The sequence below is a fragment of the Camelina sativa genome, chromosome 15 (genome assembly GCF_030686135.1).
Source record: "Camelina sativa cultivar CO46 ecotype springtype chromosome 15, ASM3068613v1".
In the NCBI taxonomy this organism is placed as follows: Eukaryota; Viridiplantae; Streptophyta; class Magnoliopsida; order Brassicales; family Brassicaceae; genus Camelina; species Camelina sativa.
In genome coordinates this window covers 17,512,392-17,584,480 of record NC_141894.1, presented here as the reverse complement: position 1 = coordinate 17,584,480, position 72,089 = coordinate 17,512,392, and the positions used below count along the sequence as shown (strand labels likewise).

Genomic DNA, 72,089 nt, shown 5'->3' with positions numbered 1-72,089 from the left:
ACAATCGGTCGACACCACTAAATTGGTGGTTGTTTGGTTTGATTCAAAATCGATCGGTTTAGATTGGCTTAGTTTGGAAACCCTAAGTCTCGTTTTAAAAGGCACAAAGAGGGGGGGGGGTATTTGGACGCTTCTAAGAGAGAAGGAGAAAGACAAAGAGAGATTGTGAGTTTAATCCCGAGAGAAAAGGGAGCCTTGAGGAGTGTTAAGAGGAGCAGAGGGATCTGTTTTGGTGGTTGTAGGAGGAGAGAAGCAGAGAGAGTTGTGGTGCTCTAACTTGGAAGGGAGGAGAAAGGAGATCCATCCTCTTCATGAGTAAGGATAAGGATGTGATTACTTGGTGGTGCATTAGGAGAGTCAAGGAGGCTTTCTCATGGTTGTTATCCAGGTAAGTCGTGTTGTTTGATGTTTAATCGATTAGGCAATAGATAGTTATGAAGGATTAGGGTTTTGCGGCGAGAAAAATCTTGAAGAAAGGACGGATCGTGATTTCTGGGTTGGTGTCGCTCGACATCATTGTGGTGTCGGTCGACACCAACACTTGCGGATGAACAGTGCAAACTGGTTCGAGAGGGCTACTTCGGGGCAATGTTTGGAGGTTGAAACGGAGTCCGATTTAGCTGAATTTTGCTTGGGAGCTTCGTGGTGCAATGATCTTCATATCCAACAGTGAGTTTGTGAAATGAACGGTTGGTTTGTTATTTAATCAAGTGTTTGTATCGTGGTCTGGTATAGATGGTTTTGTGGTAAAGTTGGAGTGTCGAGCGACACCATGGTGGTGTCGGTCAACACCAGCATGTTGTTGTTGTGTGTTTGGGTCCTAGGAGGACAGTTGGAGTTAGGTTTGTATGAGGAGATATTGATGGAAGTGATACCGTGAGCGTCAGTGTGTGTGTTGGTTCGCAAGTGGTGCGATGGGTGACGTTCGACACCAGGAGGAGGTGCCGTTCAACACCAGGGGGAGGTGCCGTTCGACACTATAGGAGTTGATAGTAAATTCGATTAATTATGGGGAAGTGTAGTCCGGGGATGGATGGAATCAAATATTCCAGCCCACCTCCCTTGTTACTTGGTCGCCAGGGGTGGTTGGTTGTGCGACTCAGTAACTAGATGAGGTGGTGTTTAGTGTATTTGTGGAAGTTTCTGTAAGAAGCGATTTCTATGCCAGTTGTCTCGTTGGAATTATGGAGTTCCGGTGAAATCGTTTCCCGTGGATCCTATGTGAGGATTGGGAATCCGGATGCGGTCGTTTCAAAAACTTACACAAATACATCTTAGATCCATCAAAGTCATACTTTGTAGGTACCAACCACAGCCATATGAATGTACTTAAGTTGACAAGTACCCCAACTATTTGCAAACTCTAAATCCTCCTTTAAAGGACCACTTTGTGTTCCACCAAGCAAGCCGCTTAATTCCACGACACAGAACAAACTTCACTTTAACATGTATCCCAAACACCACCTTATCTAGTTACTGAGTCGTACAACCAACTATCCTTAGTGACCGAGTAATAAGAGAGGTGGGCTGGAATACTTTATTACGTTCAGCCACAGAAACACTTCTCCGATGAACCCTTCGATTCATCCTCTTAGCAGTTCAATGCGCAGCTCCACTGTTGGATATGGAGCCAGTACTATCAAGAGCCTCTCCACCAAATTTCGTCCTGATCAGGCTAGTTTTGTACCTCCAAACATCGCCTAGAAAGAACCATTCTCGGAACAGTTTCTTGGGTTCATACTTAACTCAGATTTTACAGTTTCCAGCAATTACTTGGTCAGAAAGCTACATACATAACTCCTCGAGATTAACTTCAAATGAAGCTCCCTCAGTTTCTTCAAACTATTTGCTTGATGCAAATTACATCAATGTCACCCAGTTTATGGTATAATGTCAAATACAGCACCGACGAGCATCGAAAGTCGTCTCCTACACACTGCCTTTATCTCCAACATTCTTTCATTTTCTCTCTCCATTTCACCTCTGTACACTCCATCTTTGTTCTCCCACCAATAACAAAGCTTCCCAAGCCACGACATGACTAACCAGACACCAAAGAGGCATCCCCACCTCTGTCACATCTCGTTCTCTCTCTTCTCCCCACAATCTGTTTTCTCTCTCCTCACGGCTTTCTCTTTTCTCAAGCGTCTCTCTCTCTTTCCTGATAACAGCATAACAAATATGGCTCTACAACTCTGGTTGCTTCTCGTCCTCATGCGACGGAAAAAAACACGAACACATGTTAGCTCCCTCGCTGTCTCTCTCTTCCTGTCACACCATCACCAAAGATCCGCTTCTCTTTTCCTTCCATGCCACCACCGAGATTCAGCTCTGCGTCTTTCCCCATTAGTATGAGATGGCTATAACACAAGGGTTTCCCTGCTCCGGTCTGCTCTCTCTCCTTGTCCCATATCCAAAGTCGCACACACACTCACAACAACGACACCACAACTCTACATGGAACCACAATAACAGGTTTACCACATCTCTCTTTATGAACCTCAATCTCCTTTCTCTTTCCACATCCATTAGGATTTCCTCTCCGACCCTCCCCCAACGCCCCCCCCCCCCCCCGCCAAAACAAAACAAAACACGATGCTTTGTCGTTTAATCATTATTTGGCCTTTATGGGCTGTCAATCGTGATAGAAAAATGACCCAATAAACTATAATAGTAGTGGGGTGTTACAATTTTTATGATACCCTGGTTTCAAGGAAATGCGGTGTGGTTTTAAAGAATTTATTTGACCATCTATGTCAGGAGCACTTATCTTTTCGGCAAGGGTCCTAAGAGAACTCCATAGTTAAGATTGTTTATCTTTCCGGGAAGTGATTGTTGGAACTGTGCGAGTGGAGATAATACACAAGGAAACATCATATGATAATTTGTAAGGATGGTAAACAAGTCATTAAAAGCCTCTCGGATGTAGCATACTGGCCATCGGATTTGGGTGGATCCACGGACCAGGAATAGACATGGGGTCCACTAAGAGAGGTGGTTCCATGAACTAGGAGTGGACATGGTTTCCACTAAGAGGTGGCGGTTGGGGTGCTACAAGTGGTATCAGAGCCGAATCTAGACGAGTGTAGATTCATGTGGACTCACACCATTAGGGGGTTACTGTGAAGCCTCAAAACCACTCTACAGCCGGACAAGCCAAAAGTGGTCACAGATCGCCACTATGGGAAATTTCATCGAAGCAAACCGGTCGAGGTTTTGGAGGGTTTCTTCTTCCCAGCCAGCTTCCCTCAGCGAATCTCCCTGGTTCCGAGTTGACTACCTAGCTTTTCAACCGTTCGTCGGCTGGACCGTTTGTGTTGGTCCGGACAAGGTCAATATCAGTTCACTTGTCATGAATTATAACAAAAAACAATTTACTTTTATTAGCACAAAATAATCTTAAAGTTATTTATGATAACAAAACATAAATCCAAGACAATGGAATCATTCCAAAATATCGCATAGTAGGAGGATAAATAATATCCCATAATCTTACAAAAATAGACACAAATTTTCCTATGTTTGCCCCGGGTCTAGACTATACTCGGAAATTATCTTTCAAAACAAAAAATGAGTCATGAGTAATCTAGTATTACTTAGTGAGCTGGGTATCCTCCTACCATGCTTTCTACCTGTCCCATCTTCTACCCTTTCAACAAAGAGCATGGAGCAATCAACAAGAAATGTAGAAGCAAAATGGAAACAATAAACATCAAGCAATCAACAATTCATAAATAAATAAAGACTCGCTACTACTAGACGTTTCAACTCTCCTAGGGCCCGAGTCAGACTTCTGTTCCATTCCACACACCACAAGTGATGAAACCACAAAGGTTACCGACACAAACACTTGGGTACATTGTCATGCGGTCCTCAGGTTAGTCGCAAACTACACACCGAGCTTGTCCAGATTGTAAGTACCACTAGGGTAGTTCACGGGACACTCAACTCCAGTGGAACTGAATCGTCAAATTCTACTTATACTATGACTTTGGATTTAAACACAAAATCAACGAGTACAAGTAAAATCACACAAAATGAGAGAAACATCTCTCTTCAGCTACCACACGACAACACGCAACCAAAATGCTCACAACAAATATTTGCAACAAAATTAAGTTCTGAGAACCAAATCATCGAGATAGCCTAAAGAATGATTAAACCAAAAAGGCAAATAGATCTATGTGCGTGCATGCAAGCGTTCACCAAGAACATGAGATCAAGAATTACATGAGCAATATAAATCTAGGTGCTTGCTATACTCATTTTTAGGTCTGACTCTTTAAGAACAAGTCCGGATTCTCTTCATACAAACCAGTGTAGTTCTAAAGACCTAGCATGTAACTTCTATTCTAAGTCACACAATCACACAATAGATGTGTACATAAACTTGAGAGTTTATGCAAGATCTCACAGAACAAACAACCACAACTCACAGATTTTTGAGCTGAGAAGTCTGTTTGTTCTCCTTCTCGTGACTTCTGATGGTTCGCTTGTCTTTCTTGTTCTTTAGCAACTTTTCCAGTGCTCCGTCAGCTTCTCCAACAGCACATCCCTTGCATTGATCAACCAAAGCTTGGAGAGTGTTTTTCTTATTTTTCTTAAGTAAGATTTCGAATAAGGGAGCAAATGAATCGATTAGCTAACTTTTATAGCCAAAGAGCTCGATCGCTCATTGGTCACTTTAGCCCTTCGCATGCTTCACCATGTGGCGCAGGAGACTCATTCACAAGGTCTCCATAAGCACTTGGCCACACATCCGAAATTCCCCCAAGAAATCAGGAGCTTTGGTTGCTAAATCTCCCTTCTCTCTCTTTTGCCCGATCGTTGCTGCACACGCGGCAGTTGGTTAGGAAACTAAAGAATCTAGGTTCTGCCTACTCGAGCTCACGTCCCTACCATCACTTCTTTTTAACACCGTTTAACCTTGACGTTGTCGTCCGTTTAGCTGCCAATCTCTCCTCTTAACGGGCCTTAAATCTTCTTTGGCCTTGTTAATTTTCTTTGTGTCAAGGCCTAATTTTTTCTTAAGCCTTTTTAATCTCATTCAGTTTCTTCCTCTCTCTTGTTCTTGGGACAATGTTTTCTTTCTTCTTTTGAAAAGACCCGAACTATTTTTTTTTTGTTTGTAATATAATATTAAACTCGTGAATCCATACTTACTAACATCCTAACCCCAATCAACATACAACGGAAAATAATCAATAACATTAAACCAATGAATTCAATAACCAATAACCAGCAAAGGCATAAAACAATGAAACAACAACCTAGATAATTGTTCTAGACCCCTACAATCCATTAGAGCAACCTAACAGCAGCATAGAACAAAAACCTGAGCCTCCTCGTCATTGCCTTGATTCCACGATCACACTTTGCCTTTACCTGCACCATAAACACAAATTTATCATACTTTTTCTTTACCTACACCACAAACACAAATTGAGATGCATGAGTATTGTCATAAACACTCAGTGAGGCAATCCTCTCATCTACTGGGCTATACATACAAGCAACTGAGAATCCAATGTTCACAAACAACAAACAACACAAGCAAATAAGGAGAAACAAGTATTAGCCGCCTGCTGAAAGGGTTGGTGTCGACCGACACCCTCCTGGTGTCGACCGACATTGTCCACCTAGTGTCGACCGACACCACACATCAACCGAAAAACACCTAGCACTGTCTACTGACACCTCCACCTCCTCCAATGCGACCAAGGCTCTCCTAAAAGCCATATAAAGTTGTAGGAACCCTAAAACAACCACAACCATGCAAGAAACAACCAGAAACATACATAAAACAAGAAAACAAAGAAATTTCAGGCTTAGATCAGCCATGGTCATTTACTCACCTCTTTAGCAGAAAGTACTGACCAAAAACCGACAAATCCAACACCCAAGAAACCTTCTAACAAGCCTCTAGCCCCAGATCTTCACTCCCACGGAAGGGTCCCTCAAGGGGAGACACCAAAACTCTAAATATGACACGAACGTACTAGAACTTCTTCTTCTCTCTAATTCTCTCTAGAAACGGCAAACAAGACTAATCGCCACAACCTAAGTCAACTTTCCGCTTAAATAACCCGGTTTTAGAGTTCAACTTAAACCAAACCACTCCTAGTCGATGATTTAAAACCGGTCGGACCGACAATTAATGGTGTTGATAGACACTCACCTTGGTGTCGATCGACACTCCCACCCCCCCCCCCCTCTCAAATATTTGGTTTGCGGATGTTACACCTTTTCTTCTTTGGTTGGTACGACTCAACCTTCGCGTCCATTCTGCGTACCATTTGATTTTATCTCGTTGGTTCCTTGTTCCCTTCTCCTTCTAACTCGTTGGTTCCTCATTCTCTTTTCCTTCTAACTTGTTGGTTCTTCTTCCTTAGAGTTTCTAGCACTTTCGATCATGGAAATCTCACATCTAACGAACCATACCATCTTTGGTTCAGTGCACATGGTATTCAACCTTGGCTTCGTAACGTTTGTTGCTTGAGATTTCCTCGGCATCCTTGGTCGTTCCTCATATTTTATCTTTAATTGTCTTTCCAAGTCCCTTCTAAGCTTTTCCAACGATGAATTTTTCTTGGTTACTCACTCTTGGCTAAGGGTCACAATAGTGACGGTCTTGGTGCGCAACAAGGATGTTGCGATCAATTAGTGGGGGTGAATTGTGACACCTCGGTTTCAGGACATGCAGTGAAGTTTAAAAGAATTGATTTGGTCATCTATGTCACCAAAGTGCACTTATCTTTTTGGTTAAAGATCCTGAGAGAACTCTAAAATTAAGCGTGATTATGCCTGAGTAGTTTCAGGATGGGTGACCTTCCAAGAAGTGATTGTTAAAACTGTGCGAGTGAGGACAAAAAACAAGGAAATATCATGGTGTTGTAGGGATTGTAAACAAGTCTTTAAACCCTCTCGAACGTAGCATACCGACCGTCAGATATGGGTGGACCCACAAAAACTGAAAAACATTTGTAACTTAAATATCAATCCTATATATGTTTAATTATAATACTAGACATACATAATTGATAAGAATAAATAAAGATGTAGTTTATATGTTAAACATTAATCAATATATAATAAATCACCAAAAAAAACTATGCAACATCTTGATGTTCTTTCTAGAATTTAAGCTTGATTGTGATGTATGTTTTATTTTTGTCTACCTGTTTTGCACTCCTATTTGTGGATTTAGTGAATATAGCACGTATGATATTATGTAATATCACTTTAGCCTAATATCACAAGACCCTGTCATTGTACTCCTTAAAAATAAAAATAGATGCCTAAAACAAGCTTTACTATTTTGTGGCAATCGAGTCCTCTCGCTTTTGTGTATTTGTCACAATTTATTTTTCTTCCACTCATATAAAAAGGCGAAGAGACAACTGTAACGCCCCGTCCGCCACCTTTTAGTGGCTCCATGTCCAATCCCAGTTCACGGGCCCACTTTCCTTAATAGGCCTCACAACCTCTCACTAAGCCCGTGAGCCCATCAATATGCGACGGCCGCTTTTCTACGTCTGGGAGGTTTTAAAGACTTGTTACCCTCCCTACAAATCACCACATGATCTTTTCCTGTGTTTTGTCCTTACTCGCACGGTTCCGACAATCACTTCCCGGAAGGTCACCCATCCTGACACTACTCCAGCTCAAGCACGCTTAACTTTGGAGTTCTCTCAGACTCCTTATCCGAAAAGATAAGTGCACTTTTGTGACATAGGTGGCCAAATCAATTTTTTTAAACCTCTTCGGAAGTCTGTGAAACCAGGGTGTCACAACAACAAATTCTACTTCCAAACTTATACGAATGTTTCTTTAGAAGTATTAATTTTTTTAATAAAATCATGATTGGACTACAAATTTGCTGGTAGTAAGCATTCACGATTAAACTATATATTTATTATTTGCATCAAATAAAGTAAAATTATCCCATATATTATTATAATTGTTGTTATTTTAAAGATAACATCTTTAAAATAAATTATTTTATGCTTATGAGGACTTATGTCAAAACCAGTTGGCCTCGCTCTCTGTTCCGTCATCTGCGGCTACTGTGGCTGAGTCTCTTGCTTTTGATCGTTGGGAGAAAGTCACAGGAATAGAGGAACGGTTCCTTAAGCAGCGATCTAAGCTGCATTGGCTCCATGTTGGCGACAAGAATTCCAAAGCTTTCTATAATGCTCTTCGGGAAAGATTGGCTCAGAATACGATTCATGAGGTCCTAGACCCCCATGGTTGTACTCTCACAAGCCCAGCGGAAATAAAATCAGAGGGTGTACGGTTTTTTTCAGCTCTCCTGACTCATGTGCCGCCAAGCTTTACTGGTATGTCCGTAGATGCTCTCCGCGAACTCTTGCCATTTCGCTGTACTCAGGTTGATCAAGATATGTTTCTTACGGAGGTCTCTGCAGCAGAGGTGAAGCAAGTCCTCTTCTCCATGCCATTGAATAAATCTCCTGGACAGATGGTTTCACCGTGGAGTTTTTTAAGAGTGGCTGGGCTGTTGTTGGTGCTGATCTTACCAATGCGATTCAATCTTTTTTTAAGTTTGGGTTTCTACCAACCGGAGTTAATGCAACGATCCTTGCTCTTATACCAAAAAAAGAAGATGCACGTGAAATGAAGGACTACAGACCTATCTCTTGCTGTAATGTTATTTACAAACTCATCTCCAAAATCCTAGCTCGTCATCTCAAATCCATTCTCCCTGGTTTCATTGCTCCAAATCAGTCAGCTTTTATTAAGGATCGTTTGTTGATGGAGAACCTTTTGTTGGCCACAGAGTTGGTTAAGGATTACCATAAGGAGGATATTTCTTCACGTTGTGCCATGAAGATTGACATATCGAAAGCTTTTGACTCGGTCCAGTGGCCTTTTCTGTTTAATATTCTTACTGCCATGGATCTTCCTGAGCGGTTCATTCACTGGATTCGCTTGTGTGTCTCAACAGCTTCCTTTTCTGTCCAGATTAATGGTGAGCTAGCGGGTTATTTTCGGAGTGAGCGAGGTTTGAGGCAGGGGTGCTCTCTCTCTCCTTACCTGTTTGTGACTTGCATGAATGTTCTTTCAGCAATGCTTGACAAGGCTGCTCTTGACCGCAGGTTTGGTTACCACCCTCGTTGTAGGAGTCTGGGGTTAACTCATCTTTGTTTTGCTGATGACATAATGGTTTTTTCTGATGGAGAGGCATCTTCCCTTGAGGGGATCCTAGAGGTTTTTAAGGTCTTTGAAACTTACTCAGGTCTGAGTATCAGTTTGGAAAAATCAACTCTTTTTTGGCAGGAGTCTCTGCTCACTCTCGTCATGAGGTCCTCTCACGGTTCCCTTTCACGAGTGGCTCACTTCCAGTGCGCTACTTGCGATTGCCGCTACTAACAAAGCGCATGTCTCTTGATGATTGTCTCCCTCTGATTGAGAAGATACGATACAGAATCAGCTCTTGGCAAAGCCGGTTCCTCTCTTTTGCAGGACTGTTGCAATTGTTGAGCTCTGTCATTTCAAGCCTTACCAACTTTTGGATTTCGGCTTTCCGGTTGCCGTCGGCTTGTGTTAGGGAAATTGAGAGGATTTGCTTAGCTTTTCTATGGTCGGGGCCAGAGCTAAACGTTAGGAAAACAAAAGTAGTTTGGAAAGATGTATGTCTACCAAAATCTGAGGGAGGACTTGGATTGAGATCCCTTGTCAAAGCTAACAAGGTCAGCTGTTTTAAGCTCATCTGGCGGCTTGTCTCTGGGCATGGTTCCTTATGGGTTAACTGGATTCAACGGGAACTCCTCCGGTCTGCTTCTTTCTGGTCAGTCAGTGATACTATGACCCATGGTAGCTGGATGTGGCGGAAGTTGCTGAAATATAGAACTCAGGCCAAGGTTTACTCTTCAGTAGACATCAGAAATGGACTGCAAACTTCTTTTTGGTTTGATCACTGGTGTGAGTTAGGACGGCTACATGATGTTCTTGGTAACAGTGGTTTTATTGCTCTTGGTATCCCTTCGTCAGCTTCTGTCTCAGATGTCCTGTCTACTCATCGCAGACGTCGTCATCGAGTTGCTTTTTTAAATCAGGTTGAAGCTGAGTTAGACAAACTCCGTGGAAGGGAGCCCTCTGCAGATTTCGACATCGCTCTTTGGCGCCACTCAAATGGTGATTTCAGGCCAAATTTTTCCTCCTCGGATATCTGGTTGCAGATTCGCCAAACGCATCCACATGTTCAATGGTCGAAAGCTATTTGGTTCTCCGGCTCCATCCCAAAATTCTCCTTTCTGCTTTGGCTTGCTGTATGGAATCGTCTCACGACGGGAGCCCGTATGATGGCGTGGAACAGAGCTGTGGACCCATCTTGCGGGTTTTGTCAAGAACCAGTGGAGACACTGGAGCATCTTTTTTTTGGCTGTGTGTACACCTCTCGGATCTGGTCAGAGTTAACTCGTCCTCTCTTGAGTCAGCGCTATACGAACCGGTTCCAACAGATCCTCTCTCTGCTTTCTGGTTCCACTTTAGAACAGACTCCGCGGTTTCTTCTTCGGCTTGTTTTCCAGGCCACTGTACATACTGTTTGGTGTGAACGTAATAAACGTCGTCATGGTGAGCCACCGCGCCCTGAGGCTCAACTCATCCACCTTCTCGATCGTCTTGTCAGGAACAACGTCTCTTCTATCCAGCGGCACTGTCCGGGCAAGTTGCAGGATGGTTTGCTACTCTGGTTCCACTCGCGAACTTAGTTTGCCACTTTTTTAACACCTTTCAGAGCAATTTTATGTTTTAAGGACGCAACTTGTTTGTACAAAGATTTTTTTTTTTAATATAATTTCACATTCATTCAAAAAAAAAAAAATTATTTTAGTAGTGTTGTCATACTTAGCAACCGCATACTTTATTATTTTTATAAAATTACCATAAATAATATCATTATATTATTCTTATTATTTTGAGTTTAGAGCATTGACATACATTTATTTTTGTTGGAAAGTAAAGTTGCAAGAAAAATATTCGTTAGAGGGTTCTTTTGAACAAAACCTTTTTATTTTGATATTTAACTAGTCAAGTAATGTTTATCTTTTTTGTCTTCAAAATCGGCAAACGAATTCTTTTTTGTTAAATGAAATCTTTGTCTGCCCATACCATCAGCCCAAATCACATGCACCACCAATGAGGAAATATTGTTTCGCAGTGTTCGATTTGATCTTCGAAAAATCAGTCACCCAATCTCATCAAGGATCAGTTATAGCTTTAAACATCTTATCCCCGTTCATGGCAGCAGAGCCGTGCCTAGGTATTTAGTGGCCGGAGGCAGTATATGATTAGAAAATAACAAAATATATGTATATGTAAAGAAAAAAAATAATTTAGCCACTCATAGACGTTTTCAGTGGTAAGAAAATCCAAATTTCTATAAGTTATGGGGATAAATTTGATTTTCTGGCTAAATTCCTTCTATTTTAGAAGAAAGAAAAAATCACATCCACAAATATGAATGTTATGACATCAAGCACCCTGAAGCATCCTGATTTTTATTATAATACTTCTTTTATTTCAAACATAAGAAATGAAAATATAGAAACATTATGGGATTGAACCTTGAATGATTTAGTTTTTTTGAAACGGGCTGTAGGCGAAGGTTTCTATTTCTCTAACATAGGCACGGCTCTGCATGGCAGAATCATCGGCCTTGCTCCACGCCTTAGTTTTGATGTAATTGAATTTACTTACATCCCTAGAACTCTCTATCATGCAGAGGATACGCCGCAAAAGAGACTCTGTGTAACGTCTTGACCACTATCTCTCTCAGTGAGTCTACCCCACCCATTTCTGACGATCGGTTTAATCATCTGGGAGGTTTTAAAAATTTGTTTACCGTCTATACAAATCATCATATGATTTTTTCATTTGTTTGTCATCACTCGCATCGTTTCTACAATCACTTTCTAGAAGGTCTCTCATCTTGAAACTACTCCAGCATATACACGCTTAATTTTGTAGTTTTCTCAGAACCGTTGACCGAAAAAATAAACACACTTTGATGATATAAATGGTCAAATTTTTTACATTCTCCGCATATCCCTGAAACCGAGATGTGACAGTAACGCTTTGACCAAACTAAGATCACCTAGCTCAGTTCATCTCTATGGTCAGTTAAGTTTGATAATAATATTTTTTGGTTTGATGGAGCTAGGTGAATTTAAACACTTTGACATGCATATATAAAAAGTGTTTATATATCTAATTTGTCCAAAAAAAAAAAAAGTCATACCCGTGTAACGTGAACAACATTCCTTTCGAGACCATTTATTAAAGCTTTGGTTAATCAAAGAGATTAGTTGGATAAGTATAGTTAATCAAAATATTGATTCATGGTTTCAAGGTTTTTTGTAGCCTATATTGCAAACAATATGTAGCCTAGCTATATGTCTATATCTAGCCGACAAGTGGCACCTTTTTTGTAGGAATTTTTATTATATATACTATACTAGATTAGGACCCACCCGATGTGCGGGTTTATAATTTTTTAATAAAATTAAATTTATCAAAGAATATAAAATAAATATTTTTAATAAGTAAATAGATACACCGAGGTGTCCAATGTGATATTTGATGTAAAAGATGCGACTCTACGGTTGAAACTATTAATCACGTTTTTATTTTGAATGTACTCGTTCGTGTGAAGTTTGGGATTTATCTCTGATTCCGGTCTTATCAGGGGGTTTACCATATGAGTCGATGTACTCGAATTTGGATTTTATTTTCTGGAGGGATGCCTCTCAACAGGGTGATCCTGATCAACTTCTTCAATTACCATGGATTTTATGGGCAATCTGGAAGGCCATAAAAAAATATCAAGGTTAAAAAATAGAGGCGAATGATATAATTACTCAGACTTTAGGCGATAATTTAGCCTGGGAATAGGTGCTCTCTTTTATGGCAGTCATGTCAGCTCCATCTTCGTATTCAGATGTCCAGGTTTCTTCACCTCGTTGTCACATTGATGGTTCTTGGAAAGCAACAAATGTGCATTCATGATTGGGTTGGTGGTGTTGGGTTGGTGGTGTTGTGTTGGTGAGGAGTGAACCTTGTTGTTGGGGGCCAAGTGTCTAAAACAGAGCCCCTCCCCCTACATTCAGAGTTAAAAACGTTGTTGTGGGCCATTGAGCGGATACGTGTTGAAGGGATCGTTTGTCAACGTTTTGAGACTGATTGTGAGTTACTCACTATGGTGCAGTCTTCTGAATATTGGCCGTCCTTCTCCAACTTGCTCGATGAGTTTAACTCGCTGGAGGCTTTCCCACTATTCTCCATCTCTTGGATTCCGCGTGCGTCAAATACGAAGACAGATTGTCTTGTCCGTGCTTCGTGTTCTCTTATCTCTGATGTTTCTTTTGTAAATCCTTTCCCTCCGGTTTGGGTAGCTAACCGAGAAATTTCCTTTTAATTGTTTGATTGAAAAAAAAACCAGTAAATAGATACACTTTTAGTTAAAGAAAATAGATGTAGATGAGTTCAAAGTTATTAAAATAAAATTAAATTTAACAAAGAATATATATCTAGTTCTTTTCGTAAGTAAAAACAATATATAAAAGTAAAAAGATAAACTTTAATTAGAGAAAATAGTTGTTTTTTTTTGCTATAATATACTAATGTATATCCATTTACAAATCTACTTTCTACATCACCACTAAAAGTGTACTTGTACACACAAATATATTTTACTGTTAAAATATACTATTTAGTCTTTATGAACACATTAAAGAATATATTACATGTCTCTTTACTTTAACATTTGTGTAGTTACAAAAACGCATATGTTAATCTTATATACTCCTATCTTATATATTACAATAGCAGTCTTTTTGAATAAATTATTTGATTAGCGAAAGAAATATGAGACAATCTATTTTTTTTTATGTTTTTTTCCAACAATATTTTTCTTTGTGTAAAGGTGAGTATTTACATTTTCTTAGAAACATTAATTAATTGTATAATTTTCACAATCATTTTTATTCTTATATAAAAATTAATATTTTTTCTTATACAATTAGCAACTTAAAATTAAAATAAGTAAACAATATTATAATTTCGAATTCTATGATATATATACATATATTTTCCTTATAATAATTTTTTCTGAATTTTAAAACTGTTTAAATATTTTAAATAAAATTAGGTTTTATTTTCTCTATTTTATTTTTATGGTAGGTTTTGATTTTTACATTTTGATTTTTTTAATTTTAATAAATTTAAAATTGACATGTGTTAATATCTGAATGATACAATTGACACATGTCACGATCTTGTTAATGAGTAATTTTGACATCAAACTTTATATAATAAGATTTTTTTTTAGTTTTTTTTTCTCTCTTTTTTTTTGGTAAACATATTCTGTTTTTTTTTTCTTTAGTGAAACAAGATTATATCTTCTTTTTTATTTATGCGTTTATTACCACTTTTCTGTTTTAATTTTTTTTCTTACTTAATATATTTTATTTTGTGTCATATTTTCTTTAAATCTAGATGACTTGAGTAAGTTTATCGGAAGTTTTATTTTAATGTCAATGCATATTCAATACTATTATTATATTACTACTACAAAGAGATGATGTTTTTTACTAGCTATAGAAGAAGTTTACAAAAATTTAGTCAGTCTTACTATTCTATATCATATTTTTAGTTCTATGAACTTTATATACAAACTCTAAATACAAACTCCAACTAAAGCACGCTTAAATTTGGAGTTCTCTCAGGAGCATTGACTGAAAAAATAAGTGCACTTTGGTGATATAGGTGGCCAAATCAATTTTTTTAAACCTCTCCGCAAGTCTCTGAAATCGGAGTGTCACAATAAATTAAAAAATATCTATAAAAATGTGAATGATAACAAAAGTATCTTTTTTTTGAAATTTTTAAAACTACGAAAAATATAAAAAATCTATTTATTAAGGTAAATTAAAACCTCTATATATTAATAAAATATTATAGTCCTGATATTATTAATTTATAGAGGTTTTACTGTACATTCTAAATGTTTTTACAAGCCCATACTTCAGATGTTCATTAATTTAAATAGATTTGGATTCTTCCTTGTGAAGGCTTCGATTTGATATATACTACAGTTTACAAATTTACCGGATAATAATAACGGGTTATAACGTACTATTTCTGATTTTACAAAATTGACCTGTATATTTGAAGATAGAAGATAAATTACGAAAATAGCGACTTCGAGGTTTTTTTTCTGCAGAACAACGCTAGTTCCGACCATTGGGGCAAACTTAACTCTACATTGTACACGAGACTCGCTAGCTCCATTGGTTGACGACCATAACTAATCATCCGTTGTTATGAACAGTACATCCTAAAACATCAATGTGATAAATTATTTGTGATCTTGAGCCCAATTTGCTATTTTGTGAGTTTCAAAGTAATTCAAGAAAATTTACCAAAGTTAGATATCAACTCTTCAAGAATCGGCGACTGTTTAAGAGATTATTAATCCTCTATAAGAGATTACATTACATAATTCCAAAATTTTAACCAAATAAATTAACGAATGAAAACAAAGTAGCGAATAATTTCAACACACTTAAATGTTAAGAAGTAAACAAACAAATATTAATAAGGATTATATTGTGGACGCATTATCTTTGGTTTTACTATATCTCAAAGTTTATAGTTTAGAAGTAAGTGAGATGACGCCAGATGGTGGCACATGGCTTACCAACTCTCTATGCCTTGGACAATGTACACAAGTTCAAAGCTCAAGGCTTTTTGGCCTTTGAATTCTCCAAGAGAATCAATTTCAGATGCTCAAATTATTCTGGTTTTTTATTTGTTGGATATATTACACACATCTACTAAGTTTGATAAGTAAATTAATGGGCAATTTAAAGTCTATATACATTTAAGAGTACTACAATGAAAGATAAATTGTCAAAAAGTTATTTATGAGGAACAATTAGCACTCTAAGGTTTATATAACAAAAGTTTGAATGTGGATTGATCATTTGATTATCCTGATCATGACAAATTTTATTTTAAAAGTTCACAAGTTAGATGCATTTTATTTATTTAGTTAGAAACTATGCATAGTAGTACAACATGAGAGTAAAACTATTTGAAATTATATAATTAGTCGGTAACTCCGAAATACTGAAGAATCGGGAGTAGTGAGTGCAGGTTGGAGCTGTTGCTCCTCAAATCTCGAAGCAAAACAAACAATGGACTGGTTTCTGGTTTTGTGTTTGCATTAATATAATCAATCCTGCATTTACCTAGAGCGGTTTTACTACTAATAGCCGGGCGGTATTACTATTAATAGCCTTTCCATTTTGATGTTATTCCTAAATATAGATACAGAGCCTTTTCTGATTAAGAATCCAAAGCCTAGTACGTACTTAAGTTCTAACATCAACCCAATTATAGGGTTTTTTTTCTTTCTTTTTTAGGGTTTCGTCTATCTAATATTATTTGAGAGTACTTGGGAATGAATCTTGAGAAGAAAAGAGAAGAGTACTGCTTAATGAGTTTGGCTTCAATTTTGTTAAAGAGACCTTTTTCATGGCTCTCTCTCCTCGCCCCTCCGCTTCTTCACATCCTTGGACTTCGTTTCTTGCATCTCATCCTTACTTGTGCTGCTTTGTTCTTCTCCTCTTTCTTCTTCCCAGTCTCACTTCCTCCTCCCCCATTCCAATCATCAAAACATAGTCAAGAACAACATCAAGATCGAGACTATGTTGTCACTGAAGATATAACACCAAAATCGGAGGAAAATCTCGAAACCACCAATGGTGAGGATGAAGACAACGCAATCCCCGATGATGAGAGCCTCATAGAGCTGTCTTTACCGAGTGGTCATTACGTTGGTCACCACTACACCAGTAATAAGAATCATCTATATCTCCAAAACAACAAAGTCCAAGATTTCAGGCTTTTTGATCTATTCAACGATTTCATGGAAGAAGATAACCTCATTGAAATCGATATCTCCATTGGATCCATTAAGTATTCAAGGTTTGAGATCAAAGCTTGATCTATATACATTTAATGACTTCAATGCTTTCTATACCTCTTTTTTTCCCCATGCGGGATTTCGTTGTATCACATGAATAACTCGCGAGTGTAAATTAATATTTGATTTTTTTTTGCACTTCATTGTGCTCTCTGTTTTGTGTTATATATATGTTGGTAGTTTAATTTGGTTTATGATATATGCCTTTGTGATACATATCAAATCTACTATCTTTTGTTTTTTTTTTTGAAAACGGAGAAATTAAGTTTGATTTAATTTTTGTTAGTAGTTCAATAATTTACGTGATACATGGTGGACCTGGCTGCGATACTACATTTTAGATGGAAGTATCATCAAGTTTGTACGTAGTTAATGGTTGGGTTACATTATTTTTGTTTCTTTTGTATGGCTCTTGTGTTATGCTATATGAACACATCTCGTTTCTGGACTTGAGAATCTCTTTGAAACCCACTTAAGTCTCACCAAATCTTATCAAATCTCATCAAATCACAAACTATTTCTTCTTTTCAAAAATAGAAAATAATAATAAATCCACCAAATATCTTAAAAACTCACTATAAATCTTCTAAATATCCAAAATCCTCAAAAATTCTATTTTGAATACCCCACAAAGGTGCTTGATAAAACGTTTAAACTAATTTTAATTGAGCTTTTTTTTTTCCACCTCGCCTAGTGAATTGATATAGAGTGAATCACTCAACGTCAGCGATGTGACAAAAGTCACAGATAAATGAAGTTTGTATTGCAATGAGCGAATGGTGGATGGATTATATAAAGAAGTTTCCAGTCTTTGTACACACTAGACTGATGCTTTTATTGAACAATAGACATGAACACAAAGAAGCATAAACATGTTTCTGAAGAGGGTTTCAACGAGGGGTGGGAGTAGAGATGGAGGCTAGGCCACGCGTTGCGTTGAGGAGGTTGGCATGATCAGAGTTGCAGTAAAGATAGTTCTCCCTACCCATTGTGCGGACAGTGGAGAAACCCATGTATTCCATCTCCTGCGATCTCTTCAAGCAGATGTTAGCCATAAACCTAAACATCTCTTTCTTCTGGTTCCAGGGTTGGTTTACATATTCCTCAATCGGCATCCACTGCGAAAACCCCACAACAAGAGATCAAAAACATCTTCAATAACTAAAATCATCTTGGTTCAGCTTCATTATAATATATATATAAGATGTTTTACCTTAGCAGCCAAGATTTCAGAGTCTTGTATCTTAATTTCAAAAGTAATTGGTTCTAACTCACATAAGAAAAATAGATCCGTTTTTCTTTCCAAGAATGCTTGGTGGCTTTCCCTGCGAGAGGACAATAAAATGAAGTCAAGATTAATTAAACCGATCAGGGAAGATGGTTTGAAGATATTGTAACTTGTTACCTGAAAGCCAAGACTTCTACAAATTTTGTCTTAATCTGAAGTAAAAGACCAATAGAAAACACGAATTCAGATTCCAGTACATCGACATAAAACCAAAAAACAATAGATGTTATTAGGGATTTGAAGCTAGACACGTACACCAGTTTCTTCTTCGACTTCCCTAAGTGCTCCTTCCCAAATATTCTCACCCTGTGATATCATAGGGAAGTATAAAATCATAAGCAAAAAGAAAAAAAACCGAGATTGTTTAGGCTGTTTTTGTCAATTCTCTAAAGCTTTAAACTCTAGCTTCTTGTACTATATAGTACATATTCCTTTAGGTATAAGATCAGACTAAACTAAAAACAATGTGCGAGAATCCCATAAGCGCACCTCGTTAATAACACCGGTAGGTAGTTTCCACACGCCTGTACCTTTGAAATGACCATCAATCTCCTGGACCACGAGCACCTTCACATGGAAATATCTGGTTCAAGTTTGTTGTAATCGTGCCAGAGATCGAAATACTAGTCGGAAATAAATAAACATCATGGTACGGAAACGGAAGGAAAAAAAGAAGACCTATACATTATAGAAGAAATTAACGGCCTCTCTAGTCCAATCACTGGCTACATTAGAAAAGAAAATGCTTACATCTTTTTACTGATTTGAGTCTTTTATCGAGCCATTAGGATTCAAAGAAATGGACCAAGAAAAGTAGACGCTAATAAGTTGTTACCTCTCTCGTATTCTTGTTTAGGACAAAAGCACCGACTCCAATACGACGGGACGCATTGGCAGGAAGAGTGTTAGGTAGCTCAGAGATCCAAGATGTAAGCATTGTGTATTCTCTCTCGGCATGGTGGCATACAAACCCTTCCTGACACGAAAAAAAAAAAAAACAAACAACAAAAATGCAATCACCAAAATTGAACAAGAAGAATCAATTAATAAAAAACACATATAGTTTACAACATAACTACTTAATTACCGCTTTCGCTGGTGCAATCAGATTGTCAAGCCCATCAGCCAGTTTCATCCATATTCCCTTCTTCCCCTGAAAATATCCATATCTCAACTCATTGACAGTAGTAGACTATAATTTTTATCCTAAAGAGTCTCCTTATAGATAGAAAAAGAAACAATCTAAGGCGGCTCAAATCTGAAGTGGTCTCGTAATGAAATACCTGACTTCTCCATGCCACAAGTGAAGCGCTCAGTTTTGGGACAAAATCTTCAACAGTCATTGGCTCCGTCAAGTCCACCTTAACACCTCCATAATTGTCTGGAATCCCTTGAAGTAAATGGGTCTCTTGAGCTTCGCCGTCCATGCTGCATAAAAAAAAAAATATGTTACAATGACGAGAATCCAATCAATATACGTTCCACAAAAGCTTAAAAGTCCTTATAGTTAAATACGTGTAAGAAGAGACATACCTTGAAGTAAACTGAGTTATCTTTGGTAATGAAAGGATCGAACTCAACAAGGGTTTTATAATCAGAATCTGAACGTATCAGCCAAGAGGACGACTCAAAGAGTAGACTTTGGGATACGTATAGTTTAATCAAATTTTCCAATTATTAATTAATTCATAGTTGCAACTTGCAAGTAAACAAATAGGCAGCCTAGCTTTACGCATGTGGACGACAAGTGTGGCACTTTCTTTTAGTAGAATTTTTGTTTTACTTAATTTCTATGTTAGCGTGTATTACAACTTTTCTATTCTTAAATGATATTTTCTATATATTTCTTTTCACTCAGTATTTAATTATATATATCTTTTTCATTTTCTTTATATAAGATCTAGACAACTTAAGACCATCATTAGTGGAGTAACCCACCATGGTTACTCTTACATTAATTAATTATATAAATAATCATAAATTAAGTTAAGTAACTCTAAGAGAACCTAAGCAAAATTATCCTATTACTAGAGAACTCCAAAGAGGTTACTCAAACATTTAAATAATAAATTTTTAATTTTGATTTATTAATTATCAAACTTTAATTATCTAAAATGATAAAACAATTATTTAAATTTTTTATATTACATAAAATAGAAAACAATATTTTACAAACTTAAACATATTTTACAAAATACGGAATAGTAAACATATTTTACAAAATACGGAAGCAACACGATAAATCAATCACCGAAAGATCAAAGCCAAATCCTAGAAGAGGAACTCACCCAGAGGCCGTGTGAGCGACAATCAGATTAAACTTGCTTTAAAAAACCTGCAACAAGAGACGACGAAGAAACAAAACAAAAAAATCAGAGACGCGACGCGTTAAGAAAAAGAATAACAGAGCGATACAATTGGATTGAGAGAGAGAGAACAAACCCTAGAAGGATAGGAACGAAACCCTTAAGAATGAAGAAGATCACTTGGGCAGACTGCTTAATCCAATTGATAACTCGATTCTTCTCTCTTTCTTCTTTTCCCGATTACATATGAATCGCCATTTTTTTCGCCGGAGTTCTCGAGAGAGAAGAGAGAGAGATTTTGGGGAAGAAAAGAAAAGAAAATGAGTAAAAAATAAAAAAACGCTTTTATATTTAACAAACACCCATTCACAAGTCGCCACGTAGCGTTCTTCAAGTGTTGCTCAAACTCCTTCCCAGGATATCGATTCTTCGATATTGGACCCATTTTTGGGTTGTTTAATATTATTTTGGGGCCCAAATAGGGGAGTAACTTTGTGAGTACTCCCCACTAATCATGCTCTAAGTATGTTGATTGGAAGTTTCATTGTAATGTCCACGCACCATGCATATTCAATTTTATCAACTTTCGCTACTGGCTAAAAGACAGGATTTTTCAAAATCCCAATTCAATTCAGTGGGATCTTTTTTTTATTTTTTTTTTCTTTCGTCTGAATAGTATCTTCTTTTTTTTTTTTTTTTTTTTTTTTTTTTTTTGTCAACCAAACATTAAATTAAAAGATAACTCCAAGATTAGTCGCCCAAACTAGAGGAAAAGTGTTTACAAAAGAAGAAGCTGTAAGTAACAATCTCGAAGAGCGAGCAAGACAATCAGCCCGCACGTTAGAACTGCGCGATATCCTCGAAAGCATGAAGGATGGGAAGGAGGAACGAAGTAGACTAAACTCATCTAGCAGGGTGGAGAAAGCGGGCCAATCATCGGGAGACTGCACCATCGCCACTAGTTCAGCACAATCCGTCTCGAAATACTGACAGTTAACGCCTGAGGCTAAAATGGAAGCCATCGCCCAAATCAAAGCATGAAGCTCCGAATGAAGAGGTGAAGGGCCACGACGCTGACTCCGTGCTCCCAATAACTGCGTTACATCCTCACTATTGCAAAACCACCAGCCTAAGCCTTCCAAGGGATCTGATGCCTTCCAAGATCCATCAATCTGACACCGGGGAGCGGGGGTCTGATCCTCCAAGGTAAGAGGCTCAGTCGAGGTTGAAAGAGAGGATCTTACTTCCTCCCATAACAACTTATCAGAAGTCGCCTGGGTCAGAACATCACATGGTTCTGCCTCGAAACCCTGATAGACTTTTTTATTCCTATCTTTCCAAATAGACCAGAAAATCCATGGTAGGTGAAAACCAATATCCGGGACAGCCGACTGGGACGACGCCCTCCAAAAAAGAAAATCAAGATTTGAATAAATAGAAGCAAAGGGAAATCCATCAGTGCATAAATCTACCGGGGATAAATCCCAAATCCGCCGCAAACGGGAACATTCAAAAAGAGCATGATTGATAGTCTCCACTGCCAAGCCACAACGCGTACATAGAGGATCACACCGGACACCCCGATGAGCCAAACGCTCCAACACGGGAAGAGTGCCGGAAGCAATCTGCCAGAAAAAATGCTGAATCTTTGGGGGAACCTGAAGTTTCCAAACCTGAGCCCTAAGAGATGTGCACGTCGGCCCAATCTCTACCTCATTTATTAAATCACGGGCGAGACGGTAGCCAGATTTTACCGAATATTTCCCAGATTTAGTAAAATGCCAGATCAGTTTATCCGGTTTAAAAGATTTACTAACCTCCATAGATAAAATGATTTGAATATCTACCGGATCAAAAAACTCCTCTAGAATTGGCATATGCCATTCCTTCGTGTATGGATTAATCAAATGGTTGACCATTAGACTGGGAAGTAACTGCCGACCTCGACCATTTGCTGATCTTGGTTGAATATCTGGAATCCATGGATCCCGCCACACTGAGACATTACAACCCGAACCAATCGCCCATCGAGAACCATGTTCGACCAAACCCTTAGTTGAGAAGATGCTCCGCCAAGCAAACGAGGGGGAATAAGGTTTCTTAGCCTGTAAAGGATGTGAATTCCGAAAGTATCTACCTCGCAACACTCGAGCCATCAGAGACGATGGATATTGAATTAACCGCCAATATTGTTTGGCCAACATAGCATCATTGAATTGTTCCAGCGCGCAAAAGCCCAAGCCGCCTTCACTTTTGTCCTTACATAATCTATCCCACGCCACCCAGTGCAAACCTCGTTCCTTATCATTAGACTTCCACCAAAACTTTGAGATAGCACTTGTTAAGCGAGACATTCACTCTGTTGGTAACTTGTAGCAAGACATAACATGAGTTGGAAGAGCCAGAGCTACCGACTTAATCATTACCTCTTTTCCTCCCTTAGATAGAATTTTTGCGGACCAACCATTCACACGATCATCCAAACGGTCACTAACGTAACGGAAAGCCTTTGTTTTAGAACCCTGGAGGTCCTCTGGAATACCCAAATACGAACCCATACCACCCTCACTGGAAATACCCATTACACCTTTCAAATGAGTCCTTACTTCAGCGGGTACTTTTTTGCCAAACATAATGGATGATTTCTCCAAATTTACCTCCTGGCCCGAAGCTCGTCCATAATCACTTATAATATCCATAACCGTATTACATTCAGCAGGGTCAGCCTTACAGAAAAACAAGCTATCATCAGCAAACAAGAGATGTGAGATAGTAGGACAATCCCGAGATATCTTAATACCCGAAATCCTATGCTCCCGTTCGGCCTTTTTAATATTGGCAATTAAGACCTCAGTACACAGTATAAACAGATAAGGAGATAAAGGATCTCCCTGACGTAGACCCCTCTGAGGTTTGATATAACCTCTGGGTTGACCATTTAGGAGGACTTGATACGAGACTGAAGAAACACACCACATAATCCAAGAAATCCATTTCCTATCGAAACCTTGCTTAACCATTACCGTTTCCAAAAAATCCCACTCAACACGGTCGTATGCCTTACTCATGTCCGTCTTGAAAGCTAGAAACTCTGATTTACACCGTGGATTAGTATTTAAGCCATGAAACATTTCCTGAGCCACCAGGATTTTATCGGTAATTAAACGTCCAGAAACGAAAGCCGATTGGGTTTCAGAAACAAGGGATGGAAGAAACCGCTTAAGTCTGAAACAGAGAACCTTAGAAATAATCTTATAGCATACATTACAAAGACTAATTGGCCTAAACTCCGTCATCCGTTGAGCCATCTCCTTCTTAGGTATAAAGCATATATTCGTTTCGTTTAACCGAGGATCAAATCGGTCAGTGCGGAAAAAATCCTTAACCAAAGCTACCAAATCTCCTTTAATAATGGACCAGAATCTTTGGAAAAACAATGCCGTCATCCCATCAGGACCTGGTGTCTTCTCGGGATGCATAGCAAACAAAGCCTTGCGAACCTCCGATTCCGTAATTTCTCGGATTAAACTTCTATTCATAGAGTCTGTGATCATAGAAGGGACCTCCTGCAGCATCTGTGGAATACCCCGCACATCCGACCGTTTAAAGAGATCCACAAAATATTGCGATGCAATATCCTCCATACCCGAAACCGATTCAGTCCAGATATCATCAGGTCCATATAAACCAGAAATCCTATTCTTCACCCTCCGCTGCTTCGTGGAAGCATGAAAATATTTAGTATTTTTGTCACCAACCCGTAACCAAAACTTCCAACTTTTTTGCTGCCAATATAACTCCTCATCCCGATAAGCCTCCTTCAGCTTTCGCTCTATGCTATGAATTTCCTCCTACGAAATTAAGTCATCCATTTTCGCCTCCTGCAAAGTCGCCTTTAAGGAGGAAATAACCGTAGGCCCAGTACAGACATTATTTTTCCGCCACCATGATATTGAATTTCGACAATTCTTTAATTTATCCACAAAGACCGGAATCCGAAAATTTTTAGTACGATTCCATTCAACCTCCACTGCTCCAGACAGACCATCTCTCCCCAGCAACCTCTTATCAAAACGGAATTGACGTTGCCTCCGTAGGTTTGATTTTAAACAAGTTGCCAGAATAGGACAATGATCAGAGCCAATCATTTCTAAATAATCAACCTTTGAATGGGGAAAAAGACAATGCCAGTCCTCATTACCAATGGCTCGATCTAGACGACAACGAACCACTTGATTATTCCGTCTATTATCTCGCCACGAAAGTTGTTCACCGTAACAAGGGAACTCTAACATACCACAGTGTTGAATCATAGAAATAAAGGGCGCAAACGAAGAAGCTGACCGCAATGCCCCTCCTGTTTTCTCATGGTTCCCGACCATTTCGTTAAAATTGCTGATCATAAACCAAGGATCAATTCTGAATGAACCAATATCCACTAACTTATCCCAAACCTCCTGTCTATTTTGGGGAACAGGATCCCCATAAACAAAAGAAAAATAAACCAACTGTTGTCCAAAATAGGCTTGAGCATCAATTAAACGATTATTATCAAAGAGAATAGAAAGTTTTATTTCATTCATATAGAAAATAGCCAAACCACCACGGGTACCACATGGATCAATCATATACAAATTATCATAACCAAACTTAACTTGAAACTTTTGTAAATAAGAATAACATTTTTTTGTTTCGGATAAAAATAAAACATCAGGATGATGCGACTTCCACAAATCTCCCAAATACTCCTCTGTCAGGTCTGCCCCAATGCCCTGACAGTTCCAACTCATAATTTTCACGTTCGCGCCGGTGGTTTCGGGAGAGCCACCATCCCCTGCTTAACTGATCGACCGCCGCCCGCAGGTTGACCAGACAATGACTTGGACCCTTGTTTCCCCAACACCTTTTGTTTTTGACCATCACCTGCAGATTTAGATAGAGCTTTAGCAAGCAAACGTTTCCCGGGAGAAGCTAAAGACAGAACATGTTTTTTAACTAATTTCTTAGACCGAGAACTAGGAGGCCATAAAACATCATCCTTTTTATGACCTAGAGTAACCTTTCTCATAGCAGTACTAACACCACTCACATCCAAAACAATCGGGAGAGAAGGAGTGGGAATACCTTCCGAATTAGCCTCATTAGAAACAACCCCATCCGCCTCCATACCCTCCTCCAACACCGTATCCTGCTCTATCGCAACCTCTCCCTCCTCCGGAAGATTACCATCCGAAGCTTGACCCTCCTCTAGTAAATCATCTGTAGCCTCATCAAACTCCGACCCTACCAAAGACTTATCAGCCTTGTGTCGAGGAGAACTCTCCATTGTTGCATCTCGATGAGAGTCACCACCAGAAACCTCTTGCCTACCCTTATCCTTCTGACCAGATTTAGCCTTGTAAAAGGGCTTAGACCAACCGGAACCAGAACCCTTTCGATTAAGTGGGTAAGTAGGAGCCTGCCCCATCTGCTCCTCATGAACAAACTGAGACCCACGCTTCCCTCCCACCCCCATCGCCATCGCACCATACGTTCTTTTCTGCTCCCAGGCTGAACCATGAAATCTGTCCTGCTGAAAGGAACCGAAACCACCCTCTCCAGCAAAAGACCCGTGAGCTTGAAAATCCAAGGCTCTCTTGACATATTTCCGAGGCTTTTCCCAACCACCCTCGTTTTGAATCACACCCTGTTTCCCCATACCTTGGTGACGCTGAACCCCTCTTTTTATCTGCCTGAAACTCAACACCTTGGGAACCAATATCCTTATTGAGCTCGGGACAATCTCTCTCCGCATGAGTAAGCCTAGAACAATAATCACAATACCCATTTAGTTTCTCATACTCGAGGGAAACTATGACCTCATCACCTGATGCGAAGGGCACAACCAACTTGAAGAGAAGGGGGTTGAACCCGTTGACAGTAACACACACACTGCCGGTCTCCTCATCAATTTCTCTGATAATGCCAAGCTTCTTACCAATAGCCTCCAGAGTAGCCACCTCCCATAGATGCATTGGGATACCAGCAACTTTCACCCAGAAATTTATAGCAGAGGGATAGGTTGAGGAAATAATTGGTTCCCACTTAACCAGAGAGACCATCCAACCATCAAAGTGGTAAGGACCATTTTGTAAGACTCCTTGCAAGTCGAGCTCATCAGCGAAGTTAAACTGGAATGTATCTTGACCAAATCAGCACCCACCACCTTGTCTTCAAGCTTCCATATCTTAGGCAGAGTGGAAACCAAGGACTCCATCCGTTGAACCGAAGGATTCATCAATCTCCCGATAAGGGTGAGAGAGAACTGCTGAATTCTCTGAGCCAAGACTGAGTTGGAGATTTTCACAGTTTCCGTACGCACCTGAGGAGCCTTACCCTTGAGAAGAGCCGATTGAGCCATAGGAGGGATCACCAACAACAAACGCACCAAAAACCAGAATTGTTGCACAACAAAAAACCAGAAACCGCACCAAGCAGAACATATCAGAGAATAGAAGAGATTAACAAAGAACACATGAGTGGGACGAAGTAGACCAACTCTCCAACTATATACCCTGATATTCCTCAATAAGTGTCGTCCCAAAAGAGATACTCCTCCATTCAAGTGAATCCCAAAAAAAACACCCTGACAACGATCTCAAATCAATTACGTATCCCGTGAACAGCCAAACCCGGAAATAACGTATCTCAATATAAAGACAAGATCGAGTCCTTGCCTTAATACGCCCCGCAAACGAAATCACCACCATAAGTCCCCTCAAATCCCGAAAGGAGACCAGAATCAATCCCGTAACCCTGATTACGCTCCAAACACTAACCCACATACAAGATCTCAGATCAAGCCAGATCGAATCTCTAATATCCGAATGCAAAGGAATCACTCCTTTGAAATCGGGATCCACTACCAAAATAAAACGCTTTAAGAGATTCAGAGGTAGACTTCCAGTCCGACCCCGAATAAACACACTTAACAAAGAACGCGAGAGACCCTCTCTCCGTCTCCCATCTTCACCGAGATCCTTCATTCAAAATCCAGATCCAATCACCATCGTAGTCGCACATAATTTAGTTTTTTTCAAACCATGTTTTTTCTTTTTTTTTTGTTGTCGAAAAAAAAAAACAAAAAAAAAACAAAAAAAAAAAACAAAAAAAAAAACAAAGTTAATTATCAAATAATCGAGAGCCATTCAGTAGGATCTTATATTCAAATAATCGCGTAGTTTTATTTAATATATTTTGATGAAAATTATATATGACTGATGATGATAATAAAATATTATCTTATAAAAAAATTTAAATAAGTATTAAAAAAAAAATTAAATTTCAGTTACCTAAATTTTAAAAATAAAAAAATTAGTTGTGTTATAAAATCAATAAAAAAAATCATGAATTTAACTTGACGTCCAGGCGAGGTAAATCAAACAAATGACCTCAGATATCCTAAACCATTTCTTTGAACACCAGTGAAACGAACGACATTTTTTTTTTTAAAATAATAAATAATAAATATAATATAATAAAATAACCTACAACTAGTGGTCTCATACCAACTAGCCACCTAACCACAAACTCATTCAACAGCGGAATAACCAATACCAATCAATATCCAAATAATAATCTAAAAATAACCAATAAAATAATATCCAGTATAAATTCCGATCATAAACTAATAATCCAAACAACATAAACCATTAAACCAGCAATCCTAAGCAACATTCTAAGACTCAACTCTAGCAACCTAACAGAAGCTAGACAACCAAGCGAACCACTAGAACATCCCTCCTCTTCATTGCCTTGATTCCACGATCACACTTTGCCTTTACCTGCACCACAAACACATATTGCAATGCATGAGTATTTTATAAACACTAAGTAAGGCAATCCTCCCATCTAATGGGCTATACACACAAGCAATAGAGTATCGTTAACCATCAAACAACAAGCAATAAACAACGATTGACAAACCAGGGCAGTGCATCGACCGACGCAAACATGCATCGATCGACACACCAAGGGATTGCATCGACCGACACAGAAGCTGCATCGACCGATGCAAGGGTAACTTGCATCGACCGATACCCAATCTGCATCGACCGACGCATGCTCGACATCACACGAAAACCCTAGAGTTTTACGCGCCGTCCTCGCACTTGCATCGACCAACGCAAGCTATGCATCGACCGATGCAATGCCGAGCATCGACCGATGCAATGCCGAGCATCGACCGATGCAATGCCGAGCATCGTGCTTTCCCCGAAGCTTCTCACCGGATCTTCGTTCCTGTAAACACAAAACTCGATCCCAAGCCACAAGAAAGCTTCCTAACGTCCATAACAACAATCTAACACGTCTAACAACACAAAACAAGCAGTTTTAAGAGTTCTCTAGCCTAGATAAGCCATGGTCATGCACTTACCTTTGCCACAGAAGAATCTGAACCTCAAACAATCAAGAACACGCTCCTAGGTAGCTCCTACAACGATCCCAGCTACAGATCTCACCAAGAAACGCCTCAAATCTCCAGAAATCACCAAGAACTTTCAAGGACTCTTTCTCCCTTCTCTTTTATCTAAAAAACGGCCACACACGTCTAATGAGACAAAAGGAACGACCCTAAGGGTTTTCTTTTCTCTTTTTGCCCAAAACGCAGCGTTTGACTTAAGTCAAAACGCAGAGAATTGAGTCAGCATCGACCGATGCTCCTACTGCATCGATCGGTGCACATCCCAAACCGGGATTCCGGTTCACGGATTTTACAATTCTCCCCCACTAAACTGGATTCGTCCTCATATCTCGAACAACCATCAGCCAAGGACTCCCGTGCAACCGTCTCCACGGCCCGCACTCCTCCGACTGATCTACAGAAGGTCACCTCTAGGCGATAGACTCACGCTTCAGGCGTCATTTGCTCTCGACTTTTGGACTTTCCTTTACTCATAGGCCTAAACCTTGAGTTCTTATTGGCTCCTCATCAGACCTAAGTCTGCATGCCATAATGTTGGCTCCTCATCGGGCCTAGACCCGCATGCCATAATATATAAGGAAAAATCCAACTCGTCTCTCGGGTTGCCACCCTACTGCGTGCCCCTGGATCGTCATCCGAAGTTGATATACCAACCATACTCCCTAGCCACAAAGTCTCTGAATATGGCAGTACTAGGAGAACCTAAGTCCCCCAAGAGTCGCGAGCAAACAATTCTGAACACGTCTGAGTCCTATCCCTATCCAGGTTTCCTTCCCGTGACTCGCGTAGAAAACATCTCAATGTCCTACCAGCCACATATCCCCTCACTGGAATACCTCATCACCACACAAGGATCATATACACGCCACAAGGGCCGCCACAAAGGCCAAACAAAATGTCCTAAAGAGGACCGCCACCAAGGCCAAACAAAATGTCCTAAAGAGGACCGCCACCAAGGCCAAACAAATGTCCTAAAGAGGACCGTCACCAAGGCCAAACAAATGTCCTAAAGAGGACCGTCACAAAAACACTCTGGCTAAACAGCCTGCCACAAAGGCCATCTGTCCCGAAGGACCGTCACAAAGACCATCTGTCCCGAAGGACCGTCACAAAGACACTCTGGCTAAAAAGCCCGCCACAAAGGCCATCTGTCCCGAAGGACCGTCACAAAGACACTCTGGCTAAACAGCCTGCCACAAAGGCCAAACAAATGTCCTAAAAAGGACCGCCACCAAGGCCACACAAATGTCCTAAAGAGGACCGTCACAAAGACACTCTGGCTAAAAAAAAAAACCCGTCACAAAGACCACACATTGTCTAAAAAGACCGCCACACACGGACACACTGACTCAAAAGTCCGCCACTAAGGCCACACACACGCCCCCTTTAAGGCTCTCCACCGCTAAAATGGACAAATTCTAACTCCCATAAAACTTTCCATATTTAGCACTTTCCACTTTTGGAAACTTTCCACTTTTGGAAACTCCTATTCCAGGAAACTTTTCTCCAAAACCCCGCCTCATGGAAACTTTGTACCCCAAACACCACCTCATCTTGTTACTGAGTCGCACAACCAACCACCCAAAGCGACCGAGTAACAAGAGAGATGGGCTGGAATACTCCATTCCCGCTCCAGCCAAGGATTACAGATGGGACCAGGCTAAACAAGCTCAAGTCACGGCTTGCTTCTCATACCACTTCTTGAACCTTGCCTTCATCTTTGCCTCAGGCTCCCAAGTCTGCTCCTCAACACCATCACAGTCCCACATGACTCTCATCAAAGGAATCTTCTTCTTCCGAAGTTCCTTGATCCTTTTCTCGAGAACCCTCACTGGTCTCGCCTCCACTGTCATGTTAGGCTGAAGATCCTCAGGAATCTTAGCCAACACCTGCTCACCCTCACAGAGACACTTCCGCAACATAGACACATAGAAAACCTTATGGAATGCACGCATCACCTCAGGTAACTCCAATCTATATGCCACTGGTCCAACCCGCTCAATCACTCTGAATGGACCCATATACCTCAGACTCAACTTAGTCTCTGACAATGACCTGTTCGGACCCCACAACATGGCCATCTTGAGGTACACTCTGTCTCCTACCTGAAACTCAAGATCTCTCATCCTCCTATCAGCATAACTCCTTTGCGTATCCTGAGCCTCCTTCATGTTCAGCTTGAGAACCTGAATCTTCTCTGAGGTCTCCTGAACAAAACTAGCACCAAACATGCTCCTCTCCCCCACCTGAGTCCAGCATAATGGTGTACGACATGGCCTCCCATACAAAGCCTCATAAGGAGCCATCTTAATACTCGCCTGATAACTGTTGTTGTAAGCAAACTCTACCAGGTTCAGGTGATCTGCCCAATGGCCACCCCAATCCAACACACACATCCTCAGCAAATCCTCCAGCGTCTGGATCGTCCTCTCAGACTGTCCATCTGTCTGGGGATGATAAGCTGTACTCATATGCACCTTAGTGCCCATCTCCGCCTGAAATGCCTTCCAGAACACCGAAGTGAACTTAGAATCTCTATCAGACACAATGCTCGCTGGCGCCCCATGCAATCTGACTATCTCTCTCACATACTTCTTAGCCAAGACCGCTGCTCCATCAGTCTTCTTAATGGCCAGAAAATGTGCTGACTTAGTCAACCGGTCCACAATGACCCAAATAGCATCAAAGGTCCGTGACACTGGCAATCCTACCACAAAGTCCATAGTGATCATATCCCACTTCCACTCAGGAATGGGTAAACTCTTCAGTAGACCGCCAGGAACCTGATGCTCAGCCTTCACTAGCTGACACACATCACATCTCGAAACCCAACCCGCTACATCCTTCTTCATCCCGACCCAATGATAGTACCTCTTGAGATCACGGTACATCTTAGTAGCTCCTGGATGAATGGACAACTTGCTCGCATGAGCCTCTCTCAGAATCTCTTGCCTCAACTACTCATCCTTGGGCACACAAACCCGACCGTGCACCAAGATAGTACCATTATCTGAGACCTGATACTCTGAACCCACATCCTTAGAGGCATTCACCAGCCCCAAATCCTTCTCCTGAGCCAACCACACTCTACTCAGAAGATCTGCTCTATCTACTGCTTCCAAACCCAACGGTTCCTGTGAAACAGCACATAAGCTCAAAGCACTGATTTCCCCTACCAGAGACTCCAACTCCTGCACCTAAGCCGAAGCTACCCTCTTCCGACTCAGAGCATCTGCAACCGTGTTAGCCTTACCAGGATGATAGGCTATCTCCAAATCATAATCTGCCACCAGCTCCATCCACCGCCTCTGTCTCAAATTCAACTCAGGCTGAGTGAATATATACTTCAGGCTCTTATGATCTGTAAACACCTGTACCTTTGCACCATAAAGATAAGATCTCCAAATCTTCAGGGCAAAAACTACATCACCCATCTCCAAATCATGAGTAGGATAATTGCCTTCATGCACCCGCAACTGCCGCAAAGCATAGGCAATCACCTGCCCATGCTGCATCAGAACACACCCCAAACCAACTCTAGATGCATCTGTATAAACCACATAGGGTTCTCCCTGCTCAAGCAAAGCCAACACTGGCGCAGTAGTCAACATCTCCTTCAGGCTTGCAAAGCCTTCCTCACACTCTTCTGACCAGACAAAAGGAACATCCTTCCCTGTCAACTTAGTCATAGGACGTGCTCTGCTTGCAAACCCCTGCACAAATCTCCTGTAGTAACCTGCCAATCCAAGGAAACTCCTGATCTCTGTAGTATTCTGCGGTCTAGGCCAAACTCTGATAGCCTGAATCTTCTCTGGATCCACAGACACCCCCTCTGCAGAAACAATGTGACCCAGAAAGCCCATCTCACGCTGCCAAAAACTGCACTTGCTCAACTTAGCAAACAACTTCTGCTCCCGCAGCTTCTCCATAACTGCCCTCAAATGCACTGCATGCTCCTCAGGACTTTTAGAATAAACCAGGATATCATCGATGAAAATGATGACAGATACATCTAGAAACTCCTGAAACACACTGTTCATCAATCTCATAAACGCTGCTGGCGCGTTAGTCAATCCGAAAGGCATCACCACAAACTCATAGTGCCCATACCTCGTCATGAAAGCAGTCTTCCTCACATCTGCCTCATCTATCGGTATCTGATGATAACCCGATGCCAGATCTACCTTGGAGAACCAAGTAGCACCCCTCAACTGATCCAACAATTCATCGATCCTAGGAAGAGGATACTTGTTCTTCACAGTGACCTGGTTCAAACCCCGATAATCAATACACAACCGGAAACTCCCATCCTTCTTCTTCACAAACAACACCGGCGCTCCCCACGGTGATACACTAGGACGGATGAATCCCTTACCCAATAAATCCTCTAGCTGCTTCTTCAGCTCTGCCATCTCTGCTGGAGCCATCCTGTAAGGAGCCTTGGATAACGGTGTCGTCCCCGGTTCCAGTTCAATGGTAAAAGGATCCGACCGAGATGGTGGTAATCCCTACAAAGACTGAACACATCCTCAAACTCCTCCACTACCGGAATACCGCTAACCGTAGACTTCCCCACTGACTCTAGCATAAATATAGTAACCAAATAAGCCTCACGGTCCTTCTCGATCATCTTCCCAGCCTGAATGTCTGAGATCACGAGACTCCCCGAAGTCGGTCTTAATACCCTGAAACACCAATTTCCCTCCTAAACACTCAAACTCCACTCTACCCCGATGGCAATCCAAATGCACCCTATGCCGATGCAACCAATCCATCCCGAGAATAACATCATACAGCTCCACTGGACTGATAAGCAAATCCGCTGGCCACGACTCTCCTGCGATCTGAATATCGATTCCTCTAGCTCGACCAATCACTCTCAGGAACTCGCCTCCCGCAACTCTGACAACTCCTGCGCGCTCTCCAGGATCCCCGCTGATCCCCGCACACTCTGCACACTCTGGAGTAATGAAGCTATGCGAAGCTCCAGAATCAAACATAACATGGGACTTAAACCCGCCCACCAACAAGGTCCCTACACAAACGTCATGTGTTGAGAACCTAACACTTATCACAGGAAACATAAAATCAGACCCTACTAAATTCACAAAGATTAAGTACCAGAAATTATACCTGTGATCGCCCCGGCACTGGTTCCACCAGTCTCTACTGTCGTGTAAGCAAGTGGCGTCTGCTCAATCCGTGCCACCTGCTGACCTCCAGCCTGCACCTGCTGCAATGCTGCCACTGCTGCCGGCTGCAACTTGGGACAAAAAGGCCTGATGTGCCCTGTCTCCCTACAATGATAACATACCCGAGGTCCTGTCATCGGAACACTCCTCTTTGGACAACTAGCAACCCTGTGATCCTTGCTCCCACAACCGAAGCAACCCGCACCACTCGGCTTCTGCGTAGCCTCCCACTCATGCCTACCGCCCCTGCTAGAACCACCCTGCTGCTGAGCCTTACTAGGCTGAACTGCTGGAGTTACCGCCACTGACTGTGCCCGGATATCCTCCTCAATCTCTGCTGCAGTCTCAACCAGCTCTGCACGCGTAGCATAACTCCTCCCTCTACAGTGAACTCTCAAGTCATCCCATAGAGCCCTCAAAAACCTCCTGATCTGAGCCTCCTCAGACTCCATAGCCCGACCCCCATAACATAGAAGTCGACTGAACTCCAAGTTCAGCTCCCGCACTGACCGCATCCCCTGAGATATCTGAAGGAACTGCACCTCCAACCGGTCCAATGCCTCTCTAGGAAAATACTTGCGGTTGAACTCCAAGACGAAGTCAGCCCAAGTCATCTCCCTCTGCATCCTCCTAGCAACCACTGACCTCCACCACAACTCAGCATCACCACCCAAAAAGTAGACCCCTATGTCCACCCAAAACTCCACAGGACACCTCAGAGTATGGAAGTTACGTTCCACACTTGTCCTCCAAGCATTCGCAGCAGTAGGATCTGTACCACCCAAAAACCTCTCAGTGAACAGACCCTTCATCTCCTTGAGCATAGCCAAATAACGTCCATGCTCTCCCACATCCGCAACCACTGGCTGCCGCTCCTCCGCCACCACTGGTGGCACTACCTGAGCCCGAGCCGGTACCACTGGTGGTAACCGCTCTAATACCTGTGCTAGCATAGCCGCAAAGTCAGTATCCGGGACTCCAACCGCTGGGACTCCCACACCCGGAACCCTAGCATCACAGGCCACTGGAGCATCAACACCGCTCCCTCCTGCCACACTCACGGAATCCCCCGGCACACCCTGCGACTCGCCAACACCCTCAGCTGTCACACTCTAGTCCTCGGTCTCACTAACCACTGGGACTCTGCCCCTACCACGACCACGTCTGCGTCCACGACCACGTCCGCGTCCACGACCTCGACCAGCCACAGCATCCTCTCTAACCATCTGCACTACCATGAACAGAAGGCTAAGCAAACAATTTCTATATCACACAGAATATAAACTCACCGTGGAATCACACACTCGGCTCGAAGAGGATGTTCTAGGACTCCATTCCACACACAATTGACTAACTCACATAATCAATCAAGACATGCAATCCGAAACATCTACAACAGAAACCTAGTGAACCCAAACCTAGAACCGTAAGGGCTCTGATACCAAAATGAAACGAACGACCTTTTTAAAAAAAAAATAATAAATAATAAATATAATATAATAAAATAAACTACAACTAGTGGTCTCATACCCACTAGCCACCTAACCACAAACTCATTCAACAGCGGAATAACCAATACCAATCAATATCCAAATAATAATCCAATAATAACCAATAACATAATATCCAGTATAAATTCCAATCATAAACTAATAATCCAAACAACATAAACCATTGAACAATCAATCCTAAGCAACATTCTAGGACTCAACTCTAGCAACCTAACAGAAGCTAGACAACCAAGCGAACCACTAGAACATCCTCCTCTTCATTGCCTTGATTCCACGATCACACTTTGCCTTTACCTGCACCACAAACACCTATTGCAATGCATGAGTATTTTATAAACACTCAGTAAGGCAATCCTCCCATCTACTGGGCTATACACACAAGCAATAGAGTATCTTTAACCATCAAACAACAAGCAATAAACAACGATCGACAAACCAGGACAGTGCATCGACCGATGCAAACATGCATCGATCGACACACCAAGGGATTGCATCGACCGACACAGAAGCTGCATCGACCGATGCAAGTGTAAATTGCATCGACCGATACCCAATCTGCATCGACCGACGCATGCTCGACATCACATGAAAACCCTAGAGTTTTACGCACCGTCCTCGCACTTGCATCGACCGACGCAAGCTATGCATCGATCAATGCAATGCCGAGCATCGTGTTTTCCCCGAAGCTTCTCGCCGGATCTTCGTTCCTGTAAACACAAAACTCGATCCCAAGCCACAAGAAAGCTTCCTAACATCCATAACAACAATCTAACACGTCTAACAACACAAAACAAGCAGATTTAAGAGTTCTCTAGCTTAGATAAGCCATGGTCATGCACTTACCTTTGCCATAGAAGAATCTGAAGCTCAAACAATCAAGAACACGCTCCTAGGAAGCTCCTACAACGATCCTAGCTACAGATCTTACCAAGAAACGCCTCAAATCTCCAGAAATCACCAAGAACTTTCAAGAACTATTTCTCCCTTCTCTTTTATCTCAAAAACGGCCACACACGTCTAATGAGACAAAAGGAACGACTCTAAGGGTTTTCTTTTCTCTTTTTGCCCAAAATGCAGCGTTTGACTTAAGTCAAAACGCAGAGAATTGAGTCAGCATCGACCGATGCTCCTACTGCATCGATCGATGCACATCCCAAACCGGGATTCCGGTTCACGGATGTTACAACCAGAAAAACGAAACAATTTTATAATCATGAATTTAACTTGTTTTCATATTTAATTGATCGCTATCACATATGTTTTCATGTTTTATATTCAATGTTTTCTTATTCTTCAATTCTTTCTTGTCATTTTCATTGTCAAATTTTATGCTAATTTTCGTCGTTACTTTTACCTTCTGGTTCTTCGTTATACTCTTTTTCTTCTTCTTCCTCGTCAACTTTTTCACATTCTTCCACTGAAAAACCTTTTTTTTAGACTACCACACAACTTGTTAAACCATCAAACTCGAAGAACAAAATCATTTCTTTTCTCTATGAAATTCAAGAAGACCAGCATAGTCAACACATGCACGCAATTATTGATAATTTCATCCATATACTTATTTGGTTTTAGATCCACACATTTATAAAGTTCTCAAACCAAAACCCTTACTTAGTTTATAATATTTTAAAAACATAATAAAATTACTAATAATTATTTATTTAATATAAATCATATGATATATAGAAATATGAGTACACTATAAGAACATATTAATTATAAATAAATAATATCAGTTATATTATATCATCAAATAATATCAACCATATCATATTATCAAATAACCGTAACCGTATATAACTGTAACATCTTGAACCGAAACCATCTTTTTTAAACATAACCATTTAACTATTTATTAAATGGTTATGGTTAAGGTTAAACAAAATTTCTAACCATAACCAATGTTAATAAACCGTAACCATGACAACCGTAACCCTGGTCATGCCTATGTATAGCTAATAAAATATGTGTTTGTCATCCATCTTTCTTCTTTAAAACCCAAAACTTGACTCAAACATCGAATCAAGGTCTTGCGATGTCAATTCTTCTTCCTTAGACCCAAAAATAAAAAATTAATGAAAGAATATTAACTCATCTATAAAATCATACACAAAAATATGTTTTACAGCTCATAAGAAATAAAAAGCACAAACGTAGATAAATAATACAATTTATGTTTTACATCAATATTTATAATATTTTAAACTTTTAAAAGGTTTCGAAAAATAAAATTTGAACCTTTTAAAAAGTTTCAATATTTACAATATTTTAAACTTTTAAATTTTTAAAATTATAATATTTAAAAACTTTTTAAAAGCTAAGAACTTTTAAAAGTTTTAATATTTATAATATTTAAACTTTTAAAATATTTAAATATTATAACTTTTTTGGAACTTTTCAAAGTTTTAATTTGATCAAATAAAAAACCAGATCAAACCGAATAAAACTTTTAAACTTGGACGCCTGATAGATCAAGCTTTCCTGCTCATTCGTTGTTGGAAGCATATTAATCTTATTTATACTGGTTCTATTATAATATTTAAAAACTTTTTAAAAGCTAAGCCTTTGGATCTAATGCTTTTACCTTTGAGTGTGAGAACAAGTCTTGATGGTAAAAAAAAGGCCGATTTTGTTAAACAGGTTCACAAAAACGCTAAGGAGAATCTGGAGGCCTGGACGAAGCTGTATGAAAAATATACGAACAAAGGGCGTAGAAAGGTTATTTTCAATGAGGGTGATCAAGTGTGGGTTCATCTTCGGAAGGAACGTTTCCCGGAGGAGCGAACATCCAAGCTAATGACGAGGATTGATGGACCATTCACCGTGCTCAAAAGAATCAATAACAATGCCTACCAACTCGACCTCCAAGGTAAGTACAAAGTTAGTGGCAGCTTCAACGTTTCTGATCTTCTTCCTTATTGTGCAGATAATTCGGATTTGAGGTCAAATGCTTTTCAAGTGGGAGAGGATGATGAGATCATGGACGGCTCAACCAAACCACACGGACCTGAGGAAGCATCGGAGGACCAGCTTGAACCAGAGGAAGCACCGGAGGAACAGCTTGTACCAGCGGAAGCAGCGGAGGAAGCATTAACCGTCCCGGCGGCTCCTATAACAAGGTCACGGTCCAAGAAGTTCAACCAAGCCATCAACGGAATACTCAAGGAGCTGGACAAAAAGCTAGAAGAAGTGACACAAACCACTTTCACCGTGCTCACAGCTCAAGGTGCTTGGTAAAGCGTAAAGTGTTACTTTGGTGCTCTTTTTCCCTTGGTCAAGTTTTGTCCCATTGGGTTTTCTCGACAAAGTTTTTAATGAGGCCTAAGTAACATTTTTAGATCCCCTTTTCCAGCCCAAGTCGTGGTCCAAAGCCCATCACAAAGCTTTGGCCCATTTTCTATCTCTTTCTCATTTCAAACTTTGCATTTAATGTTTTGTCATTTCCTAGACATCTTGCATGAGCTTGAACTTGAACTTGCAAGGTTGTCTAGGGTTTTCTCCTCTTTATCTCGTCCCCCCCCTTCTCCTATATAAAGACCATGTATCTCTTCTTTGTTTCTCATCAAACATTTTAATCAAAAACCTTTCTTCTACTTGTTTGATCTGAGAAGTGTGTAATATCTTCTCAACTTGTTTTCTTCTTAGTGAGTCATATCTAAGCTGAACTCGAGCCTGAAGTCTAAGAGATTTTCATCTCTCTTGGAAGTTCACTTCATTCCCCCTTTTCATCCGCTGCATCATTCATTATTCACTCATCTTCGATCCACTGCATAAACCACCCCTTCACCTTCCATTGATCGATCCATTGTATCTTCATCCCTTCGATCATCATCAATCCGTCCGAATCATCTTTCAAACCTTGCGAGTGTGTTCTTGGGAGGAGATTCCTCTTTAGGGGTCTATCATGTGGTATTAGAGCAACCGCTCTGCAATCAGGTTTTGAATCCCAATCGTCATTTTCTCTTATTTTCAGATCTGTCGTTTCATTTTGCGAGAGTTTTATAAAATGTTTTACTCGTTCAAAAATTATAAACTCAACTATTTTAGAACCAGGAACGGGTCTAGTATTTTTGATAATTGATTTGAGGATTTTTGGATTCGTTTTCATAATTTTCCCAGATCTATTTTCATTTACGTGTTTTTAGAACTATTTACTGGTGGATTTTTGTTTTTCTTTTCAGGTACCATGGTGACGTCGGAAGAGGAAGAGTCATCTACATCCAGTCTTGAAAGGAAGATCCTTAAGTCAGTCACCACAGCTATGACAACCATGCTTGATGCAAAACTTGGTGCTCTACACTTGAATCAACCCAACCCGGAAGCAAATCAGCGTCAAAGGCAGAACCAGGAGGAACCACGACCAGACGACGAGACCAGGGAATATTACAGTCACAGTTCTTCACACAGTGGTCAATAAAGGCGTCGACGTGAACGTCCAGTCCCTAGAGATCCGATGGGAGGTTTAAAATTCAAGATTCCCGCCTTTCATGGAACCAGCAACCCGAATACTTACTTGGAGTGGGAGCAGAAAGTGGAGTTAGTGTTTGTTTGTCAAGAGGTCACCAAGGTCAACAAGGTCAAAGTCGCCACAACCAAGTTCTACGATTATGCCTTAAGTTGGTGGGATCAGCTTGTTACCAGCCGAAGACGTACCGCAGACATACCAATCGAGACATGGAATCAACTGAAGACCGTCATGCGTAGGAGGTTTGTGCCGAGTTACTATCATCGTGATCTTCATCAGCGTTTGAGGAATTTGGTTCAAGGAAGCAGGTCAGTTGAAGAGTACTTAAAGGAAATGGAAACCTTGAAGCTTAGAGCCGATATTCATGAGGATGGAGAAGCTATGATGTCGCAATTCATGGGAGGTCTTAACCGCGAAATCCAAGACCGTCTAGATACCCAACACTATGTGGAAATCGAGGAGATGCTTCACAAGGCAGTCTTGTTCGAACAGCAAATCAAAAGGAAGAACTCTCGATCTAGCTACAACACCACTAAGACCAGCTACAGCTCAGGTAAGTCAAGTTATCACCCGGCTACCAGAAGGACTACAAGCCATTCGTCAAGCCGAAACCGATAGAATCAGACCCAAAAGGTAAGGGTAAGGAGGTGATCACGAGGACAAGGGATATTCGTTGCTTTAAGTGTCTGCATTACGCAAGCGAATATGTCAACAAAAGGATCATGGTTCTTAAAGAAAATGGTGAGGTTGAATCTGAAGAAGATCGTTCAGAAAACGACTCTGTGGAAGAGGGTTTGGAAGCCCCAGCTAAAGGAGAGCTGCTTGTTGCTAGGAGATCGTTGAGTGTTCTAACCAAATCAGAGGAGCAAGCGCAAAGAGAAAACTTGTTCCACAGGCGATGCTTAGTCAAAGACAAGGTATGTAGTTTAATTATCGATGGTGGTAGTTGTACTAATGTTGCAAGCAGGACTATGGTGGAAAAGCTTGGCTTAGAAGTGCTCAAACATCCAAAATCCTATGCGCTTCAATGGCTCAACGAAAAAGGTGAGATTTCCGTCAAGGAGCAAGTCAAGGTGCCGCTATCAATTGGTAAGTATCAGGACGAGATCATGTGTGAAATACTTCCGATGGACGCTAGCCACATTCTTCTTGGACGTCCATGGCAATCAGACCGACAAGTACACCATGATGGCTTCACCAACCGACACACCTTTGAACACAATGGCCGCAAGACGACTCTCATTCCAATGACGCCGCATGAGGTCTACCTAGATCAGCTGAGCATGAGACAGCGAACCGCCAAACAAACCGAACAAATCGACACGAAGGGTAAGAGCAAGGTAAGTCACAATAGTTTACTTTTCGTTTACAAAGAAACTCTTGCTTGTTCCACTAACCCTGAACCGGTGCTACCGAGTAAAGTTGAGTTGGTTTTGCAAGAATATAAAGATGTGTTTCCGGAAGATAATCCCATTGGTCTGCCACCAATTCGAGGGATCGAGCATCAAATCGGCTTTTTGCCGGGAGCCGCTTTACCAAACCGACAAGCTTATCGCACCAACCCAACCGAAACAAAGGAGCTTGAAAGACAAGTGAACGAGCTGATGGACAAAGGACATATTCGAGAAAGCATGAGTCCATGTGCCGTTCCAGTATTGCTAGTACCAAAGAAAGATGGAAGTTGGCGTATGTGTGTGGACTGTCGAGCCATCAACAACATAACGGTTAAGTATCACCATCCTATCCCTAGACTAGATGATATGCTTGATGAATTGCATGGTTCTAGCATATTTTGGAAAATTGATCTTAAAAGTGGATATCATCAAATTTGCATGAAAGAAGATGATGAGTGGAAAACAGCTTTTAAAAGCAAACAAGGGTTATATGAATGGTTAGTCATGCCGTTTGGTTTAACTAATGCACCTAGCACTTTCATGAGATTGATGAATCATGTCCTTAGGAAGCATATTGGTGTATTTGTTGTGGTCTATTTTGATGAAATTTTGGTTTATAGCAAGAACTTAGAAGACCATGTCATGCATCTTAGACTTGTTTTGGATTTGCTTCGCAAGGAAAAGCTATATGCGAATTTTAAGAAGTGCACCTTTTGCACAGATAATCTTGTTTTCCTAGGCTTTGTTGTAAGTGCGGATGGAATCAAGGTTGATGAGGAGAAAGTCAAGGCAATCAGAGATTGGCCGAATCCTACAAAATGTGAGCGAGGTGAGGAGTTTTCATGGCCTAGCAGGGTTCTACCGACGGTTTGTCAAGGACTTCAGCACTATTGCCGCCCCACTCACGGAATTAATTAAAAAGGATGTTGGTTTCAAATGGGAAGCTGCACAAGAAAATGCCTTCCAGGCTTTGAAAGAGAAGCTCACTAATTCCCCTGTTTTAATTCTTCCAATTTTATGAAAACTTTTGAGATTGAGTGTGATGTTTCAGGGATAGGTATTGGAGCTGTTTTGATGCAGGATCATAAGCCCATAGCTTTCTTCAGTGAGAAACTTGGAGGAGCTACACTCAATTATCTGACCTACGACAAAGAGCTTTACGCCTTTGTCCGAGCCCTACAAACGTGGCAACACTATCTCTGGCCGAAGGAGTTTGTCATTCATACTGACCACAAGTCTCTTAAGCACCTCACAGGGTCAACAAAAGCTCAACAAACGTCATGCGCGGTGGGTCGAATTCATTGAAACATTTCCATATGTTATCATGTACAAAAAAGGTAAGGATAATGTCGTTGCCGACGCATTATCTCGCATGTATGTTTTGCTTACTTCTTTGGATGCAATATTGCTAGGTTTTGAACAGATAAAATATTTGTATGCTAATGATTCGGATTTTAGCAAAATATTTCGATCTTGTGAGAAGTTTGCTTTTGGGAAGTATTATCGGCATGAGGGTTACTTGTTCTTTGAAAATAGACTTTGTGTGCATCATTCTTCTTTGCGAGAATTGTTTCTAAGGGAAGCACATGGAGGTGGTCTAATGGGTCACTTTGGAGTTGCTAAGACTTATAAGGTGATGCAAGAACATTTCCACTGGCCGCACATGAAAAGAGATGTTGAACGCTTATGTGAATGGTGTGCGACTTGTAAACAAGCTAAGGCTAAGGTTCAATCCCACGGTTTGTATACCCCTTTACCTATTCCTTTGCATCCTTGGACTGATATATCTATGGATTTTGTGGTTGGATTGCCTAGGACTAGGGCTGGTAAGGATTCTATTTTTGTGGTGGTTGATCGCTTTTCTAAAATTGCGCATTTTATTCCTTGCCATAAAACTGTTGATGCATCTCATGTTGCTAGCTTCTTCTTTAGGGAAGTTGTTCGTTTGCATGGCATACCTAAGACAGTATTTTCTGACTGTGATACTATGTTCCTTAGTTAATTTTGGAAAACTTTGTGGTCCAAGCTAGGAACTAGATTGCTTTTCTCTACTACATGTCATCCGCAAACTGAGGGGCAAACTGAAGTTGTGAATCGAACTTTGTCTACTTTGTTGCGTGTGCTTATCAAAAAGAACCTTAAGACTTGGGAGGATTGCTTGCCGCATGTAGAATTTGCTTATAATCATTCTATGCATTCAACGACTAAGTTTTCTCCATTTGAAATTGTTTATGGGTTCAACCCCACTTCTCCTTTGGATCTAATGCCTTTACCTTTAAGTGTGAGAACAAGTCTTGATGGCAAGAAAAAGGCCGATTTAGTTAAACAGGTTCGCAAAAAGGCTAAGGAGAATCTGGAGGCCCGGACGAAGCTGTATGAAAAATATGCGAACAAAGGGCGTAGAAAGGTTATCTTCAATGAGGGTGATCAAGTGTGGGTTCATCTTTGGAAGGAACATTTCCCGGAGGAGCGAGCATCCAAGCTAATGCCGAGGATTGATGGACCATTCACCGTGCTCAAAAGAATCAATAACAATGCCTACCAACTCGACCTCCAAGGTAAGTACAAAGTTAGTGGCAGCTTCAACGTTTCTGTTCTTCTTCTTTATTGTACAGATAATTCGGATTTGAGGTCAAATCCTTTTCAAGTGGGAGAGGATGATGAGATCATGGACGGCTCAACCGAACCACACGGACCTGAGGAAGCATCGGAGGACCAGCTTGAACCAGAGGAAGCACCGGAGGAACAGCTTGTACCAGCGGAAGCAGCGGAGGAAGAATTAACCGTCCCGGCGGGTCCTATAACAAGGTCACGGTCCAAGAGGTTCAACCAAGCCATCAACTGAATACTCAAGGAGCTGGAAAAAAAAGCTAGAAGACGTGACACAAACCACTTTCACCGTGCTCACAGCTCAAGGTGCTCGGTAAAGCGTAAAGTGTTACTTTGGTACTCTTTTTCCCTTGGTCAAGTTTTGTCCCATTGGGTTTTCTTGACAAGATTTTTAATGAGGCCTAAGTAACATTTTTAGACCCCCTTTGCCAGCCCAAGTCGTGGTCCAAAACCCATCACAAAGCTTTGGCCCATTTTCTATCTCTTTCTCATTTCAAACTTTGCATTTAATGTTTTGTCATTTCCTAGACATCTTGCATGAGCTTGAACTTGAACTTGCAAGGTTGTCTAGGGTTTTCTCTTCTTTATCTCGTCCCCCCCTTCTCCTATATAAAGACCATGTATCTCTTCTTTGTTTCTCATCAAACATTTTAATCAAAAACCTTTCTTCTACTTGTTTGATCTGATAAGTGTGTAATATCTTCTCAACTTGTTTTCTTCTAAGTGAGTCATATATAAATTGAACTTGAGCCTGAAGTCTAAGTGATTTTCATCTCTCTTGGAAGTTCACTTCATTCCCCCTTTTCATCCGCTGCATCATTCATCATTCACTCATCTTCGATCCGCTGCATAAACAACCCCTTCACCTTCCATTGATCGATCCATTGTATCTTCGTCCCTTCGATCATCATCAATCTGTCCGAATCATCTTTCAAACCTTGCAAATGTGTTCTTGGGAGCAGATTCCTCTTTAGGAGTCTATCAGTTCTACTCCTGGAATCCCAGGTTTCTTCTTGTAAATCCATCTGCAACTGATAACCTTCTGATCCTTGGGACGATCAACATAATCCCATGTATGATTCTTCATCAGAGAATCCATCTCATAATTCATTCCCGAGTTCCACCTTTCCCAATCTTGACTGTCTCTAGCTTCTTAGTAACACTGCGGTTCTTCACACTCAACATCTTCAGCTGCCATGAGAGCAACCGCAAACTGAGAATAATCAGAAAGCATAGTAGGAGGTTTAATCTCTCTCCTAACTCTGTCTCTGGCCAATTGATAATTTCTCAAAGTGCTTCCTGTTGCGGGTGACACCTCTTCTGGCTCAAAGTATTCGGATTCTGAATCAGAATCACTCAACTCAACTTGAGTAACTCCACCTTCATTAGAACTCTCTCCGTTCTTTCCATCTACCTTAACAACTTGAGTAAGGTTATGATCGATGTTTTCAACCTCTTCAGACTCCTTTACCCGACTTGGTGAACTGAGATCTTTGTACACTTTTTCTTCATAAAACACCATGTTTCGACTGATAACACATTTCTTTTCTTCGAGAAGCCAAACTTTATAACCTTTGGTTCCCTGTGGGTAACCCAGAAAAATTCCTTTCAAAGCTCTCGGTTTAAGCTTCCCTTGATCCTGATGAACATAGGCCACAGAACCGAACCTTCTTAGATGTTTATATCTTGGCTTCCTGTTTAGCCACAACTCCCCAGGAACGTTGGTGATCAATCGCTGATGCAGGAGAACGATTTACTAGATAGGCTGTTGTTGCTGCAGCTTCTGCCCAAAATGATTCTTCTAGACCAGACTCATTGAGTAACCACCTTACCTTCTTCATAAGTGTCCTATTTATCCTCTCAGCTACTCCATTCTGCTGAGGAGTGTATGTACAGGTTCTGTGACGTTCAATCCCATACTTCTTACAATACTCATCAAACTTAGAGTTACAGAACTCTAAGCCATCATAGTTATGAGCACCTTGATCTTCTTCCCAATTTTATTTTCAACTAAAGTCCTTCCAGATGCAAAACTGATCGAATGTCTCATCCTTTGACTTTAGAAACATTAGCCAAACCTTCCTAGTCTTATCATCAATTATAGACAAAAAATACTGTTTCCCTGAGAGTGATGGAGTTACATTTGGTGAACCCCAAAGATCTGCATGGACATATCCCAAAGCATCTTCTGTGTCGTGCTTTCCAACATTAAAGCTCAGCTTCTTCGACTTTCCCATTACGCAATGCTCACAGAATGCCAAATCTCTAATTTCACTCTTCGACAAAAGCCCTTTACCAGTCAGTATCTTCATATTATTGAGACTCATGTGACCGAGCCTACTATGCCACAACCTTGTGCTATCCTTGCTAGTTTCCGCAAGACAGCTCGAATCAACCGTTGTACCACCATCAAGTATATACAGACCATTATTCAACTTCCCTGTTAAAGCAGTTCTTCCACTATTGAAGTATCTTACTGTCCCATCTCCACCTTCATGTCTATACCCAAGCTTGTCAAGTGTACCTGTGGAAATGAGATTCCTTCTCAAATGTGAAACGTACTTAACATTGTTCAACACTTTGATTGAACCACTATGAGTGTTAATTCGAATTGATCCTTGTCTTGTAGCCTCCACTGAACGATTGTCACCAAGTAGAATAGTTGTGACTTCTTTCTCCTCAAAGCTACTAAACCAGTCCCTTCTTGCCGTCATGTGAGACGTACACCCAGATTCCACTATCCACAGATCCTTTACTAACTGATTGCTTACTGTCAATGCTTCTGAGAAGACCAATTTCTCTGTGATCACTCCAGCTTCATTCTGACCTTCGCTTTCTATCTTCCTTTTCCTGGCGTAGCAGTCCTTCTTTAGATGACCTTCTTTCTTACAGAACCAGCAAGTTAATCTTGACTTTGAATTTGACCTGCTCCTGCTTCTTCCTTTAGACCCCTTTGGTTGAGCTATTTCTTGTGGCCGTCCCCTCTCAGTAGTATACAACACAGTAGCAGATCCTCTTTCTTGTTCTCGAGAGTCAGCCAATTCTCTCTCTAGTGAGTTCGCAAAAGAGACAACGTCCTGAACTGACAGCGTATTATTTCCATACTTGAGCGTATGCTTATGCTGGCTGTAACTAAAAGGTAACGAGTTAAGAATCAAGATTGCTTGAACCTCCTCAGAAACCTCAATTTCAAGACTGCTAAGCTCATCAACTATCTTCAAGAAATCATCAACATTCTGATCAATAGTCTGAGAATCCATCTTGAACGAATAGAGCTTAAGCTGAACATATATTCTATTAGGCAGAGAGGTTTCCATATACAGCTTGTTCAGCAAAAACCACATCTCAGCAGCTGTGACACAGTAAATTACCTTTCGGAGAACCTTATCACCGATGTGATTAATGATGATGTTCTTCGCTTGCTCCGACTGCTCAACCTTCACTGGATCTAGAACCTCGCTAGTTCGTGGTTGATCTGCATCCGAATCTCCATCCGATGGTTTCTTTGATTCACTTTTCGTTAGAGTAACGATCTTCGTAAGCGACAGATCTAGGATGCTGTTCTTTAACCCTAACACACCAAGCTGCGCCATAATCCTGATCTTCCAAAGCGAGAAGTCACTTTGTCCATTAAACGCCTTTATCTCAACTCTAGTTGTCATCGTCATCGCTCTGCTGTGAAATCCAAAGCTCTGCTACCAATTTGTTACGAATCGAGCACCGATTAACCTAAACCTCTTGATCAATCTCTCTGAAACTCACACGGAAACACTCGATAAGTTTGAAAGAAACGAATCAAGGAAAAGAATCACAAACACGAGACAAGGGAATTGTTAACTCAGTTCGACGAGACCGATGTGATCAAGTGTACGTCTAGGGCCGAATCAATCCGGCAAATACACTAGAAAGGAGAAGTATCTAGCTCAATCTGAGCTTACAACAATGGCGGATTCACTCTTCGTCTCTCTCTCTCACGATATGAAATAAAAAAGTGCAAAAACAAGAATGAGAAACGAATCGATTCTGTTATAACAACAACATCTCCATTGCAGTTAGAGTCTTTGACTTTCTCTTCTTCTTTTCGGTTTATTCAGCAATTCCAAACCAGAGATAACCGCCTGCTTCAATTATCCATAACTCAGCCAAACCAACTGAATTACTGAAATTGAATCAAAACCAATAATCATAACAGTTTTGATAAAGAGCATGCAATTTTAGATAAATGAAAAATTACACTGAGTTTAGTGATTTTCATTCTAGAAGATAATCTCATTGTGTTGTGTTGATAGTGATTTTGAGTCTTGTGATGCATGACCAATTTTTTCTCACTTTGTAGCAGATTTAGAGAATGGTCGGCTTTTATTTTGAAGCTCGTCAATTTTGAGATGCTAACGAGTTTTTTCTTAGATTTTGTTTTTGGTTCACCATTTGTGTCATATTGGTTAGTTGCTAAATTTATTTGTATATTTTATATAATAAGTAAGATTTTCTCAAATTCATGTTTTGAAGAGTTGATAAGTGGCATTACCAATTTATATATGTTTTCTTTTCTTCACATAATTATATATTATATTTTTTCTAATTTAGTTATACTATCTTATATTAAAAAATATTTTATATCTTGCATAATAAATTAAAGTTTTCCCAAATTCATGTTTTGAAGAGTTGAGAAGTGGCATTCTCTATCTACTTGACATATGTCTTCTTTTCATCAAATTCATAAGTATATATTATATTTTTTTCTGATTTAGTTATATTATCTTATATTAAAAAATATCAAAACCAAATACACCATTTTTCATTAAATTAGATTATATCTTTACATATTAAGTATATATATATATATATATATATATATATATATATATATATATGAGTAAAACATTTTTGATTTTCGTACATTTTATCTAGGAAAACATCAACCACAAATAAAAAATAAGTTTTTTTATATAGCCCTTCTTTTTTTTGTTCAAAGCAAAATAAGAAATTAAGGTTTTTAAATTTACCTGCTAATTTTCTTGAAAGGGGAAATCTGACATTGTATTATTTAATGCAAGTGACTCTCTTTCTATGTTATTTTTACCCAAATTCATTGCTCAATAAATATTTTTTAGACCGAAGCATTTAAGTTTCTTTTATTACCAGCTACTTCGCTCTTTCAGTAACATCCGTGGACCGGGATTCAAATTTTGTGATGTACTGAGTAAACCAAGAGAGAAAAATTTAATTAATTTTTGGTTTAATTAAATTCTAGTTTATTTTAGTTAAATCAGAAGCCCTAGATTTTTCATAGTGTCGCCTCCTTTCTTTTGGTGGACTGTCGACGTTGGTTTCTCAAAGAGTAAGAGAGAGATCTTGGTCGTTTTAGTGAGAAGGAGAAAGAGATCAACAAAGCTTTGTGTTAGAGAGAAGGAAAAGGAGCAGAATTGTTAGGGTTTAGGAGGAAACAGTTTCGACATATCAAATTGTTGTCAATGGTAACAAAATTAAGTGGACGTATTTCCAAGCCTTTCATAATCATTCTCTTTTTTTACAGAACTGGATTTGGATTTAAACTCTGAGTTATGGGCAGTTTTGTCGGACACATATTCTCAGTCGCGAATTAAGATAAGCGGGTGTTTCGGGCTTGGTTGCGGGTTCATCCGAGAACTGATCGTGCCAAAATTTTGTAGGAATCTTCTAGACGTCTAGACCTTTCTTTTAACTGGAGGGATTGAAAAATGAAAGGTTCGTTTTGATTACGTGGTTTCACCTTTGAGTTTGTTCTTTTCTGTTTTTCCTAGAAGTTTGGTTTCAAGACTTGTTTGTTGTTGTGATTGGTTATATGAGCGATTTTGGTTGTTCCCAGCATTTGGAGGGCCTCTCTTTTGGTTGTAGTTATTTTCGTGAATCACTTGTTAAGGTGAGTGCGTGACCATGAGGTTATATGACTTGTTTTGTGTGATGATGTGGTGAAAGTGTTATTGGTTGTTCTGTTTAATGGTTGGTTTTTTATATTTTATTTGTAGTTGTACTCTTGATTTACTTATGTGTATAGTTCGTAGATGGGAGGATCGGCTCACTGAGTATTTCTGGTAATACTCACGTATCTCATTGTGTTTGTGGTGAAGGTAGAGGCAAAGTGTGACCGTGGGATAATGGCAATGAAGAGTAGGATGTTCTAGGGAATTAGTTGTTATGTTTTGGTTTCTGCTAGGTTGCTAGAACTGGAATGTTGGTGTTAGAACCATGGTTTAAGTTGCTAGCTTTTATCATATGATTCTGGTTAATTATTAGTTTATTATTATTGGTATTTTCTGCTGCTTATTTGGTGATTTGAGTTTCTGCATGTTTAAATAAATATTTCTTTGTTATTTATTTATTATTTCTTATTTAAAAAAAAAAACAGGTTGGATCCTTTCAGTTTGGTATCAGAGCCCTTACGGTTCTAGGTACGGGTTCACTAGGCTTTGTGCTGTTGATGTTGGGAATTTTGCATGCTATGATTAATTATGTGAGTTAGTCAGTTATGTGTGTCATGAAGTCCTAGAACATTCTCTTCGAGCCTTCAATGAGATTCCACGGTATGTTGTGTTTTTTGTGCGGTTTTGGTTTGTTTTTATGCTTGTTAGCCTCAGTTCTTGGAAGAGTAGTGATTAAACGTGTTTGAGTTGTTGGTTGTGGACGTGGGCGTGCTCGTGATTGTCGTCCGAAAGGTTTCCGAGGCCAGCGAGTTTGTGGTCCAGAGGAAGCGTATCAGGAGGGACCTGAGGGGATACCGGTGAGCGTGCCGGTCCTGCTGGGAACCCAGGTGTGGGATTGCAGTAGGTGGAGCCCAGGGTTGAGATGATTGCTTGGCGTATCTATCAGCGTGTTGTTGGAGCGATTATCGAGAGGGGTACCAGTGCAGGTTTCAGTTGTGCCGCACGTGGCAGGGTGCAGTCGATGACTGCGGATGTTGTCAAGTTTCCACCATATCTTAGGAGGATGAAGCATTTGTAAATGATCGGTACGAGATTCTTATCGAGAGGTATCGAGCCTAGAGAGGCAGATAGGTGGACAGATGCAGTTGAAGATATTTCTCTGACTTGAGTGGGCAGGTATGACATTGAAATGTTAAACTTGGACCACGGGATGTACTTCTGGTCGAGAGATGTTTATAGACGTTAAGGCTTGTTGCTCCTGAGGGGATAGTGATTCAACTGGATACCGATAGCTCGAGAAGCTATGGGCTCTGAGAGTGGTACAAGGGATGGTGTTCCTCCTGAGGGGATAAAAAGTTCCTCTGATACCGAGATCTTATTGATTATGGTCAAAGAGTGAGACGGTATGACTCGAAGACGGTGGTCTAAAAGTGAGATCGGTATGGCTTCAAGGTTGCGACCTAAGGGTGGATGTGTTTGGAGCAAGCAATGTCTAGGATGTGAGTATAAGTATAACGACTGAATATAGACCTGAGGAGATTGAGGGCGGTTTAATCTCGGGGTTTGGTTATGCTGGCTGGTGGGGCCAAGGTTGTGATGATTGTTGCGGTCAGTATCGTGTGGCTGGTGGTGATGGAGTCCTAGGAGGGGGAGCTGTAGCAGAGTTAAGCCGAGAAAGGCATGAATGTAAGGTGTAGAAGTTTACGAGAAGTCGAGGCAGGATAAATTAATTGTGGCAAGGATGGTGGTTGAAGTTCATTAGAGATGGACTGGGTTGCTTGTTTCAAGGATTTGGTAAGCTTATTCGGGGGACATAGGTCAAGTGGCTTGAGTTTGCGGCTTGCAAATCATTTGATGCGGTGAATCAGAATATGCTAACGTATGGGACTTGTTTGTTTTATTACGCTTGTATTGATGATTTGCTGTGGAGAATTGCCAAGCAAAAAACCTATTTTTTGAATTAGCTATCTTGTGGAAGTTTTCGTAAGAGGCAAGTTACTAGAGGTTCTTGGACGGAGAAGAGGTGTTGATATTCAGGTGGCCGTGAGTTGAAGTTGACATACTTGATTATCAGTCTAGTAGAGCTGGAGAAGCAACCATAAGGTTTGTTGAGAAAGGGATTCATTTGTCGTAGCACTTCAAAGTGGAGAGAACCGGTGTTGTTCGTTAAGAAGAAGGACAAAAGTTTCCGCTTGTGCATTGATTATCATGGTCTAAACTGGGTCACTATAAAGAACAAGTACCCTCTTCTAAGGATCGATGAGTTGTTGGATCAGCTGAGAGGTGCTACTTGGTTCTCCAAGGTTGATCTAGCGTTAGGTTATCATCAGATCTCGATAGATTAGACCGATGTGAGGAAGACTGCATTTAGGACGATGTATAGGCATTATGAGTTTTTGGTGATGCCTTTCAGGTTGACTAACGTTTATGAGATTGGTGAATAACGTATTCCAAGACTTTCTGGATGTGTCTCTCATCATTTTCATCGACGAAATGCTGTTTTATTCTAAGAGTCCTCAGGAGCATGCAGTGCATCTGAGAGCAATTCTGGAGAAGTTGCGAAAGCAGAAGTTGTTTGCCAAGTTGAGCAAGTGTAGTTTCTGGCAGAGGGAGATGAGATTTTTGGGGCATATTGTTTCTGCAGAGGGAGTCTCTGTAGATCGGGAGATGATTCAGGCCACCAGAGATTGACCTAGACCGTAGAATTCCACGAAGGTTAAGAGTTTCCTGGGTTTGGTGGGCTATTATAGGAGATTTTTGCAGGGCTTTGCGAGCAAGGCACGACCGATGGCTAAGTTGATTGGGAAGGAGGTTCCTTTTATTTGGTCACGGAGTATGAGGAGGGTTTCACAATCCTAAAGGAGATGCTCACTACTACGCCAGTGTTGACATTGCCAGAGAAGGGGGAGCCCTATGTGGTTTATACAGATGCATCCAAAGTTGGTTTGGAATGTGTGTTGATGCAGCATGGGAAGGTGATTTCCTACACTTTGTGGCAGTTGCGGAAGCATGAAGACAATTATCCTACTCATGATTTGGAAATGGCTGCTGTAGTTTTTGCTCTGAAGATTTGTATATCTTATCTTTATGGTGCGAAGGTACATGTGTTTACAGATCATAAGAGCCTGAAGTATATATTCAATCAGCCTAGCTGAATTTGAGGCTGAGGCGGTGGATGGAGCTTGTGGCGGATTATGATCTGGAGACAGCCTACCACCCTGATAAGACTAACTTGGTTGCAGATGCTCTAAGTTTGAAGCGGGCGGCTTCGGCTCAGGAGTAGGACATGGATAGTTTGCCCATTCCGGAGTGGATGTGGGATATGATCAGGATGGATTTCTTGGTAGGTTTGCCAATTTCTCAGACCTATGATGTGATTGGGGTCATTGTAGACCGTTTGACTAAGTCGGCCATCAAGAAGACCGATGAAGCAGCGGTCTTGGCTAAAAAGTATGTGAATGAGATATTTATGTTACACGGAGTGCCAGCGAGTATCGTGTCAGATAGAGATTCCAAGTTTACTTTGGTGTTCTGAAGGACATTTTAGCCACAGATGGGCACTAAGGTGCATATGAGTACAACGTATCATCCCAGATAGATAGGCATTCAGAGAGGACAATCTAGACGCTGGAGAATTTGCTGAGGATGTGTGTGTTGGATTGCGGGTGCCAATAGGTGGATCATCTGAGCTTGGTAGTGTTTGCTTATAATAACAGTTACCAGGCGAGTATTGGGATAGCTCCTTATGTGGCGTTGTATGGGAGGCCATGTCGTACACCGTTATGCTGGACTTAGGTGGGGGATGGGAGCCCATGTGATACGAGTTTTGTTCAGGAGACCTCGGAGAAGAGTCAGGTTCTTAAACTGAACATGGAGGAAGCTCAGGATCGACAAAGGAGTTATGCCGATAAGAAGAGGAGAGATCTTGAGTTTCAGGTGGGAGATAGAGTGTACCTCAAGATGGCCATGTTGCGGGGTCCGAAGAGATCATTGACACATACTAAGTTGAGTCCGAGTTATATGGCTCCATCCAGAGTGATTGAGAGGGTGGGACAGATGGCATATAGGCTCGAGTTGTCTGATGTTATGCGCGCGTTCCACAAGGTCTTCCATGTGTCTACGTTGCGGAAGTGTCTCCGCGAGGATGATCAGTTGTTGGCTAAGATGCCTGAGGATCTTCAGCCTAACATGACCTTGGAGGCGAGACCGGTGAGGGTTCTCGAGAGGAGAGTCAAGGAACTTCGGAAGAAGAAGATTCCTTTGATGAGAATTGAAGAGTAGACTTGGGAGCCAAAGGCAAGGATGAATGCAAGGTTCAAGAAGTGGTTCGAGAAGCAGGCCGCAACTTGAGCTTGTCTACCCTGGTCCCAGTTGTAGTACGTGGCTGGAGCGGGAATGAAGTTTTCCAGACATCTCTCTTGTTACTTTGTCGCTTAGGGGTTGTTGGTTGTACGACTAAGTACCAAGATGAAGTGGTGTTTGGGATACGAGTTTTCCGTGAGGCTAGTACTGAAAGAGGAAAGTTTCCTCTTCTGGAAGTATCTAAATATGAAAAGTTTCCAGAAATGGAAAGTTTTATTGGAGTTATAATTTTTCCATTCTTAGTTGTTGCAAGCCTTGTTGGGGCTGGTGGGGCCTTCGTGGCGGATATTTGAGTCATTGTGTAGCCCATGTGTGGCGGTCTTGTGAGACGTGTATGGCCTTTGTGGCGGGCTGTTTAACCAATTGTGTGGTCTTTGCGGTGGGCTGTTTAGCCAATATTTCCTGTTTAGGCGGTCCTTCGAGAAGTACGGTTTGTGACTGTGCTTCGGGACATGGAGCCTGTTTAGGCGATCGATCGGGATGTGTGTTCTTTGTGACGGTCCTTCGGGGCGAGTGGTCTTTGTGACGGTCCTTCGGGACAAGTGGTCTTCTTGACGGTCTTTTGGGACGAGTGGTCTTCGTGACGGTCTTTTGGGACGAGTGGTCTTCGTGACGGTCCTTCGGGATGGTAGTCCTGTTGAGGACATTTGTTTGGCCTTGGTGGCAGTGTGTTTAGACATTTTCAGCCTTTGTGGCGGTCCTGTTAGAACATTTGTTGGCCTTAGTGGCGGCCTTTGTGGCATGTTGATGTTCATTGTGTCGTCATGAGGTATTCCAGTGAGGGAATATGGGGTTGGTAGGACATTGTGATGTTTTATCTCTCACTAGGCTGTGGGCCCACCCATATCCGATGCTTTTAAAGACTTGTTTACTAACCCTGTAAATCATCACATAATTTTTTCTTGTGTTTTATCCTCACTCGCATAGTTCCAACAATCATTTCCGAGAAGGTCACCCATCATTAAACTACTCCAACATAATCACGCGTAGCTGTGTAGTTCTGTTAGGACGTTTGACCAAAAACATAATTGCACTTTGGTGATATAGATAATTAAAATAAAGTCTTTTAAAACCTCTCTTCACACCATGGTGTTATAGCATTCGATTTGCTTATTTGATAGCAGGCATATAAAAACTATACATGTCAAATTAAGTAGCAGCTTAGGGTTGATTTAACAGCTTCAATATTCGAATTATATATTTAGAGAGGTTAAATAGAAGGCAGCGCAACATCTTGAGTAAATCTTGACGCTCCTTCTACAGCTTAATACCTCTAAAAACTTGTCTATGGGCTACAAACTTACTTGTTGCAAACATTCACGATTAAATTAAGCTATTATTTGCATCAAACAAAATGAAATTGCTCCAAAATAATATTATTGTTATTATTATTATACATTGAAAGATAACATGTCCACACTTCAGTATCTTAATATATTATTATTTAATAATAGCAAGCACATGTCATTTCAGGGTCATCTGCCACCCGATAACATCTTCCGTGATGCAAGTGTACCTCAAAACATTTTATGATACACTCTTGAGTTGTCTTGCAAGAACCTATCACATAATCGACATGTTTCGGTGTAACATCAGCTTCTGCAACTTCTGTAATATTTAATAAAACAAATTAAAAAACATAATATATATAATGTAAAGAAGCATATCATATAGGTTTCAATTAAAAAATAGATTTTTTTTTCCATACTTGAGATCAAGAGAACAACCAAACACAAGAATACAAAAAAAAAAGATTTGTATGAGAAAGTCATTTTTTTAATTATTTGTTTTGTGAATGCAACATAACCGAAACACTAAGAGTTATATATATATAGAGATGTGATCCCTCCATAAAATAAATTTCCTAATATCTTTTTCGAATTATTATGTTGAAAACTATTCAACTTTTAATTTCTATATATATTGTAGGATATGATGGTTGACTAAATAATTTATAGCATATATGGGTACTTATTTATAGCATAAGATAGGATCATTTTTTTTGGTAGTCAAGGATTGGAAAAATATTGATTTTTTTAAATCTCCTAATTTGTCATATTTAAATGGTAACTACAATAATAAATTTATCTATGTTGAATATTTGGTCAACCTTATATTTATATTATAGATCTATCTGTACTATTAAATAGGAGCATATATTATTAGGTTTTACACTTTTTTGTAAGTAAATATATCAAATGTCATTGGTCTTAAAACTATTTTAAATTTTCTTATTAAAGGTCAATATATATATATATATATATATTAATTTTAAAAATAATTAAAACTTCTAAATAATAATTATTTTAAGAAAATCACTTTTCTCTTTCTCATTAAATATGGAAAACAAGTACTATTGTATTAAAAGAAATAGTTAAGTAATCAAAATTGAAAAAACAAACAAAGATTTGATACTATACTAGATTTTTTTTTTTAATTATTAAACTGGGAAGGTTTTGATTTAAAAGTATGATTCTCCTAGCATATTTCTTTGATTTTAGCTACAAATTATTTTGAATTATCATATAATACATATGATAAATAATTATGTAGATTTTTTTGATTTATATGTTGTAGTTTGATTATTATTGTTAAATGAAGGTGCAATACATAGTCTATGAAAAAAAGTGTTTTCAATGTTCTACATTTGTGGATCGGTAAAACTAAACTTTTGCAGGTTGATAAATTAATAATTTTATATCCTCACAATTAAAATAATTTAATTACTACTTTCAAATAGCTTTAAATTAAGTTGGTCTTTCGTGATGACCTTAGGACTGATGTTTATATATTTTACCTTATTTTTTTTAGTATATTCACATCTTTTGCATCTTTTCCTATCTATTTTGGCCATTATTGTGTAGCTTTAGGACTGTTCACGCATTAGAGTATAGTTGCATTGCATTGGCATATTTTCTTGCATAAACAGGTGATTTTGGAGTCTAAGGAGCATGGAAGCAATGCTAAAGAGGAGTGAAGCTATCAAAAGGAGAAAGCAAGGGAGTTAGAGCTGAAGAACCAAGGTCCAGAGTTCCACTCGACCAAACACTCGACCGTGTGCGGAGAAAGACTCGACCGAGTGGAAGGAACAGAAGAAATCACTCGACCGAGCACCAGGTCGAGCTGACCGAGCCGCCTAGCTATTTTGTCTTTTAACATTTTTAGGGCTTCCACTCCTTTTTCTATATAATGCCTTGTACCCTGCAGCCACCAAGGAGTCCAGCTTTTTTAGATATTCTACAAACCTAGTATTTACCCTTTTTGGAATTTATGCTTTTTGCCTTTTTATTTTCTTAGATCTCTCCTCTACTTTTGAAGAAAAACAAAAGATTCCTTGATATTTGTTGGTTTCATAACTTTTTCAAAATATTAAGAATTCGAGTTTGATTCCTTCTTCAATATTGTAGATCTCTGTTTTATCTTTCTAATCATGCAAGTTTCATTGATTTCTGGGTTTATGATTTCGTTGATCATCATGTGTGATTGTGAGTAGTTTGCTTAGCTCTTAGGGATGATTTAGGCTGAATGATGTTTGTGGTTGTTTGATCTGGTCAAGCTTGATTGTTTTAGATATCTTATAGACTAGATATTCTCTAAGCTGATCCTCTAACCGAGAGGGTAGGGTTTGATCTCAAGCTTCTTAGCATCACACCAATGTCTAGGTTGCAAGATAAGGCTAGATCTAGAGATTTTCATCAGGCATGCTAAGAGATTAGATGTCTTGTTTAATTTTTTGACATAAATGATCTGTTATTTAATGCTTGCTTGTATATGTTCTTTGCTATGTGAGAACTGGTCTAGAAATATATGAGCTTGATTGTTTTTGCCATGAGAGTGGATTAACATGTTTTAGGAGATCATTGTCTAGAGATTAGCTCATGTTGATTGAGATTTGTTGACCAAGTTAGATAACCACAATCTAAAGTCCAGCCCATGAATCCATCCCTAAGACTTTTCTTGTCTATTGATTTCCTAGCTTAAATCCTGTTGTTTGCTTGTTGTTTGATTCGTTTTTGTCTTGCTCTGTTTTATTAGGTTTGCTCTGTTTCTCGCATTTGTCCGACTCGACCCTGTACTCGATCGCACACTCGATTGAGTGCTTGCTCGAGCTCATCCCCAGAATTCTTGTTTATGCTTTGTGTTTGTCCTGTCTTATTTCCTGTTTCATTTTAGTTGCATCCCTGTTGCATTTACTTCGTTTTCAGTTCAATCCTGTTCATTACTTGCCTTGCATTAGTTTACTACTTGCCTTGCATTAGTTTGATTTCTGTTCTAGTTTCATCATTGTCATAATCATTCTGTTCCATTTGCATTTAGTGTCTTGTCCATTTAGCTTTTACATTCTGCATTTTACATTCATCATTAGGTTGTTAGTGACAAATGTGCATGTCATGATTGCTTGCATCTCACTCAGATTTGGATTGACACCCTTTATACTGCAGCATCATAAAGGGAATTGAAACCCCTTGCTTTCCACCCATTCATTCATATCTCATTCACCAATCATCATCACCACCACAAGAAAGCGAGTTTCAATTTGGCGCCGTTGCCACTTTTGAGTGTTTGTTTGTGACATTTAGGATCTACATAAGTCTAAGATTGAGTTCTGTATCTACTTTGATCACTACTGATCAAGATTCTTCTTCTGCTTAGTTGTTTTGAGTTTCAGGTACCAACTCGACCTTCAACTCGACCACCACTCGACCGAGTGTGTGTTCGAGTACTTGCTCGAGTCAGAACCCGGATTCAAATAGACTTTTCATCTCAGTCGACTCGACCTTCAACTCGAGCCAGTGCTCGACCGAGTGTCAGTTCGAGTCAGTAATCATGTTTCAAAGCAGTATGTTCCATTATGTACCCACGCAACAACAACCAGGGTTCCAGGCTCAATAGTGTCACCCTCCAATGTTTCAGACCTCCCAAGGCCAAGAACCAGACTTAAGAGCTATGATGCAGCAACTTTTACTTGGGCAAGCAACTGGGCAGATTGAGGTAGCAAAGCAGTTTGCAGAGCTGAACCAAACGTTGAATTCCTATTCTACTCACCTGAACTCTAAGGTCAAGTACATGGAAAGCTCCATTGCTTCTCCTTCAGCTCCTAAGCCAAACCAACTTCCTGAAGAAGCTATTCAAAACCCAAGGGAGTTTACAGCTAAAGCTATTAATCTCTATGAAGAAGCTGTCACTGAGGACAGTGAGGTTAAGGGTGGGGAGGATTCATCATTTATTGAAGCCCAGAGTGAGATTGTGCACAACTGACTGAATTCATCAAAGCACTCGACCAGGTGCTCGATCCAGCACTCGACCGAGTGCTAGATCGAGTGGCCGATCGAGTTAAAGACACTGAAGCTGTTAAGCCTGCTAGATACATCCCTCCTGCTTACAAACCGCCTCTACCATTCCCAGGGCATTTCAAGGCACAAAAGCTGAAAGAACTCAGGGAGATAATTGAGAAAAGGGAAGTGATGGCTTTGCAACAAGAGGAAGTGATGACTTTGAAGGAAGAGGTTGTCATTGAGAAGAGAGAAGTGAGGCCCATACTACAAGAGGTTGTCATTGAGAAGAAAGAGGAAGAGAGAGGACCTCCTTTGGAAAAATATGCTAAGTAACCTTTCCTCAAGGACATGCTTCTTGAATTATCCAACCAGAAATCTCAAGATCAAGACATGAAGGATTTGAAAGAGATTGGGAAAGCTATTATCCCAACAAAACTTGAAGATCCAGGTTCATTTAACCTACCTTGCTCCATCAGCTATATGCACTTCAACAAGTGTCTATGTGACCTAGGAGCTTTAGTGAGCTTAATGCCATACTCAGTGGCTGAGAAGTTGGGATATGAACATTTTAAGCCTTGCAATCTCTATATTGGCCTAACAGATGGATCCAAGAGGGATGTGCTTGGAGTGATTGAAGATTTTCCAGTCAAGATAGGGAAGGCTAGAATCCCAACTGATTTTGTAATCATGAACATGGATCAAGAGCCAGAAGATCCTCTCATCTTGGGGAGACCATTCTTGGCCACAGCTGGGGCTGTAATTGATGTTACGATGGGAACCATCAAGCTCCACCTTGCTAAAGACTTCACTAAGAAATTTGACATTAAGAATTCAACACATCACCTTACTATTGAAGGTCAGCACTTTGTGGTAGAGGAAAAAGCTAGTTGTGAGGTTTTTGAAGATGGAGAGGACCCTAGGGTTAAAGGTTCAGCCCAAGCCATGACTGTCCAAGAACTAAAGGGTTCAGTTCAAATGTTAGCTGGTTTAGTGAAGGATCTTCAAGTTCAGCTCAACAAGAGGTCTTTGAAGAAGGCAAGACCAAGACTCAAGTTTAAGAAGAAACATGGTTCAAGAGTTAAGGAAGTAGTGATCAAGGAACAACACCAAGGTTATCAAGTAGAACCAGGGGGGATTTCATCACCTCCTTGGTCTCTAAACCAAGCCTGAAAAGGCATCAAAGTCAAGCTTAGTGACTTTAAACAAGCTCACTAGGGAGGAAGTCCCTAAGGTATCTCTGTTTATATTGCTTAGGATTTTTGGTATTTTGATTTTTGTTTTGGTGTTTTCATGGTCAGGGAAGCAAGGGAGTCTAAATAGAGGAAGAAAAGAAGACTCGCAATCCAACTCGACCCCCCACTCGACCGAGAACTCGACCGAGTACCAGTCGATGGCCCTAGTCGAGTTGCCCCAATCTCCTCCTCCAAGTCAACAACAAGAGCCTAACTACACTTTTGACAACATGAATGAGGATGTGGACAGCTTCTTCCACAATCCATGAGGTAACACTATCACCTTATCCTTGTAAATATCATTGCATCTCATATTGTTCTTTGTTTTAGTCTTCAATCCTCTTACAAATTTCTCTCACACAGAGGACTGTGTGATTTAAGTTTGGGGGAGGGTTTGAGATAGTATTTGATGTTGTGTTTGTTTTCTTATTTCAAACTTTTAGCATCATCATGTTAGTATTTGCATAGCATCTAAGGCATAGAAAAACCCTAAAAATTTAAAAATTTTTGCAAAAATCTTTATATAAAAAAGAGTGTTCATGTAGTTTGCATTGCATATTAAAATCTTGTTTAGCATGTTTCATGTAGGACTGTCAAATATTTGCATTAGGGATCTATGATGAGTTTTGCCTTGTTAGCTTGCTTAATTCACCAAACTAGGATCAATGCCCAAGTTAATAGAACTTTGATGCTAGTTGAGTGGTTAGAAGCATAAGATTGAACCAAGCCTTGAATTCCTGCATTGCATTTGGTCTAAATTGAAGCATGTTGTGACTTGATGCCATTTCCTACTTATAAGAACCTAATATTGACTTTCAATTATCAACTTGTGCATTGCTTAAACTCATGGATACCATACACATATTTGGATCATCTTTCTCCTTTTTACCACTCTTGTTGATCCAAGTAGCTGATTAATCCATTAAAATCAGTTTCCCCTACCCCTTAACCAACCCTTCTTTCAAGCCATGTTTATTCTTGTGTGTGTGAGGCCTATTTTGGGATTGAGCTTGGTAGAAAGTATTAGGTTTGAACTGACAAGAGTAAAGCCTTGTGTAGTTCTAGTTTGCAATTTTCAAACTAGATAGGACTAGGTGGTTCACTTGTTGGGATTGGGACTTAGCTATTTTGAAAAGAAAAGAGGAAAAAGAGAAAGAAAAGGTTAGAGTTTTTAGGAGGGGAATGTGTTTAAATAAAATCAAAGTCTAGTGAAAGAATTGGAAGTATAAGATTGTTGAAGTTGGTTCTAGCAAAATGCTTTTATGTCTTAAGAATAAGAAGAAAAGAGAACCATAGCAAATAAGAAAGAAAATCCCCCATTCCACAAGAAAGATCAAATAAGAAACCTCTCCTAAGACTTTAAAATCAAAAGAGAAAAGGGTGAAAGAGAAGTAAAGAAGTTAAAGGGTAGAACTAGGATCATTTGGGTTTAGACTGATAGGATAAACACTTTGGGTGCCTTTGGGTAGACAAGGTTTTGTTCTTGTATGTGTCTAAGTGTTCTTACCTTTAGCCTTCTTCTAAAGCTCAATCCATTTTTATGAGAGAACCTTGATATTGATAAGCCCCACTCTAAAGAGAGACCATCATTGTCTCAAAACCACTATCTCCAAGCCAAATGAGTTTGAAGCATTGCATAGAATTGATTCATGTTCTTGATTAATGAATGTTAAAGGAAATGGTTGATTTGAATGCATGTGGACATCTAAGGCTCAAATCAGTAAAGGTTGTGATAGGCTTGTCTAAAATCTTTAAGTACAGCTCATTCAACTTGCATCATAGTACTAGTAACTTGGACATTGATTCTAGCTGGTTTATTGGCAAGCTTTAGGAGCTGAGATCCCACTTTCAAACCTCACCTACCTTCTTATGTCTTGTTTATTTGCTTGGCGGCAAGCAAAGACTAAGTTTGGGGGTGTTGATGTTCATATATTTTACCCTGTTTTCCTTTAGTATATTCACATTTTTTGCATCTTTTCCTATCCATTTTGGCCATTATTGTGTAGCTTTAGGACTGTTCATGCATTAGAGTATAATTGCATTGCATTGGCATATTTTTTTGCATAAACAGGTGATTTTGGAGCCTAAGGAGCATGGAAGCAATGCTATAGAGGAGTGAAGCTATCAAGAGGAGAAAGCAAGAGAGTTAGAGCTGAAGAACCAAGGTCCGGAGTTCCACTCGACCGCTCACTCGACCAGACACTCGACCGTGTGCGGAGAAGGACTCGACCGAGTGGAAGAAACAGAAGAAAAGCCAACTCAACCGGTCACTCGACCGAGCACCAGGTCGAGCTGACCGAGCCGCCTAGCTATTTTGTCTTTTAGCATTATTAGGGCTTCCACACATTTTTCTATATAATGCCTTGTACCCTGCAGCCACCAAGGAGTCCAGCTTTTTTAGATATTCTACAAACCTAGTATTTACCCTTTTGGGAATTTATGCTTTTTGCCTTTTTATTTTCTTAGATCTCTCCTCTACTTTTGAAGAAAAACAAGAGATTCCTTGATATTTTTGGGTTTCATAACTTTCAAAATATTAAGAATTCGAGTTTGATTCCTTCTTCAATATTGTAGATCTTTGTTTTATATTTCTAAGCATGCAAGTTTCTTTGATTTCTGGGTTTATGATTTCGTTGATAATCATGTGTGATTGTGAGTAGTTTGCTTAGCTCTTAGGGATGGTTTAGGCTGGATGATGTTTGTGGTTGTTTGATCTGGTCAACCTTGATTGTTTTAGATATCTTCTAGGCTAGATATTCTCTATGCTGATCCTATAACCGAGAGGGTAGGGTTTGATCTCAAGCTTCTTAGCATCACACCAATGTCTAGGTTGCAAGATAAGGCTAGATCTAGATATTTTCATTAGGCATGCTAAGAGATTAGATGTCTTGTTTGATTTTTGACATAAATGATCTGTTGTTTAATGCTTGCTTGTATATGTTATTTGCTATGTGAGAACTGGTCTAGAAATATATGAGCTTGATTGTTTTTGCCATGAGAGTGGATTAGCATGTTCTAGGAGATCATTGTATATATATTAGCTCATGTTGATTGAGACTTGTTGACCAAGTTAGATAACCACAATCTAAAGTCCAGCCCATGAAACCATCCCTAAGACCTTTCTTGTCTATTGATTTCCTAGCTTAAATCCTGTTGTTTGCTTGTTGTTTGATTCGTTTTTTGTCTTGCTCTGTTTTATTAGGTTTGCTCTGTTTCTCGCATTTGTCGGACTTGACCCTGTACTCGATCGCACACTCGATCGAGTGCTTGCTCGAGCTCATCCCCAGAATTCTTGTTTATGCTTTGTGTTTGTCCTGTCTTATTTCCTGTTTCATTTTAGTTGCATCCCTGTTGCATTTACTTAGTTTTCAGTTCAATCCTGTTCATTACTTGCCTTGCATTAGTTTACTACTTGCCTTGCATTAGTTTGATTTCTGTTATAGTTTCATCATTGTCCTAATCATTCTGTTCCATTTGCATTTAGTGTCTTGTCCATTTAGCTTTTACATTATGCATTTTACATTCATCATTAGGTTGTTAGTGACAAACATCCTACATATTTGGCTCAACTTAGATAAATGTGCATGTCCTGATTGCTTGCATCTCACTCAGATTTGGATTGACACCCTTTATACTGCAACATCATAAAGGGAACTGAAACCCCTTGCTTTCCACCCATTCATTCATATCTCATTCACCAATCATCATCACCACCACAAGAAAGCGAGTTTCAAGGACCCAGTTGAGGGTGAGGCTACACTACGAGAGTGGAGCTGGTGGAATTTGCAGCTGACCTAAAGAATGACTTGAGGGCACAGGTTGTGGTGGTTAATCCTCCCTTGCAGCCAAGGCGAGATCAATTGCAGTCTGTTTCTGTTCCTAGCAAGGGCGACAATCATGGTAACGGGTACAAGTGGAAGTTTGATGTTATGTAGAGGTCGAGTTCTAGTGGTGCGAGATGCAATATAAGGGAACTAGATAGCCAAACTATGGAGAAGCTTGGGATAGCAGAAGATGTGGAGTTTCTATTTGAAACGTGCAAGTTGAGCAGATTATGAGCATGCACTTGGAGGCCTACCAAGAGGAGAGTAGTGAATTCTTAGCCTCTCTTAGGATGAATATTTTTGAGGATGAACCAGATGTGGAGAAAGGACCAGACTTCATCACCTTCACAATCAAAGGATATCATTATAAAGCTCACAATCAAGGAAGTTGCACAGTTTTATGGGTTTGATGTCGGAAGTGAACTGGACATTTTCATTCCAAAGGATGAGCTCCTCTAATTATGGCAATAAATTGGAGACAAGAAGCCCTACTACTCCTCCAACACCAAGAGCTCACAAATAAGAACTCTAGTTTTAAGGTATTTCTATAGAGCTTTAGCCAACACCTTCTTTGCTATGAAGGATGATAACATTATCATTTATCTATTTTAGTTATAGTTTTAATATGTATTTAGGAGAGTTTGACATAATTTCAAGTCTTTAATGTCTATTATCAAGTATTTTAGGTTTCAAGAAAGTTTGACAAGTTTTATAGCAAAAAAGACCAAAAGACAAGGCAAATACGTTTCATAAAAGATTCAGAGCTTTACAGTACGAGATACTTTTGAAGAGCTTCCAGAGCTCATATTTTGACGAACTTGGCGTTTATGGAAAGTTGGAAGAGTCATCTTTCTCCTCAAAGTTGAATCAAGTTATTTTGTTCAGCCATTTGGAAGATATACCCTATTTACAAGAATGTGTCTTAAACCGGCAAGAAGATAAGTTTGAAGCCAAGTGGACTTGAATGACAGTCCGATTAGCAACCTTCATGGCGGCCCGGTCCAGAGGGGTCACGACCGTCGAGAACCTTCTTCAGCCTCCCCTTGTCCTGCACTCAACAAGAAAAAACGTTTTTACTCTTACAAAACCCTAAGCCTTCAATATCCTATAAATACTCATCTAAACCTAGAGTTTAGAGTGTGCACAAAAAGAAGCCCCAAATAGACGACGACCAGAGGAGCAGCCGACGACCAGAAGCTCTCTCTCATTCCTCTCCTTGAAGCTTTTGAAGTTCACAAACTCTTTCTCTTTCTTTGTTACATCGTTTGTTCTAGATTTCTAAGGAAGAAGATCTTTACAACTTTGTTTACAATCATTGAAGTAATATCTAAAACCATTTTCTCTATTTATTCTTTTTTGTTTATGAATTATTTAAACCTTGCTTTGATAATTCCCTTAAACATGCTAGAGTAGTTTTCTAGTTGGGTTTAAAGGAATAATCAAAGGGGAGAGATGATCTTAGTTTATGTGGCAATTTTTAGGGTTTGTTAGATTTATATTATGTTTATTATATACTTTAATTCTAAGTTTTTGCTTAATGCTTTAAGTTAGCCTCATAAACTAACTATGATCTAAAGTGTGTTTGAGTCGCTAAAAACTTGCATATGTGATTGACCTAGCTTAGATGTGTGTCGTGTCATTGGAAGCACATACCACTTACCTATGGAAACTTCATGGATTTGAATCGAACCTGTTTTAAATGCTTTGATCTATGTGTCGTTGCCTGCGATAGTTGAGTAAAGGAGTATAGGGATCTTAGACGGTTAGCTTGTGACCTATAAGTTAATGGTTCTTTCGTGTTTTGTAGTCTGAGTCTTAGATAAACAAACCAATCCTAAACTTTTTTAGATAGATAGATCATCAATCCCCTGCAATTTCCCTTGATGCCCAATGTTTTCTCATTTATTTTATTTGCTTTTATATACGTTATTGCTTACTTACAACCGTGACAACGAAAACCCCATTTTCATTGAGTCCTAGCCTTACATCTCTTCTGACGGATTCTCTCAACAACAACTCTCTCTCTGGGATCGAACCTTAAATACTACTACCGATTAGCTGTACACTTTCAGCTGCCGTGTGGTCTTTTTAAGTAAAAGATTTGGACTGAAAAACCACACACATCAAAGGAGACTGGAAATCTCAATTAGGGAGAACTTAAAGATGATAGATATAGCACTTTGTGGGATTTTGCCTTCAACAATAGATTGAAAGGCTCTATATAGGAATAGAGCTGATTCAGACCTTTCCATGGCCTTAATTGATCAATTGACTTACTACAAGGTGTGGGCAGCTAAGTTGTATAGGAAAGGTTCAGTTGGAGAGCTTTGTATAGAAGGAATCATCACACCCATTCTGGTGGCTGTGAATGTGCCACTCCTAGCCAAACCCAAGGAGACCATGCCAAAGTGGATTGATATCCCCCACTTCACCAATGCTCTCATTCTAGCAAAGGAGAAACCTCAAGACCATAATCTCTTCAACTTTGATCACCTTGCAGTTGGGAAGGCTCAGATTGTTCTTCCCAATATCCAAGCAACTACAATAAGGTATGGACTCAATATTGACTTTTGGCCAACAACCGAGCTTCTAGTTGATATAACAACACTTTTGAGAAGAAGTGAAGAAAGAGAGGATGTAGAAATGGAGGATGAGGAAGAGAAGTGCAAATTTGAGAATTATGAACCTCATCTAAGGGATAGTAAAGGAGTAATATAGACTAGTAGAATGGTAAGTCTTCTTCAGCGTTGGAACAAATGGCATGGTAAGACCATTAAGTCTTTTGAAGGAAAAGATGAAGAAGATGTCTAACTCAGTGAAGTCCAAGGTGATCAAATTCAAGAGCTAAAGGAAGGAACTACATCTTCAGCAACTGGTGAGCATTTCTGAAGAAGTAATTCAACAAGAACCATGCCTAGAGCCAAAATCCCAGTGGAACCATCAAGAGCATCGTCATATGAGCCTATGCAGAAAGGAAGAGGTTTATCTCGCCCAGAACAACAGATTCTAAAGGCACTCGACCAGCTCACTATGGCTATCCAGGCTATCACTATGGTCAAGCTTATCCTCGTTATCAGCTAGAATGCCATATTGATCTTGCCTATGCTCACCCTCAGTACTATGGTCATCCAGGAAAGCATTTCTATCCGTCTCGCTATGCTCGACCAGACTCTCTACCATCACCTCCAAGATGCTCGGCCGAGCGCATGTCTGAGTACCAGATTGGGTACCCTTCGTCCCCTCCAGAAGTTCAATATGAGTAGTGATATTAGGAACTTCTTCCAGCAGCCTTAAGGTCCCTCTTTCCCCAATCCTTTGTTCATAACATTGTGTTGTTTGTTGTTTTGTATTGTTTCGATTTTCAAATCATTTTTCAAATTTCTCTTACACAAGGGACAGTTTAATTTAAGTTTGGGGGAGGGTTTGGTGGCAAAGTTGGGTTCAAAACTTGGCAAAACAAGATGCACTACTATCTGGCCAACATGAACATGGAAAGATAAGTCACAGAGGATCCACCAATGCTTCTACAAGGCGTTACAGATGTGTATGTGGTTGGGAGTTTGGATAATTGGGCTCAAGGGGACTATTGTTCCAAATATCAGATTCTTAACCGTTTGGTCAATGATCTTTACGAACTCTATAGTATATACCAAACATCAAAAGCATTGTGGCTGTCTTTCGAGAATAAATACAAGACTGATGAGTCTGGAATGCATAAATATTCAACTACAATGTATCTAAACTTCAAAATGGTGGATTCCAAACCAAGAATATCTCTTCTACACATCTTTCAAGAGATAGAGTTGGAAGGGATGTCGATCTGCAACGTCTTCAAAACTAATGTCTTGATTGAGAAGCTACCACCAGGCTGGTCGGATTTCAAGAATTACCTTAACTTCAAAAGTAAGACAATGTCTCTTAATGATCTCATCTGAAGGTTGAGAATTGAGGACAACAATTATGGGGCTCATTTAGGTGCTCAAAATTAAAGGCATGATGTCCATGTAGTTAAGCATAATGCCAAGCTGAAAGGCAAGGTTAAAGGGATCTTTATTCCTCATAAGGCCTTGAAGGTGTCATCTGCAACAAACTTAAAGAAGAGCAACCTTGAGAGGAAGTTAAAGGAAAGTTTTATCATTGTGGCAAGATTTGGGACAAGGTTAAAGTTTCCAAAAGAAAAGCCAAGGATATCAAGAGCTAGGCAAACCTAACTGAAAAAGACATGGTTGCGGTGGTTACAGAATGCAACATGGTGGAAGACAATCCAGTGGAGTAGTACTATGAGACTTGTGCTACCACACACATATGCTCTGACAAGATGATGTTCACCACCTACGTGAAGAAAAAATCAAATGAGCAGCTTTCCAAGATTGAAGGTAAGGGCAAAGTAGTTTGAAGCTAACTTCTAATCGTGAGCTCACCTTGCACAACTTGAAGCACATACCTGACATGTGGAAGAATCTCATCCCTTTAATAGTACTAAGAAATAATGGTTTTTCCATTAACTTTGAGTCTGATATGTTAATTCTTAAATAAAATAGGGTGTATCTGGGAAAGGGTTTTGTTAAGGGTTGGTTGATCAAGATGTCTATAATGATAGTCCTTCAAAAAAATGTAGTTTTTGTTTATGTTGCTGAAATGAAAGATAACCCTATTGCTTACTTGGTTGAGTCGTTTACTTCTTGGCAGGAATGTTTAGGACATGTCAATTATAAAATACTGCAAAAATGCAAAACTTAAGTTCAATTCCAAAATTTAAAACTAACCAAGAAAACTGTGAAGTGTGCGTATAGGCCAAACTGACGAAAACTCCCTCACCACGAGTTGAAAGAACAACTGAACCTCTAGGTTTAATTCACACAGACCTATGTGATTTTAAATATGTGAAAACTAGAGGCGGTAAAAAATATTTTGTATGATGACTACACAAAATATTGTTAGGTATATCTCTTTCAAAGCAAAGATGAAGCATTTGAAAAATTCAAAGAGTTCACACTCGAAGTAGAAAACCACCTCAAATCCGTTTAATGCATTATGCTTCAAAAAATGCATTATACATAAAACAATTGCTCCTTACTCACCTGGCTCTAACAGAGTAGTTGAATGAAAGAATCGAACTCTGAAAGCTTTGTTTACCACTAATTACATCCTTAACTCGATACAAATACCTCAAAGTGTGGGATGCCTAGAAAAAGTGGCTATACCGCCTCCTAAAAACGTCATGATTGGGCTTAAGACCGAAGACTGTATCTTTGTAACATCCGTGAACCGAAATCCCAGTTTAGGGGATTGCATCGGTTGATGCATATAGTGATCTACACTGATCTTAATGGGAAGTTTGAAGCTTTGAACATCCATGTCAAGAAGCTGGAAAGTCAGGTTGCGCAGACTGCTGGTTCTGTAAAAAGGCAAGAAGGTTATCTCCCTTCAAGAACTGAATCAAATCCTAAACATTCTTGCAATGCAGTGACTTTGAGAAGTGGCAAACAACTCCATCCTATACCCCATAAGAATCAAACTGATGATCTACAGGAGTTGATTTATATAGACGAGGAAGAGGATGTTTCTGCCGAGCCAGTATCGACCGACACACATGGGCATCGGTCGACACCCAAACCATGCGAAGTTTCGGACAAAATCCCAGAACAAAGCGTCGATCGACACCAACCAGGTGGCATCGATCGACGCCAACCACGGAAAGAAACTGCGAATGTGAAGTCTTCTACTCTAGTTGCAGAAAGAGTTTACACACCTAAGGTTCCATTCCCCAAGAATCCAAGGAAGTCTAAACAAGAGCTAGATGATGCCAAGTGCAAAGCCATGATGGATAAGCTTATTCTTGAGTTGCCTTTGGTTGATGCTATTAAGACTTCTCCAATGCTTACGAGATATGTCAAGAGGATGGTAACCAAGGATTTTAATGCTGAGCAAGGAGTTATGATGATATCAGCCCAAGTCAGTGCCATTATTCAGAACAAGATCCCAGAAAAACTTCCTGATCCAGGGAGCTTTGTTCTTGATTGCACTATCTTCACTGACAGATTTGCTAGATCTTTGTGTGATCTTGGTTCTAGTGTCAACCTCATGCCAAGATCAATAGCACTCAGCTTGGAAATGACAGACTTCCAGCCTACTAAGCTCACTCTCATCCTTGCTGACCGGTCCGTTCGTATTCCAGATGGTGTTCTTGAAGATGTTCCAATTAAGATTGGTGAATGCTTGATACCTACTGATTTTGTGGTGTTAAAGTATGAGGAGGAACCCAAGGACCCTCTTATTCTGGGAAGATCATTCTTAGCTACTGCTGGAGCTATAATTGATGTCAAGAAGGGTCAGATTGGTCTCAACATTGGTGATTTACAAATGCGCTTTGACATGGAGAAGCTGGTTAAGAGGCCAACCATTGATGGCCAGACATTCTATGTAGACACATTGTCTAATCTGGCTGAAGAGATATTCCAGGAGCTGCATCCTGAAGATCCTTTAGAGAGAGCATTGGTTGCTTTTGCTGAAGAAGCTGAGCATCTAGATGACATTGCTGCTGGGTATGTCAAACTGCTTGATGCTAATGAACAAGTGAAGAAGCTGGTTGCACAAGAGGAATTGGTTTGTACTTCTCCACCAGCTGCAAGGTTTCTGATTGGAGTCTTGAAAAAGCTCCAAAGGTTGATCTCAAGCCACTTCCTACAGGTTTAAGGTATGCATATCTAGGTGAGAACTCTTCTTATCCTGTTATTGTTAGTGCTTCCTTAAACAATGGAGAGCTCACTTTACTGCTAAGCAAGCTGCGCAAGTTTCGCAAGGCTCTTGGTTACTCTCTTGATGATATTGCAGGAATCTCTCCAGACTTGTGTATGCATAGGATTCATCTTGAGGAAGGAGCTAAGACATCCATTGAGCATCAGAGGAGGCTGAATCCGAATATGCAAGATGTTGTCAAGAAGGAGATCATGAAGCTGCTGAATGCTGGGATCATCTATCCAATATCTGACAGCAATTGGGTTAGTCCGGTACATGTTGTTCCTAAGAAGGGTGGTGTCACAGTGGTGAAGAATGACAAGAATGAGCTGATCCCCACAAGGACAATTACTGGTCATCGGATGTGCATAGACTACAGGAAGCTGAATGCTGCAACAAGGAAAGATCACTTCCCACTTCCTTTCATTGACCAGATGTTGGAGAGGTTAGCTAATCATCCATACTACTACTTTTTGGATGGTTACTCAGGCTTTTTCCAGATTCCTATTC

General features: G+C 40.1%; 5 protein-coding genes, 1 long non-coding RNA gene and 1 pseudogene across 6 annotated transcripts; 3 read left to right on the top strand and 4 right to left on the bottom strand.

Moving 5' to 3' along the window:
• The first annotated feature begins 15,702 nt into the window (after positions 1-15,702).
• On the top strand, positions 15,703-17,154 carry LOC104747127 (uncharacterized). The gene is given in 4 exon segments (XM_010468698.3): positions 15,703-15,750; positions 15,752-15,823; positions 16,180-16,282; positions 16,509-17,154. Coding segments are annotated over 4 exon segments (747 nt in total). The 3' UTR covers positions 17,033-17,154.
• Positions 17,155-17,780: 626 nt separating this feature from the next.
• Positions 17,781-19,982, bottom strand: LOC104747126 (nudix hydrolase 6). The gene is made up of 9 exons (XM_010468697.2): positions 19,833-19,982; positions 19,583-19,727; positions 19,387-19,452; positions 19,135-19,275; positions 18,789-18,866; positions 18,555-18,605; positions 18,417-18,451; positions 18,225-18,336; positions 17,781-18,129 (listed from the first exon to the last, which is right to left on the bottom strand). Exons 2-9 carry the CDS (start codon positions 19,724-19,726, stop codon positions 17,902-17,904), a joined length of 855 nt encoding a protein of 284 aa, XP_010466999.1. The 5' UTR covers position 19,727; positions 19,833-19,982; the 3' UTR covers positions 17,781-17,901.
• Positions 19,983-24,456: 4,474 nt separating this feature from the next.
• LOC147926777 (uncharacterized) lies at positions 24,457-24,987 on the bottom strand. Its single transcript, XM_087487207.1, has one exon. The coding sequence runs from the start codon at positions 24,985-24,987 to the stop codon at positions 24,457-24,459; it is 531 nt and encodes a 176-aa protein (XP_087343333.1).
• A 169-nt stretch (positions 24,988-25,156) lies between these two features.
• On the bottom strand, positions 25,157-27,766 carry LOC109129220 (uncharacterized). Its single transcript, XM_019236960.2, has 2 exons — positions 25,730-27,766; positions 25,157-25,528 (listed from the first exon to the last, which is right to left on the bottom strand). Exons 1-2 carry the CDS (start codon positions 26,430-26,432, stop codon positions 25,401-25,403), a joined length of 831 nt encoding a protein of 276 aa, XP_019092505.1. The 5' UTR covers positions 26,433-27,766; the 3' UTR covers positions 25,157-25,400.
• Positions 27,767-39,961: 12,195 nt separating this feature from the next.
• LOC147926776 (uncharacterized) lies at positions 39,962-44,561 on the top strand (annotated as a pseudogene).
• An 11,308-nt stretch (positions 44,562-55,869) lies between these two features.
• LOC147926775 (uncharacterized) lies at positions 55,870-56,354 on the bottom strand. The gene is made up of 2 exons (XR_015581799.1): positions 56,218-56,354; positions 55,870-56,117 (listed from the first exon to the last, which is right to left on the bottom strand). It is a non-coding gene; the product is annotated as an uncharacterized LOC147926775 (long non-coding RNA).
• A 1,369-nt stretch (positions 56,355-57,723) lies between these two features.
• LOC147926774 (uncharacterized) lies at positions 57,724-63,470 on the top strand. The gene is made up of 2 exons (XM_087489556.1): positions 57,724-61,287; positions 63,089-63,470. Exon 1 carries the CDS (start codon positions 60,134-60,136, stop codon positions 60,953-60,955), a length of 822 nt encoding a protein of 273 aa, XP_087345682.1. The 5' UTR covers positions 57,724-60,133; the 3' UTR covers positions 60,956-61,287; positions 63,089-63,470.
• Positions 63,471-72,089: the final 8,619 nt, after the last annotated feature.

Coding starts and splice junctions, on each gene's coding strand:
- LOC104747126 (XM_010468697.2), bottom strand. CDS start 19,726: ATGGACGGCGAAGCTCAAGAGACCCATTTACTTCAAGGGATTCCAGAC. Junction 19,276..19,386: donor TGATTGCACCAGCGAAAGCG/GTAATTAAGTAG, acceptor TTTTCGTGTCAG/GAAGGGTTTGTATGCCACCA. Junction 18,337..18,416: donor GTAGAAGTCTTGGCTTTCAG/GTAACAAGTTAC, acceptor GTCCTCTCGCAG/GGAAAGCCACCAAGCATTCT.
- LOC147926777 (XM_087487207.1), bottom strand. CDS start 24,987: ATGGTCGGGAACCATGAGAAAACAGGAGGGGCATTGCGGTCAGCTTCT.
- LOC109129220 (XM_019236960.2), bottom strand. CDS start 26,432: ATGGGTATTGTGATTATTGTTCTAGGCTTACTCATGCGGAGAGAGATT. Junction 25,529..25,729: donor TAATGAGGCTAATTCGGAAG/GTATTCCCACTC, acceptor CTAAATCTGCAG/GTGATGGTCAAAAACAAAAG.
- LOC147926774 (XM_087489556.1), top strand. CDS start 60,134: ATGCTTCTTGAATTATCCAACCAGAAATCTCAAGATCAAGACATGAAG.